Source organism: Dama dama, chromosome 33 (genome assembly GCF_033118175.1).
Source record: "Dama dama isolate Ldn47 chromosome 33, ASM3311817v1, whole genome shotgun sequence".
Lineage (NCBI taxonomy): Eukaryota > Metazoa > Chordata > Mammalia > Artiodactyla > Cervidae > Dama > Dama dama.
The window spans coordinates 77,012,460-77,084,548 of NC_083713.1; positions in this window are offsets into that span (position 1 = coordinate 77,012,460).

The following is a 72,089-nucleotide window of genomic DNA, read 5'->3' on the forward strand; positions in this document are numbered from 1 at the left end:
CCTTCACCATCATCCAGGAAATTCACTACCCTATGTTTTATTTTACATTTTATTCTCTTTGCCTGGATACCACACCTTTCTGCTCTTTGACTTTTTCTCTTATTTTGGGAGAGTGTTTCTTAAGAAAAACAGATGAAGAAAATGAAAGATTTTAGAACTCCATTATATGTAAAGTCCTAGCTTTTTTCTTTACCTGATTACTAGGCAGGTGAAGTACAGAATTTTTAGCTTGAAAATATTTTCCTTTAGAATTTTGAAGGCAATGCTTCACAGCAATTTTAGCTTTGGATAGAGGGACTGGAAAATCTTATGCCATTTCAATTTCTTATGCAATGTAAGATGACTGTTTATATACACTTTCGAAGACGTTGAGGGTTTTCCTTTTGTTGCTGTTCTGGAATTCCATGATGACACTGCCATTTTTGAGTACTTTTCTGTTCATTGTGTTTTGCACACAGCAAACCCCTCTAGGCTGTGGCTTAAAAAGCTCAAGCATTATTTGAAAAATTTCTCTTTTCCGTTTTATCTGTCTGTCTATGTGGAACAAATGATTTGGGGAATCTAGGTCTGATTCTCCCTCTTTCTCTCTCTCTCTCTCTTTTTTTTTTTTTTTTTTTTTTTTTTTTGTGGTCTATTCCTCCATCATTTTAACTCTTCTTCCTGAACACTTTTTTACACGTTGTTGATTGTGTTTCTCCACTTGGATAGCTTCTGATATCATAATTTTGTTTTCCAAGAGCCCTTTCACATTCTTTTAATGTTTTATTTATTGTAGTATTTTATTCTTTTCCCCCTTCATCTTTTTTCATCAAAATTGATTATATTACAAATACTAGTTTGAACAAATCTACAAGTTTGAAAAAACATTATTTAAACTAGATTTTCTCAAACATATGTTTGTGACTCAGGTGTGAAGAATGTTCCTCCCCAGAGATACTAACCTAAATCACTAGGACCGAGGGGACAGTAGACTAACAACCTCACTTCCCTTCCTGGGTTGACTTCTTTGCCCTGTCCTCCCAAAAAGCTGTTAACCACACTTTATCACATCTCATCATCAGCTGACTCTTTCCTGTTACATATTACTGAAATAAAACAGCACACATGAGTATTCGTCAGTCTTTTCTCTACCAGGATTATTTTATGAACTGAATTTTGTCTCCTGCCAAATTCATATGTTGAGGCCCTGTTCTTCAGTGTGACTTATTTGGAGAGAGGGTCTCCAGAGAGGTAAGTAAGATTAAATGATGTCGTGGGGGTAGTTCCTTAATCCAACAGGACTGGTGTCCTTATAAGAAGAGGAAGAATTCTCTCTCTCTCTTGCTCGCTCTCTGTATAAGCACACAGAGGAAGGAGTGTGAGGACGTGGCTGGGAGGTAGTGAACCAGGAAGAAAACTCACACCAACACCAGACCCAGCAGCACCTTGATCTTGGACTTTTAGCTTCCAGAACTGATGAGAAAATAATTTTTTTGTTTTGTTTTGTTTAAGCCATCCAATCTGTAGTATTTTGTTATGGCAGCTTTAGTGGACTAAAACAGTTATCTCCTAATCAAATCAAACTTGTAGAAGCTACTTTAATGACTGTTCTATACTGGGTCCAGTTTGGTGAATACAATCACTAATTTCTAGGAATCATCAGCTTAGAGAGAAAGTGAAAGCATCCATTCTCTATACCTGGTGTAAAACTTTATGACTTCCTGGGGGTCTTAGATAACTGAAATTCTAGAGATACTTCAGATCCCAGAATCTTATTTCAATAATTTTAAATGTCCGATATTAGTTATTAACCAAAACTTTACTAGATTTAAACTTAAAACTCCTTTCCAAGAAGGAGTTGGTGCTTCTGCATGCCTTTTTGTTGGTCAAATACCCAGCCCTTAAAGAATTCACCAGCTGATGTTCCCGAATCCAATAAGTTGAGGCAAGATGATGAGGGACTGAAATATGTTGCTGCGCTCACTGCACGCCTTCACCTGAAGAAGAGGTTAGGAATGGATCCGGGTTCCTTAAGCTTGCTTGGGCTTATGTGTCTCCAGTGCTGGTGGTACTGTACAGATTTTTATAACAGAAAAAAAAAAAATGATGATAATATAGTGATAAAAATGTGAAGAAAAGAACTTCAGTTCCCTCAATGTGATCAACTGGAATTCATATTTGATTAAACATTTTCTCAGCTTTTTTGAGATATAATTAACAAATAAAAATTGTTTCTAATCAGAGTGTATACCATGATGATTGAGTATACATATATATTGTGAAATGATTACCACAGCCAAATTAATTAATCCATCTATGAAAAAGTACAAATGGTGAGGTAAAATATTTTTCCTTCATAAGTATAAAATTAAAATCATACATGATGTTATTCATATATGCATTGTATTGTTGAAGTAGAATCGGTATGCTTTTTTTGTACTGTATTGTTCACTTTGCCTTTTATTTATTTTTCTAATTTTTATTCACATGATTATATAGAGTTTTTTTCTATTTCTTTTTTTTTTAAATTTTTTAAATTATGGGAGTATGATAGCACATTTACAAGAGACTTGTAAAATACAGAGCAAAGTTACATATAGTTCCACTATTTATTACAATTATTTTTAAATAGATAAGTTAAGATTTTTAGTTGGAGTTTCAATACAAATCCTCAAAAATTAATAAAATATATATAGAGAAAATTAGAAGGATATAGTAGACTTGAAAACACCATGAACCTACTCATCACAGTTGAGATTATATGATTTTCACACAAGAGTAGGATATAAATTCTACTCAAGTTCACACAGACTAAACTAGGAGACACTGGAACACATCCAGGACATAGTTTAGTTAGCTCAGTGCGTGCTCAGTCATGTCTGACTTTTTGTGACCCCATGGGCTGTAGCCTGCCAAGCTCCTCTGTCCATGGGATTATCCTGGCAAGAATACTGAAGTGGTTATCACTTCCACCTCCCAGACAAAGTTCTTTATAATAACAATTTTACTAATCGCATATCCTTTCTTTTTTTATTGATATTATTAATTTTATTGAATTATTAATACTGAAAATAATTTTGTCTGATAAAAGAGATTGGCTGAAAAATGACTTGTTGTGGTTATAAAATATGCTTGTCGTGCCACTGGGGGGAAGTGTAGCATCTTCCCTGACTTAGCACGGGGATCCAGAAACGCCTACAGCAGAGCAGCTTGTGAAGGCGTCCTGCTCTCCGACCACTTGGACGGCCAGCCTGGCCTCTCTGCTGTCCTCTCACAGAAACTTATTCCATCCATGGCATTTCTCACAGAAGCTCCGCTGAGCCTTTATCCTGTTGGTTATAGAGTTTCTTGTGACTAGAGTTTCTGTTCCAAATGTACCTCCCTTGTGAATTCTTAAAACCCATTAAGGATTAGAGGTAGTTTTATCTTCTTAATGAAAACTCTCTTGCCACTGCTCCAGAAATATGGTTCAGTGCCCGCTCTGAGCTTCACTGCACACCATACATTATTCTCTGTTGACACCTATATAAGTTACTCCTTTTTTCATGAAATATTTCTAATGTATCCTGAAACTACATTAATTACATTCTTTGGAGGAAATTTTTCATATACAATTAAAAGTACAAAAATAAATAAATTATCATGCACCAATCAACACGATTTAACAAATGGTAACACATTATCATTAACGCTTTAAAAAAATGCATGTTCCTTGGAAGAAATACTATGACAAACATAGACAGCATATTAAAAAGCAAAGATATCCCTTTGGAGACAAAGGTCCATAAAGTCAAAGCTATGGTTTTTCCCTGTCTGTCACTATTTGCTGGAGTTTGCTCAAATTCATGCCCATTGAATTGGTGATGCTATCTATTTCATCCTCTGCCACCCTCTTCTTTTGCCTTCAATCTTTCCCAGCATCAGAATCTTTTCCAATGAGTCAGCTCTTTGCATCAGGTGGCCAAAGTTTGTAGTTTCAGCTTCAGCATCAGTCTTTCCAATGAATATTCAGGGTTGATTTCCATTAGGATTGATTGCTTTGATCTTTTTGAAGGACAAGGGACTCTCAAGAGTATTCTCCAGGACCACAATTTAAAGACATCTGTTCTTCAGTGCTCAGCCTTTTTTATGGTCCAACTCTCTGTACATGACTATTGGAAAAACCATAGCTTTGGCTATGTGGACCTTTGTTGGCAAAGTTATGTCTCTGCTTTTTGATATGCTATCTAGGTTTGTCATAGCTTCCCTTCCAAACAGTAAGTGTCTTTTAATTTCATGGCTGCAGTCTTAGACATATCTAAAAATTCAAGCTCAGAAAGTCTATGAGATGCATGTACAATGGAAATAAATAATTTTGTTGAAAATCCTTTCCTAAGAATGTTTCTAACAAAGAAAACCTGTCCACCCTAAAATCATCACTTATGAGGAACAATTTTCCCCTTCTCAATTATATTACTATTAGACTTTTATCTCAATGAGATGAAAAAAAAGAAAAGAGCTCATTGTTATACTAACTGCTCTGTTCTGCATGGATAGACTTCAAAATGGATCAGTCAGTTCAGATCTGTTTAGTCGCTCAGTTGTGTCCGACTTTGCAACCCCATGAATCGCAGCACACCAGCCCTCCATGTCCATCACCAACTCCCGGAGTTTATTCAAACTCATGTCCATTGAGTTGGTGATGCCATCCAGCCATCTCATCTTCTGTCTTCCCCTTCTCCTCCTGCCCCCAATCCCTCCCAAAATCAGGGTTTTTTCCAATGAGTCAACTCTTTGCATCAGGTGGCCAAAGTACTGCAGTTTCAGCTTCCAAATCAGTCCTTCCAATGAACACCCAGGACTGATTTCCTTTAGGATGGACTGGTTGGATCTCTTTGCAGTCCAAGGGACTCTCAAGCATCTTTCTCCAACACCACAGTTCAAAAGCATCAATTTTTCGGCACTCAGCTTTCTTCACAGTCCAACTCTTACATCCACACTTGACCACTGGAAAAACCATAGCCTTGACTAGATGGACCGTTGTTGGCAAAGTAATGTCTCTGCTTTTTAAATGCAATCTAGGTTGGTCATAAATTTCCTTCCAAGGAGTAAGGGTCTTTTAATTTCATGGCTGCAATCACCATCTGCAGTGATTTTGGAGCCCAAAGAAATAAAGTCTGACACTGTTTCCACTCTTTCCCCATCTATTTCCCATGAAGTGATGGGACCAGATGCCATGATCTTAATTTTCTGAATGTTGAACTTTAAGCCAACTTTTTCACTCTCCTCTTTCACTTTCATCAAGAGGCTCTTTAGTTCCTCTTCACTTTCAGCCATAAGGGTGGTGTCGTCTGCATATCTGAGGTTATTGATATTTCTCTCTCTCTCTCCTGATTCCAGCTTGTGCTTCTTCCAGCCCAGCATTTCTCATGATGTACTCTGCATATATGTTAAATAAGCAGGGTGACTATATACAACCTTGACATAATCCTTTTCCTATTTGGAACCAGTTGGTTGTTCCATGTCCAGTTCTAACTGTTGCTTCCTGACCTGCACATAGGTTTCTCAAGAGGCAGGTCAGGTCTGGTATTCCCATCTCTTTCAGAATTTTCCACAGTTTATTGTAATGCACATAGTCAAAGACTTTGGCATAGTCAATAAGGCAGAAATAGATGTTTTTTCTGGAACGCTCTTGCTTTTTTGATGATCCAGCGGATATTGGCAATTTGATATCTGGTTCCTCTGCCTTTCCTAAAACCAGCTTGAACATCTGGAAGTTCATGGTTCACGTATTGCTGAAGCATGACTTGGAGAATTTTTAGCATTACTTTACTAGCGTGTGAGATGAGTGCATATAAGGACCCTTGAAAAAATATATTGCATACAGAACAATTTCAGAAAACACAAGAAAAGTACCAAAAATTAATAAATGTTTCATTAAAAAGATACCTCCTACGAGCATAGAGCAGCTTATGCTTGAAAATTTCCACTGCACAAATCTCCCATTACTTGTAATAGCAACTGAGGATGTTTGATCAAAATGTATTGAACATCTTTGATCTTCAAAGAATTGTGGTTCATGCTGAGGATATAGAAAAGAAAACAACATTTTGGAACAGGTTATCTGTCCTCAAATTTGCTGGCATATTGAGTGCAGCACTTTCAAAACATCATCTTTCAGGATTTGAAATAGCTCAACTGGAATTCCATCACCTCCACTAGCTTTATTCGTAATGATATTTCATAAGGCCCACTTGACTTTACATTCCAGGATGTCTGGCTCTAGGTGAGTGATCCCACCATCATGATTATCTGGGTCATGAAGATCTTTTTTGTACAGTTCTTCTGTGTATTCTTGCCACCTCTTATTAATATCTTCTGCTTCAGTTAGGTCCATACTATTTCTGTCCTTTATCAAGCCCATCTTTGCATGAAATGTTCCCTTGGTATCTCTAATTTTCTTCAAGAGATCTCAAGTCTTTCCCATTCTGTTGCTTTCCTCTACCTGTGGCTGCAAAGAATATAATCAATTTGATTTCAGTGTTGACCATCTGGTGATGTCCATGTGTAGAGTCTTCTCTTGTGTTGTTGGAAGAAAGTGTTTGCTATGACCAGTGTGTTCTCTCGGCAAAACTCTATTAGCTTTTGCCCTGCTTCATTCCATACTGCACGGCCAAATTTGCCTGTTACTCCAGGTGTGTCTTGACTTCCTACTTTTGTATTCCAGTCCCCTATAATGAAAAAGACATCTTTTTTGGGTTTTAGTTCTAAAAGTTCTTGCAGGTCTTCATAGAACCATTCTACTTCAACTTCTTCAGCGAGCAAATCTGGAAAACTCAGCAGTGGCCACAGGACTGGAAAAGGTCAGTTTTCATTCCAATCCCAAAGAAAGGCAATGCCAAAGAATGCTCAAACTACCACAAAGTTGCACTCATCTCACACACTGGTAAAGTAATGCTCAAAATTCTCCAAGCCAGGTATTTTTTTCAAAAGTTATGACCAACCAAGATAGCATATTAAAAGGAAGAGACTCTACTTTGCCAACAAAGGTCTATCTAGTCAAGGCTATGGTTTTTCCAGTGGTCATGTATGCATGTGAGAGTTGGACCATAAAGAAAGCTGAGCACTGAAGAATTGATGCTTTTGAACTCTGGTGTTGAAGAAGACTCTTGAGAGTCCCTTGGACTGCAAGGAGATCCAATCAGTCCATCCTAAAGGAGATCAGTCCTGGGTGTTCACTGGAAGGACTGATGCTGAAGCTCCAATACTTTGGCCACCTCGATGTGAAGAACTGGCTCATTTGAAAAGACGTTGATGCTGGGAAAGATTGAAGGCAGGAGGAAAAGGGGATGACAGAGGATTAGATGGTTGGATGGCATCACTGACTTAATGGACATGGGTTTGAGTAAACTCCAGGAGTTGGTGATGAACAGGGAGGCCTGCCGTGCTGCAATTCATGGGGTCACAAAGAGTCAGACACGACTGAGCGATTGAACTGAACTGCTCTGTCCTCAAAACGTCATAATGAATTAATTACAATTGAAGCTACACCTTCTGCATTTACTATATTTATGCATTTATAACTTCTGTGTTTACTGTATTCCAAACACATTCTGAACATACTGCTTGTCGAATCTCTTTATCCCTGGCTAGACTGTTGATGTGTGCATTTTCTACTCACATTTCAACTAAGAAAAAAAATAAGGTGAAAGACGTTGTCACTAACCAAATTTATTTATGCAGGATACTTTTAGGTACTAGATTAAAATAAGGACCCCTTTCACTGCTAGTATACATAAAATGAGTGATACACAATGATTGACAAGGACCCTATACATATCATTTTAGTTCAGACACAGGAGGTGTGATCTTTGTATTTGGGGCTGTCAGAAAGCATTTCCTTAAGGAAAGAAAGAGCTCGAGCTGGCCCTTGAAAGATGGTTAGGTGACATTCAGATGAGCACTAAGAGACTTTAGCAAAAGTTAAAGTTTTAAAGTTTTTATGGAAAGATGGAGAACAATACTAAGGAAGTACTTTTCTATGTAATATATCACCTGGTGGAAAGATAAATTGGAAAAAAAAGTAATATAAACAACTTACCTAGTATCACGCTTGAAAAATGAGTGAGATAAATATACGTATATCATCCAAAAGAGTCTGTAGGTTCTTTATGGAGTCTTTATAGACTTTTTAAAAAACATGTATTTGTGTATATCAAAAGTGATAGTTTGTGAGAAACAAAAACAGTGACATGCCGGAAGGGGATACATTCTAGCTACGACAAACTGTCGCTCTCAGAACGATTGTTGTGAACACGGAGGAAGAGATTCTTCCCTCACTTGGTCAGAAGCTGGAAAGATGTTGCCTGAGGACTGCATCCATATTGGGGTTAAAGGAGGGTTTAAAAGTGACTAAGAGAAAAATGTGGAGAAGAGTAGGTTAAAGGAGACCAAAGAGATGAAGAAAAAGTTTCACATTTGTCCCAGAATATGTACATCTAAAAACAGACTTGGTGTTTGGGGGCTTAGTTGCTAAGTCATGTCCAGCTCTTGTTACGCCAGGGACTGCAGCCCGCCAGGCTCCTCTGTCCGTGGGATTTCCCAGGCAAGAACACTGGAGTGAGCTGCCATTTCCTTCTCCAGGGGATCTTCCCCACCCAGGGATTGAACCCGGGTCACCTGAACTGCAGACAGTCTCTTGTGGGCAGTCTCCTGAATTGCAGCGGATTCTTTACCAACTGAGCCAGCAGGGAAACCAGTCTTGCTGCTATTTACTTACTAAGTCATGCTGACTCTTTTGCAATCCTATGAACTGTAGCCTGCTAGGCGCCTGCATTCGTGGGAGTTCCTGGGCAAGAATACTGGAGTGGGTTGCCATTTATTTCTCCAGAGGATCTTCCCAACCCAGGGATTGAATCTGCATCTCCCGCATTACAGGCGGATTCTTTACCACAGAGTCAATGACTTTTTGTTGCACGAGTCTTTTTGCTTAAACCAACATGGGTTGTTTTTTTCTTGTACATTTACAACTAAAATATCCCTCTTATACCATCTTACATGTGGCTTAGATAATACATAGAACCAAGCTCTAAACACAATCAAGTTAACCAACACATTCTTTTTCCATTAATCAGTTCTTTTGACTCAGCAGACAAAACTAGTTTACTTTTATCTTGTAAATATATTTAGCTGAAATACAGAGATGAGAAGTTTATTGGCCCGGCTTCAAAGGGCTCGTAATCTAGTAGAAGGTTCTCTGTTCACGCAGTTATAATACTAGGTGATGACTGTTAGAATTTTCCCCAAAATTGTTTAGCCAATGTTACTAGAGCCTGGGGCATCTAGATCTGTTGTGAAAAGTGAGGAAGGCTTCATGTGGGAAAAATTGCCTAAAATGCAACTTAAAGCATATCTGCTATGTAATTCTTACTCTCCATTTTACAATATTTGCCTCAAGGAGCATTAATTTTTGAGGGAATATAGAGTTGTATTTTTACTCCCAAACCTTCTTCTGAGCAATAGTATTTGAACTCACTTCAATGAAACAGTTTGTTTGAAAATTTTAGGTGGTAATAAAACACCCCCGCTCCAGGTATTGAGTTTGAGATATTGATCTGACAGGCAGTGGGATTGTTGCTGAAAAGTTTCATAAGGCAGCAATCTGACCGGCTTCAACAGAGGTCAATAGCACGTGCTTTGTGGTTTTGGAATAAGGGTCACATCTTTGGCATTTAAATAGAACTTTCTTGGAAAACATATATTTCTTTGTACCTCTCAGAGAGAAAGAGGAGAGCAATGTGTCTGTCTTCTGGTCAGATGATCTCTCAGTTAAAGTTATATTTCGAGGGCTAGGAAGACCGATGTCAGGTCATACCCAGACTGTGGCATGGCCCGCAGCCTTCCAAGTCCAGACAGCAAGGACGCTAGACTCCTGTCTACCTGTCCTTTTGTAATGGCTTCTTGAAAACTCAAACCTAAAAAATACAACTAGAGCAAAAAACACACTTTGGGTGCTGGGAAGCCTATAATCTCCCTGACTTTTTTTTTTAATTCTCATTTAACTTTTTACAACATTATATTATGAAAATTTTCAAAGATAACACAAAACTGAATAAATTTTGCACTAAACACCTCTAGACTTTATGCTTGTTTTAATCATATGACTGTCTTTCTATCCACCCCTATCTTCAGCTATTAGAACTTCATTTTGAGGCATTTCCAAGTGAATTAAATAGATATATATAATAAGCACTCTAACATGTATATAATTATAATATACCATGTATATTATTCTGTTAATAGGGTTTTTCTCTTTTGAAGTAATGTTTACAAATGATAAACTACATATGTTGTTATTTTTTGACAAAACCATACACTATAAAACCAAACCCCTGTCAATATAGTGAACTTTAAACCCACCTAGGAGCATTTCTTCATAATCTGTCAGTTATTTCCCACCACCACAACCCCTGCCCCCACAAATAATTGCAATGCTGATTTTTTTTTTAGCCAAACATAGGAAGAATGTGTATATTTCAGGATTTCATATAAATGGAATCATATAATATGGAAATTTTTCATAAAAATTTTCCTTTACTTAGCATAATATTTTTCAGATTCACCCATGTTATACATAGTTCTTTCCTTTATACCTTCTTTTGTGAGATGTCAACATATTTTGCTTAGTTTTTCTTTTTAGGTTAGTTCCTTTTTGTTAATAGAACATATGATTTCTTTATATACCTGACTACCATTCTTAACTTTTGATTAAATATAGTTCATATTTTGTGACTGTAGTAGATAGGTAATGTACTCCTGAGGTCTTACGTCCTCACTAATCAACGTAGGTATTACTGACAATTGCCTGTCATTTGTGTCCTCTAAACCCACCAGTTATCCCCTCCATAGGAGAGGCATTTTTCTCTGTTTGGTTCCCTGAGGTATCCCAGGAGATGAGACCAGTGATGAGCACATAACAGATGCTCAATGCAGTAAATTCAGTAATTAGAAAAAAAAAAATCACTGGATAAAGAAATATAGAAAAATAAATAGATAGATCAATAGAAATAAAACAGATTGGTGGTTGCCAGAAGTGAAGTACGGGCAAGTGGAAGAAATGGATGAAACAGGTCAAAAGGTAAATCAATAAGCATAAACACTATAAAATAACAAAATAAAAAGAGAGTCCACAGATTTTGATAACTCTTTGAGAAATATGAAGTAATACCAGAAATATTAACTGGAAATGACAAGATGGAGTATCACAAAACCACACTAAGGGAAGAAAAAGACACTTCCCACACCGCTTCTCTAAATTTTTAGAAGGCTGATTATCTAGTAGAATTTAGATTAAGACCAAGAATGTTGTCTTTGATCAGAGTCTGTCCTATTAGAAATATTTTAAAAATTAGAATCCTTAGTAAGTTCATTAACTTTTGTAGTAAATTTAAAAGAAAGAAAGAAAAGAAAAGAAAAAGAAAGGGGAAAGAAAGCAGAGATAAGCTTTTCTAGTCTAATAAGAAGCTGGACCTCACATACTCTGTTGTGGGAATGTGAAATGTGACAGCCAGTCACTCTGGGGAAAAAATGAAGTTTCTTAACATGAAGCAAAATAAACCCTTCAAACAAACAAACAAAAATACAAATCATGTAGCCATCATATGACCCAGTAATAGTATTTTGGGGCTTTAATCCCAAAGAAGCAGATTAACGTTTCCCTGAAAACCGTGCGCAGATATTTCTGTGCGTGCTTCGCTGCTCAGTCGTGTCCGACTCTTGGCGACCCCAGGAACTGTAGCCGCCGGGCTCCTCTGTCCCTGCGGATTCTCCAGGCAAGAATACTGGAGTGGGTTGCCATTTCCCCCTCCAGGGGATCTCCCCGACCCAGGGCTCAAACCCAGGTCTCCCTCACTGCAGACAGATTCTTTACCGTCTGAACCACCAGAGAGGACCACAGATAGCAGCTTTATTTGTAATGTCCGACTCCTAGAAAAGTCCAGGTGTTCATCCATGAGTGAGTGGGTAGACGTGTTGTAATAAAGTCACACCGTGAAATACTGCTCAGCAGCAAGAAGGAATAAATTGCTGACAGAAGCAACAACTTGTATGAATCTCCAGAGAATTATGCTGAGGGGAAAAGTTCACTTTACACTATTCTTCAAACAACAAAGCTGTAGAAATGGAGAATGAGCTTCTCAGGCGGCAGAGTGGTGAGGAATCGGCTGTCAATGCCGGAGATGCAAGAGGCGTGGCTTTGACCCCGGGTTGGGAAGATCCTCTGGAGGAGGCAATGACAACCTGTCCCCGAATTCGTGCCTGGAGAATTCCACGGACAGAGGACCCTGGGGGCTACCATCCACGGGGCTGCGGAGTCGAACAGGACCGAGCACCTGAGCGCACACGGCGCACGGAAGTGAGCCGCGGACCGGCAGCGGGCGATGCTCCGGAAGGGCCGGGAGTGAGCGCAGGCAGCTGTGCGCTGAACCCGGAAACACATGCTCAGTACAGCGCGGCGTCGGCTTCCGTTTCCGCGGTGATGTCCTGTTGTGGTTTGCTATTACCTTCGGGGGAAACTGGATAAAAGGCAAATTGTGTCTCTCTATTGTTTCTTACAGTTGTGTGTGAACCTTCAGTTACTTTGTGAAAAGTTTATTTAAAAGACTGTCATGCCTATGAATAATTGAATATAAAACACAGATCAGAAGAAGAAAATTAATGTATCAAAAAGAGGACCACAACACTGCAGAAGGTATAAAGGGAATAATGATGAGCATTTAGGTCTATTTGACTTTATGGTTCATTAAGGTTCAGTTGTTTATCTGGTAGACAACTCACAAATAAACGTAGCTAATTTAAAGAAAATAGTTGTTTAACTCAAATTATGAATTTCTAACTTTTAAAAGGGAGTATAATCTGTTTATATTTTACTGTAAATATGAATTAATTGGATTTGTTCTTTATATCATTTTTATTTTTCATAGTTACCTTATTTCTGTAAATAATTTTTTTCTATCTTTCTATTAAACATAATTTTTTTCTTTGTTTTCTCTCCTCTCCTCTGCTTGGAAGTCTTTCTTTTATTTACATTATTTTTATAGTTTCCCTTAAAATATAATTGCACCTACAAAAAGTTAATATCACCACCCTCCTTACTAACAACAGAAGCAATATATCATATTTTATTTGTGTGTTGTTTTAGAATTTTTCTGTCTCATTTGAATATCCAAAATTAGTCATTATTTTTGTTTTCACTTTTCAGTAGATGCCTGGTTTTCATTTATGTTTATTTATTTATTTTTGCTCACAAATGCATCTGATACTCCCTTCGCCTTTCTCAATCTTTTTTGTTTTTTTTTTTCTCTCTAAACTTTCTTCCTAGAGGATATGTGAACTGTAAACTCCTTTTTACTGAAAATACCTTGAATTCACTCTCATTCTTAATGACAGATTGCTGAATGGAGAACTCTAGGTTCACAGTTGTTTTCTATCAGCACTGTGAGAATAATATTGTTCCACATTCTATTTTTTCCTTCTCTTTTTTAAACTCTTATCTCCAACCTTTGGAGTTCTATTATTTCACTAAGAATTTCTGAGTGTGGGTTTAATTCCCTCTACCTTGCTCAGGATTTGGCCTGCTTATACAATCCAAGAATTTATTCTTTCATTGAGTCTGGAGAATTCTCAACCACCGTCTCTTTTATATTCATTCTCTTAATTCACATTTATATCACCTTCTGAGTATTCAATGGTTGCTTTATTTCATTATGCTTATTTCCTTACTGCTCATTTATTTATTTACTTTTTTCTTCTCCATTTCTCTGCATTTCAAAGAGTTATCTTACATTTGTCTTCAGTTCAACTTTATAGAATCAACTGCTAAACTTATCAAGTTTTTAATTTAAATGATTTCATTTTCCTTTCTCAGACATTATAATAAGTGCATTTGGAAAGCTGTTCTGTTTGACTTTTATAGTAGTCTTCTTTTATTTTTATTTATTCAGATTTTATCCCTTTAATAATCTTAAACATATTTATAGTGTCTTTCAAATTGTCTTATTATCTCATGTTCTTTGGATTGTTCATCCATTTGACTCTTCTGTTTGGTTTTGCCTATGCCCTGTGTGGTTTGCAAGTTTTCTTTGTTGGCCCAATACATTTAGGATTACTCTTTTTGAAATTTTACTTCATCCTATGTTTATGGAGGTGGTTTTAGGGAACTAGGAGCATTGCTCACAGGTGTTTTGGGGTTTCACGTTCAGTGTGCGGCACGTAAATTAGTGCTGCAGATTCATGAGTGCTGTAGATTTGAGTCTCACTAATATTGACGACATTTCCTCAGGACTTTGGGTGAGGTTGTTTTTAGTCTCTCTTTTAGCAAAAAGTCCACTATTCCAGAGGCTTTTTAAAAATTGAGAATCCATAGTTTCAATTTCATACAGGTTGGGTCTCACGCCCAAAGATGACATTATAGCCTTATCCCCTGACTGTTAAAGCGATGTTTTCATTTGATATCATTCCTGGCTAAAGCAGCGTCAGCACCAGTCAGTTCAGTCGCTCAGTCGTGTCCGACTCTCTGTGACCCCACGGACTGCAGCATGCCAGGCTTCCCTGTCCATCACCAAATCCCAGAGCTTGCTCAGACTCATGTCCATCCAGTCAGTGATGCCATCCAACCATCTCATCCTCTGTCGTCCCCTCCTCCTCCTGCTGTCTTCAATCTTTCCCAGCATCAGGGTCTTTTCCACTGAGTCAATTTTTCTCATCAGGTGGCCAAATTACTGGAGCTTCAGCTTAGTGTACTAGAAAACCAAGTCACCACAAAAGAGCATCAGGGCTGCAAGCCCTAAGTGTAGAGTTGGTGTGGTATGCACATAAAAGATTGGTCAGCCTTAGCTTTCATCTAAGGATGTTAGTTTATAAAATGTGAAAGATTTTTGAATGCATTCTCACATGTCAACCAAGTTTGTTGTTTCATCCTTAACACAAATGTGGTGGGGGAGTATCCATTGTGAAATCATTAATGGTACTTTTGGACTGGTTGACACTGATTTGTGTCTAGTCATTTTGGAATTCACATTTACTGCTTAGCTTCTGTTAAAATGATATGCATTCAGATTTCCAACAACAGGTTCCTACTCTGCTCCTTGCAATTTTTTTGTTCCATATTTATATTAAACTTAATTATGACTCATTTTCAACTGTCTATTTTTAAATAAAAAATAATTATCAATTTTAGAAATCTCCTGTTTAGATTTCCAATGTTCCTCCCATGTTTTAAAGCGATATATGGCCTTTAACTTTTCAAACCAATCAACAGTTTACATAACTCATAAATAGAGTAAATTTTAATGTCAAAGTCATGGCATCAAACTTTTGAGGTTCATTTTATTACCTCTAGAATAGGTAATCTTGTAGGAGCAAGCAATCCCACTTAGGTATTCTGTGTTCTGGTCTTTCCAAAACCATTTCTCATACTCACTTTGCTTCACTTTAGTCTCAGTTATCAGCAATAACACTTTTCATTGTTTTGTGTTGTTTCTTATAAATGGTTGATCATTTTTAGGTTTTGTTTGAATTTCTTTCATTTTTTAAAATTTTTATTTTGTTTAATTTTTGGTGGTACACAAACTTCTCTAAGGGTTTAGTTGCCCTATAGCATGTAGGATCTTAGTTCCCTGACTGAGGATCAAACCTGTGTCCCTTGCATTGGAAGGCACATTCCTAACCACCAAGAATTCTTAACCATCATTCCACTAGACTACCACAGAAGTCCCTTTTGTATTAATATCTAAGACAAGTTGTTTCTGCCAATAAAATTCCCTATAACCTTGGTTCAGTCCCAGGTAAGCAGTCCTTTTGTGTGATGTTTTCTGGCTGGTTGTAGCAAGAGACTCTCAGTCTTTCATGTGTGAATTTATAAGCACTTGCTACTCAGGTCTATTCTATAAAAAATTTACATGTGAAGATCGATGGAGACCACAGCCTTTCCTCTGTTCTTGTGAGCTATCATCACACATCCCTTCAGCCTCACCATTTCCACAGCAGCTCTGTGAGTGACTCTCCTGTATCCATTTAAGTATCACAAACAGTTTCAACTGCATTTCCAATGTAAAGGATGTTAATCTCCAAAGTGTATTGTCAATTGAAGTCTAGTATATTAACCATTTACAAGCAGTGTACAAAGGTTTTAATTTTAGGTCTTCTGGAATAAAAGGGAAAAGTTCTCATGGTTGACTTGTTAAGCTGAAACAGGAAAATTATTGCTCTGTATAGGTAGGGGTTAGATCATCACATGGGCATTTGTGCGTGTATGTGTGTATGAGAGGGAGACAGAAAGCCATTCTCACAGGAAGAAGGGTTCAGTCTTGATGCTCAATCAATAACTAGAAGATGTTGGCTGGCAGAATTGTATTCTCCATTATGATGCCATGATTTCTGTGGAATATACTGTATATATTAACATCTATATATTTCAATGCTGTCTCTAGTGTAATCTCACTGAATCAGTCATAATTACTCTGGAACTGGGGAAAAATAAGCCTAGAAAAGCTACCAATTTAGCCCCCATCCACAGAGCAATTTAAGATGGTTCCTTTGTGCCATTCTAAATGCAAAGTATTACAGTTTACATTTTATTTATGGAAATAAAAGTGTGCTAGCAATTTCTTTGCATAAATCAGATGTGTTTTCAGGAAAATATATACTTCCCATGTACCCATTTATAGATATGTGGTTTCTCTTGGGAGCTGAAAATATTTCATCTTTTTTTTTTCTCTCAAATTCCCTTAGAGTTCATTATTTGCTTATTTTTATTTTCTTTTATAACAAAATAGAAGCATGTGACACAGGTTAGTGACTCAATTAAGGCACTTGGCTTTGCCACTTGGATTTCTCATCACTATTAAGTAGGCTTTTTAAGCTATATTTTTATCTTCAAATAAAATTTCAGGGTTGAAACTGTGTCTATTTTTAATTAAGGATACATGAAATCATTTATACATGTCAATAAGATGAACTCTATGCATGTACTAAAACAGGTGAAAGTGCCTACTTTTATCATTACAGTGCTTCATGATTAGATTATCAAAGTAAACTTTTTATGGACTTTGTGATTTCAAATTTCCTAAATTCTTTTGGGATATGTTGGGTTATGCATACATAAATCACATATGATATTTCAACTTAGTTTAGGTTTCCTTGTTGACAAACTCGAAGAAGCTTGGTTATCCACCCAGTCAAACAGAGTAATGAGTAATGGCAGGAAAAGAAGGTGGAGTGTGTCAGCTGAGTCCATTGACTTTTCCCTTTGGAAGTTCATGTTCCCCTTAATTGATCTGATACAGAGTTTTATAGACTTCCTGTTAGAAGATGCACACATCTGTTTCCCTCTTCACTCCCCAGTCAAGGCAGGGTTCCTCACTTCTAGCTTTATTCCAAGACAATTTTGCCTGAAAATCTGATTCTATCTGAAAGAGCCCCTGGGTGGGACAGAATACAGCCCCTTCAGTTTTTCACACCCAATACTGATTGTCTTAACTTCTGACTTGGTTCAGATTCAGACTGCTCAATTATAATGTCGTGATGCCCAAGTTCTTTGCTGACTTTCCTCCATTCTTGCTTTCCTTCACTTTTTGACTTGTTTTTCTCTTTTTTCATTCAGCCCTACCCCCAACCCCCAAAATAGTATTGAGTACTCCATAGTAACACATGAGATATGCCTCTCAGATTCTTTTCTTCTTTATTACTATTTTATACTTTTATTTACAATATGATATTAGTTTCATGTGTACATTACACTAATTCTATATTCTTTTTCAGAATCTTTTCTCTTATAGGCATTACAGCATGCTGACTGTCTAGTTCCTGTCTATCCAATAGGTCCTTGTTGGTTATCAGTTTTATATGCAGCAGTATTCATATGTCGGTCCCAACCTCCTAATTTATTCTACCCCTGACACCTTTCCCTTTTGATAACCAAAAGTTTCTTTCCTATGTCTGTGAGTCTGTTTCTGTTTTGTAAATAAGTTCATTCAGACTGTTACCTTCTTCCCTCCAAGACGCTCAGATAAATATGGTCAGCCAGCCACTTCACATATTCAAAGATATGGAGCAAAATCTTCAATTATAGCAAACCAATATGTTTTCTTTCATGACTTTAGAATACATTGACTGTTAACCCTTCTGGGAGAGAAGGGCAGATGTAGTTCTCAGGATCCCTGTATCAAGAAGAGTTAAATCACACAAGGAGAAAATGGCGTAAAGATTTAAGACTCTACAGAGGAAATGAGACTGCAGCGCTTTTGTTTTTCTGTCCTTTATCTTAAGAAATCTTCATTTTATTCTACAGAAATCTTTAGAAATAGCAGTTCTCCCCAGACTTGAATTATAAAAAAGGCAGTATTCTATGGAGACAGATCCTAAATAATATACTTCAGGAAATCACTATCCAATTCTATTTAGATGCCTACCTCCCCCACAGGACACTCTGCTCTCCTGTCTATACTCACCAGAGGCAGGAGATAAAAAGCTTCATTTCTTTTTAGTGGTTGGTCTGTGGAAAACTGTGTCTTACTGTTGTAAGCAGTAGTCCACAGGCAAGGAATGCAGCATTTAAGTCAGCCCTGAAGAGTGGATGAGTCTTGCTTTCTCCGTGCTACATAAGGCAAGCTTTACATGGTCACCAGAATTCCCGAAACCCAGAATAGAGCACAAACGCTGCCATTACCATGTGATTTCAGCTGAATGGAGCTCTCTCTATCGAATGAGGTTGGACATGAAAAATATCCAGTCTGTTTTCACCTTTCCAGCTGCACCTCACTCAGCCTTGCTGTGAAATGAGGTATTTATTTTCTCTCTTCTTTTCTCCCTGTGGAAACTACTTTCATATGAGTCTTTAGTGTTTATCTCCATCTACCATTTCAGATGCCTTTTTGTCAGCTCCACTCCACCTACATCCAAAGGAATATTCACTGGCTGAAAAATCCAGTGTAGGGTAGGGAGAAGAAAGTTCTAGTATTATCCATGGATTCAGTACTGGATTTTTCAGACAGTCTGGCTCTCCTGATGACAACAGACTTGACTGAACAGGTAGCAATCTGCTTCAGATATTAATCTATGTAAACACTCAAAGTTTAGTTTAAGTAATATTTCTTCAGGAATAGAGAAAGGATATACCTACTTCTGGTAAAATTCTAAAGTTGCAGCAATTTGTCTGCTGTGTTTTTTTCTCTGTCAGTCCTGAACACCGAAAGCTTTAAGAATCCTGGTGTCCAACAATTATGTTCTCCTCTATGGATGAAATTCAAGTATAAATGTGATTAAAGTTCTCTAGGTGATTTCATTGTGCATGAAAATTTGAGAAATATTATGTGAAGGAATTTCAAGCACTTGCAGTTAGATTGCAAGGAGAAATATCAATAACCTCAGACATGCAGATGACACAACCCTTAGGGCAGATAGCAAAAGAACCTCTTGATGAATGTGAAAGAGAAGAGTGAAAAAATTGGCTTAAAACGCAACAGTTGAAAAACAAAGATCACGGCATCTGGTCCATCGCTTCATGTTAAATAGATGGGGAAACAATAGAAACAGTGACAGACTTTATTTTCTTGGGCTCCAGAATCATTGCGGATGGTGACTTCAGCCATGAAATTAAGAAGCTTGCTCCTTGGAAGAAAAGCTATCACAAACTTAGTCAGCGTACTAAAAAGCAGAGACATTACTTTGCCAACAAAGTCAAAGCTATGGTTTTTCCAGTGGTCATATATGGATGTGAGAGTTGGACTATAAAGGAGGCTGAGTGCCAAAGAATTGATGCTTTTGAATTGTGGTGTTGGAGGGTACTTTTAAGAGTCCCTTGGACAGCAAGGAGATCAAACCAGTGAATCCTAAAGGAAATCAGTCCTGAATATTAATTGGAAGGATTGATGCTGAAGCTGAAGCTCCAATACTTTGGCCACCTGATGTGAAGAGCCGGCTCTTTAGAAAAGACCCTGATGCTGGGAAAGATGGAAGGCAGGAGGAGGAGGGGACAACAGAGGGCGAGATGGTTGAATGGCATCACCGACTCAGTGGACACGAGTTTGAGCAAGCTCTGGGAGATGGTGAAGGACAGGGAAGCCTTGTGTGTTGCAATCCATGTGGTTGCAAAGAGTAAGACACAACTAAGCTACTGAACCAAAAACAACAAGGGATGTATCATGAGGGTGTATAGAAACTTTTCTGAAGGAATTGAAATCATAATGTTTTAACCAGTGTTTGCTTCACTAGAATAAGGCCAATATACCTGCCCTTGACAGATGCTTACACCCTACTACATCCTCAACCACTTAGAATCTTAGCGTTTTCTTTGCGAGATTGGTAACTGGACTGAAAACCCAGAGAAAATAGGCCCACTACATCAGCTTGCCAGTATGTTAATATATTATTAATGTGTCAATAACCCTTCCTATTGACAAAGGCATTTATTTCTCCTGTGCTAGAGCTTGTGAAATATGAAATTATACCAAAGAGAGAGAAGGAAATTTCTAAAAATTTTCATCCAAGAGATGGTATAACTCAATAATCCCATTCCATCTTCTCAAAGAGAATGTCTCTAAGGCCTGAATTGCTTAGAGTTGCTGATTTATTTTTTCTCTTAAGATGTCAGAATAAATTTTGACAGTTTTGTCATCTCCCTCTACATTTTTGTGGCATTTTGTTCCTGATTTTAAAAGTATTGATAGACTCACAGGCCTGGAGAAGAGACTTGTAGTTGCCAACAGGAAGGGATGTGGGGAAGGGCTGGATTGGGAATTTTGGGTTAGAAGATGTAAAAGATTACATATAGAATGGATGGACAAGGTCCTACTGTATAGCACAGGGAACTATATTCAATATCCTGTGATAAACCATGATGGAAAAGAATATGAAAATGAATGTATGCATATGTATAACTGAATCACTTTGTTGTACAGGAGAAGTTAACATAGTACATCCACTATACTTTAAAAAATAAATTTTTTAAAAGTGTGATAAAAGTGTCATTACTCAGTGCCTCAGTTCAGTTTAGTTCAGTCGCTCAGTTGTGTTTGACTCTTTGCAACCCCATGAGCTGCAGCATGCCAGGCTTCCCTGTCCATCACCAACTCCCAGAGCTTGCACAAACTCATGCCCATTGAGTCAGAGGTGCCATCCAACCATCTCATCCTCTGTTGTCCCCTTCTCCTCCTGCCTTCCATCTTTCCCAACATCAGGGTCTTTTCCAATGAGTCAGTTCTTTGCATCAGGTGGCCAAAGTATTGGACCTTCAGCTTCAGCATCAACCTTCCCAATGAATATTCAGGAGTGATTTCCTTTAGGATTGACTGGTTTGGGCTTCCTTGAAAGCCCAGTTGGTAAAGAATCCGCCTGTAATGTGAGAGACCTGGGTTCAATCCCTGGGTTGGGGAAATCCCCTAGATTAGAAGGGAAAGGCTTGCTGCCCAAAAGCACAAAGACCCTCAGACCTCAGCTTCAAACTTGGGCAATATTCTACTTCAAGGGAGATTCATACAGAGTGCTTGCATTTAAGACATATCCATTTACATCACTGTACTAAATGGGAGAGAAAGGCATTTTTGAGGATGATTAGTTCCTCTTTGTGGCCAAGAATATAATATAGAACTACTAGATCCTAGACATGAAAGATCACAAAAATAAGATCAACTTGGGAGGATCTTCTCAGAGGTTATGAAAAGGTGAAACTATAATCAAAATATCTAAGAAAGTGCAATAAATTTTCTCTGACAATAGAATTTAATCAGATGGTGATGTATTGTGCAGAAATACCCTCTACCTCATTATCTTTTTTTTTTTTTCCCAATATTGAACATCCTTCACTTGGATCTGCCACTGTTCATAGACTGTTCTGGTTACAGAAGTCAGGGGATAAACTTGTCATCTCCATGTTTACACAAGGCATTCTCACTGTAACATGCATGATGGTATTTTCCATTCTATGTGATCTCCAGTCATTACTTCTTGAATCCCCTGCTGTTTCTTTGAAGAATCAGATAGAGAACTACAAAAGTATCTAGGTATACAAATAGAGAACTACAGGAAGATCTAGGTGAAACCAATTTATTTATTTATTTTTTCTTCTGATGGGTTGAATTCTTTGGTCTGATGCCTGTATCCTTAACTTATCTTGGTATTTGGATTACAATTTGATGATGTGTTGTTTTGTAACAATTATTGTTTTTTAAAAATAAGCCCAACCAGACCATTCATTTGTTTAGCATCTTGTCAAGCCCTGAGAGCTCATTAAACTTACTGATTGACAGACAAGACCAAGAGGACCCTATAGGTCACTAGACATGGGAAACTTGATCAAGCCACTGGATATCCCCAAATCTTTGCTTTGTGAGTTGCCAAGGCAACACTGACTAAATAGCATAGAAAGTAGCTTTAGATCCTTTTCTTCTGGACCCTGTGACCTGGCACAAATCAGTTAGCATCTTGACTTCAGTTGCTTTTTGTAAAATGTACCACAATAGAACACAGTGAAGCATAGCAAAATGCACAAATCTTATCTGCTAAAGCAGCAGTCCTCGACCGTTTTGGCACCAGGGACCAGTCCTGTGGAGACGATTTTTCCACAAACAGGGATAGAGGGTGGGGATTGTTTCCAAGGGATTCTCACAAGGGGTGTGCAACCTAGATCCCTCACATGAAGAGTTCTCAGTAGTTTGTGCTCCTGTGAGAATCTAATGCCGTCGCTGATCTGATAGGAGGCAGAGCCCAGGTGGTGATGCCAGCGAGTGATGTGGAGTGACTGTAAACACAGAGAAGCTTCACACACTCACCCGCTGCTCACTCCCTGCTGTGGGACCAGGTTTTTAATAGGCACAGACGGGTACTGGTGTGTGGACTGAGGATTGGGACCTCTGTGCTGAAGCATGGTATTAGCGTGCTTGTTTTGAAACTTTATTATAGGAGGGTGCTCTGCTAGATGTATTTACCTAAACTATCTTATTTACTCTTCATGTTAGTCCTTAAGTTGGTATTGTTCAGTCAGTAAGTCATGTCCAACTATTTGTGATCCTATGGACTTCAGCACGCCAGGTTTCCCCATCCTTCTCTGTCTCCTGGGTTTGCTCAAATTCATGTCCATGAACGAGTGATGCCATCCAACCATCTCATCCTCTGTCACCCCCTTCTCCTCTTGCCCTCAGTCTTTCCCAGATCAGGGTCTTTTCCAATGAGTTGACTCTTGGCATCAGGTGGCCAAACTATTGGAGCTTCAGTTTAAGCATCAGTCCTTCCAATGAATATTTAGAACTGATTTCCTTTAGGATTGACTGGTTTTATCTCCTTGCTGTCCAAGAGACTCTCAAAAGTCTTTTCCAACACCACAGTTTGAAAGCATCAATTTTTCAACTCTCAGCGTTACTTATGGTCCAACTCTCACATCCATACATGACTACTGGAAAAGTAGCTGAGAAATGCTGGGCTGGATGAAGCACAAGCTGGAATCAAGATTTCCAGGAGAAATATAACAACCTCAGATATGCAGACAATACCACATTAATGGCAGAAAGTGAAGAGGAACTAGAGTCCCTTGATGAAGGTGAAAGAGGAGAGTTAAAAAGCAAGATCCTCTATGACCCACCTCCCAGAATATTGGAAATAAAAGCAAAACTAAACAAATGGGACCTAATGAAACTTAAAAGCTTTTGCACTACAAAGGAAACTATAAGTAAGGTGAAAAGACAGCCCTCAGATTGGGAGAAAATAATAGCAAATGAAGAAACAGACAAAGGATTAATCTCAAAAATATACAAGCAACTCCTGCAGCTCAATTCCAGAAAAATAAATGACCCAATCAAAAAATGGGCCAAAGAACTAAACAGACATTTCTCCAAAGAAGACATACAGATGGCTAACAAACACATGAAAAGATGCTCAACATCACTCATTATCAGAGAAATGCAAATCAAAACCACAATGAGGTACCATTACACACCAGTCAGGATGGCTGCTATCCAAAAGTCTACAAGCAATAAATGCTGGAGAGGGTGTGGAGAAAAGGGAACCCTCTTCCACTGTTGGTGGGAATGCAAACTAGTACAGCCGCTATGGAAAACAGTGTGGAGATTTCTTAAAAAACTGGAAATAGAACTGCCATATGACCCAGCAATCCCACTTCTGGGCATACACACTGATGAAACCAAATCTGAAAGAGACACGTGCACCCCAATGTTCATCGCAGCACTGTTTATAATAGCCAGGACATGGAAGCAACCTAGATGCCCATCAGCAGATGAATGGATAAGGAAGCTGTGGTACATATACACCATGGAATATTATTCAGCCATTAAAAAGAATTCATTTGAACCAGTCCTAATGAAATGGATGAAGCTGGAGCCCCTTATACAGAGTGAAGTAAGCCAGAAAGATAAAGAACATTACAGCATACTAACACATATATATGGAATTTAGAAAGATGGTAACGATAACCCTATATGCAAAACAGAAAAAGAGACACAGAAATATAGAACAGACTTTTGAACTCTGTGGGAGAAGGCGAGGGTGGGATATTTCAAAAGAACAGCATGTATACTATCTATGGTGAAACAGATCACCAGCCCAGGTGGGATGCATGAGACAAGTGCTCGAGCCTGGTGTACTGGGAAGACCCAGAGGAATCGGGTGGAGAGGGAGGTGGGAGGGGGCATCGGGATGGGGAATACGTGTAAATCTATGGCTGATTCATATCAATGTATGACAAAACCCACTGAAATGTTGTGAAGTAATTAGCCTCCAACTAATAAAAAAAAAAAAAAAAAAGAAAAGAAAAAAAAGAAAATAAAAAAAAAAATAAAAGAGGGAATATGTAGCCTGGCCCTCTGAGTGTCAACCAGTGAGCCAGAATGGGCTACACACCTCTATGTGACAAAAAAAAAAAAAAAAACAACAACAATAAAAAAAAAAAAAAAACAGAAAAAAAGCTGGCTTAAAACTCAACATTCAAAAAACTTAGATCATGCACGTGGTCCCATCACTCTTTTGGCTCAGCTGCTTCTTTCTGCAGTTATTTCTCACTTTTACTCAATAGCATATTGGAAACCTACCAACCTGGAGGACACATCTTTCAGTGTCATATCTTTTTGCCTTTGCATACTATTCACGGGTTCTCAAGGCAAGAATGCTTAAACGGTTTGCCATTTCCTTCTCCAGTGGACCACATTTTTGTCAGGCCCTGACTATCAGGGACATGACCTTCAGCTGCTCCACATAGCTGGATGGCATTCCTGGTGTCCTTGTTATCTCACTGCTGGTCCTCGGTGAGTGTGCAAACCTTCACTGGCCTTTGGATATTGATCAGTGTACTGCCTAGGGGCTGAGGCAGAGGCCCTGCTGGAGTCACTGGAAAAAGTTTCTGGAAAAGACTGGATTTGAAGTTGGAGGACACTTGAGAGTGAAGGGCACCCTGGCATCTTCACTACCATTCACTGTTTGGGACCAACCTGCCCCCCCAGGAATTCAGGACACCCTGGGCTCTTTGCAGCCATTGGAATGATTATGAGTGATATGAAGACGATAAAGCCAGATTTAGATGAGTCGAGTAGCTTGTCCAAAGTGAAGAAGGTGGTAAGGAAAACATCCAAGATTCATACGTAGTTCACTGTCTCAAAAGCCTTTTCTTCTCTTTTACCAAATGCTGTCCTTATTGGGCCAGATGATCTCTTGAGATACTTTCTAACCCTGACATCTCTAATACTCCACTGTGGTAACTGGTATAGTAAACAGAATTTATTTTTGGCTCACATCTGAGGTCAGTTTGTGATGGGCACAGTCTATTTTTATTACCCATGTCTTCTCTGAGAAAGTAGACTGCAGGGATATGGGGTGACCTTACAGCATCTTCCCTTCTCCATTGCCTTCCTAATGCTGCCAATAACTTTAAGGTTTGATCTCTACCTTTCTCACCTGAATTCCTTCTACCTTTCACCTCTTTCCCACAAATGTAAAAGCAGAAGCTCTGATTTAGCTGTTCATTGGTATCTGTCTTGTCTAGAAAATATCAGGGAAATAGTACATTTTATGTAGCGTTTCTTGGAGCAAATGAAACAATACTCATTAAGTGCCAACTCATCAGGTGTTCGGTTAGAATCATTTCATATATAATTTCACCTAACTGGCAGTAACAAAAGCACCAACTGACTTTGTAATAATGCATTTTCTGAAGGCAACTCCAACCTACAAGCCTGTAGATAGACGGAATCCAGAAATGACAAACAGAAATACCGTTTGTTTGCTTGACTTTGCTTCCACTCATGAAGTGTCTTACCCTCCACTCCCCAAGTTAGGTGTTCTTTTCCAAATGGAAGGACTGAAATCCAAAGAATTTAAATATTCTCCTCAAGGTCAAACAGATTGTGATTGCATTCAAACTGAGTCTTTCTTGCTCTGGTATAATTCACATGGTCTCTATTCTTCACATTCTCTCTGTCTTGAAGGTGCTTACTCTGTGTCAGCCCTGTTCTAGGTACTAGAAACAGAGCTGAGAAGAAACCCAAATCCCTGCTCTTGATGACCTAATACTCTGGGTGAGAAGCAACTGAAAAAAAATGAGGAAATGCGTATATAATGACAGACGACTTTGTGTCATGCTAGGTATTATGAAGAATACTACTTTGTGCTGTGTATTAGAGAGCGACCAGACTTAGAGTGTGCAATTCAGATGGGTTAAAGAGAAGGTATTTAATTAGAGGCTCATGTGCTAGAAAGAAGCAGACATAATATTATCTGAAGGACCATGTTCTGCTGAGAGGAAGAGCTAGTACAAAGGCCCTGATGCAGGATTTGTTACGTGAAAACTGGGTTCATCCCTTTGTAGACGTTGAGCCAATAGGCACAACCAATCCAAAGCTCAGGCCAATGAAGGATTTGTTATTACTTGCAGCAAGTAAGGAGAACAATAGGGATCATTCCCAAAACAGTGTTTCCACAAACAGCAAAATTGGGAGGCTTCAAGCTAAGGCACATTCATGAGGGAGCTTGATCAGAAGAGAATTCAGCTTAGAACTGGGGCTAAGGTCTACAGAGTCCAAGCTTTAGCTGACTAAATTTAAAAGGGTCAGCAGCATCATTCCATCCTCCACCTAGGTTCCTGCAGAACTCAAAGTTATATTATTATTTATCCCATGAGGAAACAGGACCCTTTCCCAAAGCTGCACTATTGTTTCTTGGCTTCTCCTCTCTTGTTTACAGATTCCCTTCTTTAAGATCATTAATCATTAGACCTGTTCAAGGGCAAGCAGCGCAGCTAAGCTTAGATCACAATATGGTTTAGGTCAAAATGGGTTCTCTTATGTCAGGAAAACCTTTCCTGGTTCTCTTTCTCTGGGGACCCCCTAACCCATCTACTTACAGAGTAAGTTGATATGTTCAAGATACAGACAAAAAGCTACATTCCCAGAGTTTGAAAAGCAGTTCTCTCTTGTTCACTTGTCATTACTGAGAGTTGCTGTAGCTTAGCCTAGAAGGGAGGCTCCTTCCCTGAACCAGCAGAAGGACGCAGTCTCCATCTGGGAGCCACAGCACCGTTCATCACTCCTGCAGGGTGACTGCCCACTCTCCGCTGGGCAAAGGTCAGCTCTGCAAACAGAGACCAGTTCAGGCTCCCTCTCCCTGGGGGATCTCTATAACCTGCAAAACAATGTGGTTTTGTTTTTAAATGACAGAAATGCCCTTTCATTGCATAGATTCTCAGCCAAAGTCATGAAATTACAGAAGAAATTGCCATAATCACTTGCAGGAAGCCCCAAAGGGGAGAAGAAATAAACAAAAGGGCTGGAGGAAAAGAACAATTCATTTCAGTTGCCATTAAGCTGACTTCTCTTCATTTCCTGTAAGGTCACATTCAAAACTCTCTTTGCATTTGGATTGGCTTACCCTGGTTGGTTGTTTATTATTGGAAAATGATCACCTTTTCCACTCTTCCTCCAGTCAAGTCAGCGCTGTTGATGACAATAGGGAAGATGAAGCAAAATCATCTGGGACCCTGCTCCCTGGTAAAGTACAGAGTCTGGTAAATCACACTAAATGGAAAGCATAGAGGATGTCTTAATTCTGATAAAATGATCTACTCCTTCCTTTTCCCTTAATCTCTACTATCCCTGCCTTTGCAGGAAGGTGATTGATAAGAAATATATGATGATGTTCAGAGCAAAAGAATTTAGAGTATTTAAGGTAACATATACCCCTAGGAGAATCATACATTTTCAGGTCTGAAAAAGCTAATCAGGTCCTAAGGGAAGGTTTTATGGTGTTGCCCTGATAGTGGTATTCTGTTTTTGTTTCCATTTCAACATGCTTTCTCTGTTCAGAAAGTCATGCATGCAATATTTGCCTTACACAATATTATTAGAAATGCCACGCTAGCCAGCCAACAGTGACACATATGCCAAGCACTCACTATATAAAAAGAGCTTCTCTTTAAATATTTTATGAAAGTATAGTGGATTTACAGTGTTGGAGCAATTTGTGTTATAAAGCAAAGTGAATCAGTTTTGTTTTTGTTCAATAGCTCAGTCATGTCTGACTATTTGTGACCCCATGGACTGCAGCATGCCAGACTTTCTTGTCCTTCACCATCTGCAGGAGATTGCTCAAACTCATGTCCATTGAATGGGTGATACCATCAAACCACCTTGTCCTCTGTCATCCTCTTCTTTCCCTGCCTTCTATCTTTCCCAGCATCAGGGTCTTTTCTAATGAGCTAGCTCTTCACATCAGGTGGCCAAAGTATTGGGGCTTCAGCTTCAGCATCAGTCCTTCCAATGAATATTCAGGACTGATTTCCTTTAGGAAATCAGTTTGATCTCCTTGCTGTCCAAGGGACTCTCAAGAGTCTTCTTCAACACCACAGTTCAAAAGCATCAATTCTTCAGTGCTCAGCCTTCTTATCAGTTATATATATGTATAAGAAAACTGGTAAGATTTATATATATATGAAAGAAGACTGGTGATATATATATATATATAATCTTATCAAAGGACATTCGCTCTTACCCCAGCATTGTGATCTGCTGGGGCCTGGGGTCATGTGGGATGTAAACAAGTGAAATTATTGTCTCAACTATCTTATACTGCAGCAACTCTTCCAAGTAAAGCCGAATCCAACGAAGATGGTGGGAGGTGGAAGAGTCCGAAATAATGGTCCAAACACATGCTTATCATCTTCTGCCAAGAAAAATTTCATTCTTTTGGTATTTTTGAGATTATACAGTCAATCAATGAAACGTTTCCCAGTTTTACTTCCTAAATTGTCTGGTTCACACTTGCTTCCACACGGTTCCCACCGCCTCGCTTTAGAGCTGGGACTGCAGAGATATCCAGGGCTTCCTCCTGCCGTTCGTGACCCACAGTCCCCGTTAACACACAGAGAGGGTCTGGGTGTGGTACAGCACACAGGGTCTGCTCCTGTGTGATGTCACAGAGCTGCCCAGGGTGATGATAACATGAGTCAAAGCAACTGTGACCTCCATATGTCTAACATAGAATGGTCACATTCTGCTACAAATTGAAAAACTGAGGTGAATGAAATCTTTCGATATTGTGGAGACCCCAGAAAATGTGAGTGGGAGTGTAAGACAAAGTAAAGAGGGCGTGTAAGACGAAGTAAAGAGGGCCAGGATGATTTTAGACTAGACTCCTGGAAAGGCTGAGAAGGAGGAGATCAACATGCTAATGTGACACCCAAAGAGACACTTTGCTGCAAGTGAAATTATCATCAGCAGCGAATTTTGCAACTCCTAACACCCAGGCAACCCTAATACCCAGACCAGTGAAGCTAGAATCACTGGACCGGGGTCCGGATGATGTCAGGCTCAGCCCAGGCTGAGAACACGTGGAGCTGCCACTGTAAGTGGTGGAGGAGCCTCAGACAGAGTGCTGCTTGACGTTCCACTGGCCTGCTTTCCTCTCTTCTTGCCCCAAACCCCAGGAATTTAACCAGGCTTCCTCTTTTCTGGGTAGTGTCTCTATACAGTCTAACTTGGGAACTCTCTTTAAACCTGAATTCTTTCTTTGACTCTCCTAAATACAAAGCACATCAAATCTTTAAAACTATACAGACAGAGAGGAGGAATAGTAATTCATGAACTCAAGTTAACAAGTGAGCATATGTTACAAGGCTTAAGGGTCCAGGAAATGGTTCCATGTGCTAGGCAAAATACCTCCTTGCATGATTTCACTAAATTCTCACAATCATTCAATATGAATAAGAGAACTGTTAATTCCTTTCTTTTCCTCTGTTTTTACAGATGGAGAAGCAGAAGCTGAGAAAAGTTGAATAATTTGGCGAAGCTCCTTTGGCACATCTGTAAAGAAGACTGAGCTTGAGCCCAGGTCTGTGGAATTCACACTCCTTATTTTCACTGGCCATGTGGAATATCATAGGGCATGATAATTGCTATCACTGTTCATTATTTTCCTTTTGATGTTGAAGCTGAAGCCCCAACTCAGCCTAAACTTCTGATACCAACTCTAGGAAGGCCTATGGTCCTCCTCCATTGTGGTAGCTCATCCTAGAGGGATCATGTCTTTGAGATTAAACACTGAAATCCAGGCAGAGCAAGACTAGCATAATTTAGTGTGGGTTTGGGGCTCAGAGTTTTCCACTTTTAAATTGTGTGACCTTGCATGAGTTACTTCTTTGTCTCTTTCAGCTTTAGTGCTCATCCACACAAGGAGATTTTTTAAAAAGCATTGTTAATGAGAACTAAAAGACAAAGCACATAAAATACCCATTAAAATGCAAATGTGCAGCATATTCCAGCTAGATGGTGGTAGGTGGGGAAGTCAGTGGTTTATATTTCAGAGATGCTAACCACCCAGGACACTCCAGACACAGAACTCTCTCCTGCTGCTTTGGGGCATTGCCTCCCATGGGACTGTGATGGAATCACATGTAAACCTCACTTCTTGCCTGAAGAAGGGACTAGTTTCCACAGACTCTGCTTCATGCCCCTAATTATTGAGACTCCTGAGCCATGAACAAATGTTTGAAGGGGAAAAGTAGCCTGAAAGAGGTTTCTGAGAACCCAGGGTGAAGAAACAAAGGCATCACAAATGTGGCTGTCCATCACAAAGGCATCAGTAGAGAAACCTGGCCAACTCAATGCCAGTGACTTCCTGAAACTCTGTTAATGAGTAATGCTTGCTAGGTTTCCATAATCTTTTTTTTCCTGCTGATTAAAGATGTATCTATTTCATGAATTTCATGTTTTAATTAATGATTTTATGTTCTATATATTACCGTAGCTTATAAATTCAAATGGGCTCTTGGAGGCTCTTCAAGTAGGAAACACATTCCATAAATGTAAAATTTTATTAATCTTGATTATTAATATTTAATTTAAAAATGAATAATTAACCTCATTCTCACTCCACACTTTTATGGTGTTTCTGGAACTTACTTTCTTTCATGCCCAGAGCACCTCACTCTTTTGGGGCTGTCGTCTGCTTTGAAATGTTAGGATTTATGCCATCTTTGCGTTCAGTCTTTGTTTTAGTGAGGGTTCCCAAGAGCATGTCACAGACACAGATTGGGGCTGATATGAGCAGAAGTGGAAATGATCGAGCAAATGTCAGACAGAAGAGTGAAGGCTGGAAAAACTTGGCTGGTAAATGTGCAGAAGTCAAAAGAGACTACGCCTAGCACCCACACCCCAGAACTCTATGCCTGGGGGACAACTGCCCTCCTGGCTGAATCCAAGCCACCATCAAAGGCACCACTGAGAGTTCTGCACTGAACATGGGCCCAGTCTCCATCACTGTTCCTGCTCATCACAAGCTCCTGACCTGATGTAGCAGCATGTGCATCTGTCTCACTGACCCCTGGTCACACGCCCAGGTTCTTATGTGAGAGAGGTTGAGAAGAGGACCACTCAAACCCCTGGCAGGATTGCACGGCAAATTCACAGAGATTCCAGCTGCTGGAGCTCCATGCAGGGCAGGTGCCTAGTGCAGCCCCCTGGCCATTCTCACCAGCCTGCAAAGAGGAAAGCCTCATCACCAGCGCCGCAAGTCCCCGACACACCCAACCTGAGGCTGCAGACTTTCACAGATGTGAATGTGCTGCATCAACATCAGGTGTGCGTGGAATTGAGCTTGCCGTCCATCTCCTGTTGCTGGCGATCCTCCCGCTCTGCCACCTCCTGCCTCCTCTACCTGCTCCCGTCAGCAACTCTTCTTGCCTGTTGACTGGACGCCAGGCCCGTATGCCAGCTGTTGCTCTGTACCGCTACACTTCTCAAGGCATGAAACTGTATCTAAGTTTAAAAGTGCTTTCTTTATTTTTTGTGCTTTTTCATGTATTATTTGTGTGAAAAGTAATATTACCTATTATGGCACTGTACTATTTAGCCAATTGTGTGAGTTGGGTACCTAGGTTAACCTTGTTGGACTTACAAGCAAATTGGACATGATGCACTGTCTGAACAGAACTCATTTGTATGTAGGGGACTTACTATACTACAGTGTCTTCGAAATTAGTACTGCTTGTCCTTCTGTTTGTGAAGGGCAAATTCTTTTTCTCTGTCAAGCCTTTTTTGATTGTTTATTGTTTGCTTGCTTTTTCTTCTATTTTGGCAACACTGAATATTAACAATTTCTCAAAATTAGTCTTACTTTGCATGTGGTTAAGAGTCTGGGTTTTGGAGTCAAGCTGCCTGACAAGATGTATCTGTTCTCTCATAAGTTGCATTTACCTCAACAAGGCTATACCTTACATTTCTCTCCTGAAAATGAAAATAGCAATAGTAAATACCTCTTAGGGTGTTTGTGAAAATTCAGTGTATTAATACTGTGCTGCTCAGAGTGTAGTCTTTGGATAGGACCAGTTACATAGTTTGCAGGGCCCAGTGCGTGATGAAATTGAGGGTCCCTTCAACTGAAAATTTAACAATGACTAAGAATTTCAAGATGGTGGCAACAAAGCATTACGCGAAGGATGACATCCTTTAAAACATGTATACTATGCAGCTACAGGGTCACACACCATGGAAGGGTTGTGTCTGTGCAGCATGCTTACTTACTGGTCCAGAGAAAGCACACACACGTAAGTTAAGAAGATGTCTTTAAATTTTTTTATAGTAAGCTGTCAATGTCATGGCATCTAAGAGTGTAATCAGCAGACAGGTCTAGTTGAATATGGTGGAGATTGGTTTGAATGTTGTCAAATTTACATGCCAAGTTGTGTGTGGTATGATCTTTGCATTAGTCATGGCCAGTAGAATTATTATCCAATTAAGACTGATTAAAAATAAGATAAAATATGTTCTTTGTGACTCACTCTCTGAGGAGTAACAGGCTATTTAAGCCAATAAGCTTATTACAGCAACTGACCAATATGTTCAATAAGTGTCAGCTGTTATCTGTGATTATCTTAACATATTTTATTTGGTTCTTGTGTGAAATGTATGCATGCATGTGTATGTTCTTGTGTGAGTGTGTAGGCATGAGGTGCACTTTTTCAGAATTTCCTTGTTCTAACTTTTACTTCTTTAATCCTGACTAGATTAGGACTAATTGTCCACTTTCTTCTCAAACTCTTCCCAACTCCTCACCTTCTAACTGAATTATTTGCCCCTCATCTGTGCTCCTCACTTTCCAGAAGTATTTTCAAAGGTGTGACCATTTACTGTATTGACCTCCTTTCCCTGAAATATTTTCCTTCTCAAACACTTTCCTCTTTATCCAGGAGGATTTTGAATTTGAAGACCAAATATTTTCATTATTTTGAGCTGATACAAAGCAGCCCGTTTTACTTTGCTGGTAACAGAATTAACACGGACTTATTTCCATTGGTTGGAGTCAAAAAACTTAGCCCAGACTCTGCCCCATGTCTTTTCCTTTGGTTGATTTTTATCTGTATCCTTTCACTGAACTCAAATATAGCTATGAGTACAGTAGGTTTTCAGGGAGTTCTCTGAGCATGTCTAGTGAATGATCGAAACTATTGGTTTTGATCATCAGAACTGCCAGCCGTCAAGCTTAGAGGGCAGAGCCCTCCAGAAGATGGTCCTCACTTCTGATGGATGATGCTCCTCTGGGCAACATGATGCTAAGCAGTTGTCTGAATATTACCCACTGTGGGGGTCACGTAAGGAATCCAGTGAATCAAGAGCTGTTTAGATAGGAATACCCATCTGTACCAAAGAGAAGCACATAGAAATAATTTATTTAACCTTAACAAAGAAGAATTTTGGTTTTTATCTGATTCTTTTTTTTGTTGTTTTCTTTCCTAGGAATCTATCCTAAGTATATAACATGGAATTAGATAATAAATGTTTATTTTAAAATAGTCATCAAAGAATTATGTATAACAGAATATCTTGAAATAAAGTAGATTCCTAAAGATAAATGATCCAAATAAACTATGATATAGACTTAACAGAGCAGTGTTCAGACCTTATCAATGCTATTTATGAAGCGTTTTTAGATACATGTTAAATGCTCATGAGATACTGATTAATAGAAAAAGTAAGGTTCTAAATGTTTTTCATCTTGTGACCTTAACTCTGATTTTTTACTTTACTGTGCTTTCTAAACTGTAAGTAACTAAAATGAACATTTTTGTAATGAAAATGAGTAAAGTCTCTTATAGTAGAAGATTTGGCATTGGAGAGTTATACTGAGTTTGGGGAACAGGGATGGATCATTTTCATCCTTCTACAGTTTTTCTACACATTACTTAATGGGTATCGAAATATACCTGAAGTAGTTTGAAAAATGCTACATTAAGATTTGTATTCTCTTATAAATACATGTGTGAAATTTCTCATTTTATTCACTAAGTTATTGATGTTTATTTAAGGAAAAATTAAATTACCTTCAGTAAAATAATTACAACTGAAATAAGCTTAAACCAAGTTTTCCAGTCATTGTGTCTCCTTTGCCATTTCTGGATGTGCCTTGGTGTAAGCATGCTTTCCCTTCTTTGAGGAATATGGCCATCTTGAATTCTACATTCTAAAGGAATTCATGTGCAGCAACATGATGGACGTAGACATTATCACACAGTGAAGTAAGTCAGACAAGGACAAATGTAACATGCATAACTTATTTGTGGATTCCAAAAAATGAGGCAGATAAACTTATTTGCAAAACAGAAATAAACTCATATTCATAGAAAACTAATGGTTACCAAAGAGGTTACCAAAGAGGGGGATTGATTAATTAGGAGGTTGGGGTTAACAGATACACATTATTATATATAAAAATAGGTAAACAGCAAGAACTTTCTTTATAGCACAAGGAACTATACTTAATATCTTGTAAAAACCTATAAGGGAAAAGTATCTGGAAATATATATATATATACACTTTTTGTATATATATATACAAAAAGATGTACACTTTTTGTACATCTGCATCTTCAGTTCTACTACATTTATTTTGCTTCTCCAAATATTTCCTCTTACACCAGTGATGCAGCTTTCAATGTTGTGTTCAATTTCTCAATACATCATTACCTCCCTCTCCCCCACCCTTTACTGACAGTTCAGTCCATGTCTGGTAAGACAGTTGTTTCTTTTGCTCCAGGTGTTCAGACATAGTTGCTCTCTCTGGTAGATAATATAAACAGTACTTCTCTCATTTCTATCATCCAGCTTGGCATGCACTTTCAAATTCCACCTACAATTCATTAAGATAATTGATTAATTAAAAAAATATATATATATAGCATAACTTTTACTCCCTTAAAGAATGTGATGAACTGACTGGTGTTTAAATGATGTCAAGGTGCTTATAAAGACAAGTGCTCTCCCTAGAAGATGGCATCCGGTTCATGGTGGGAAACAGCAAATTCCATTTCAGTGAACAGACAGAAAGGACCTATCCTGAGGGGTAACTTAGGATAGACACTCCAGGCATTTTCTGAGAGTGAAAGGTATGGGACAGAAAAAGAAGAGGCATGGAGAAGTCTATGGAATATAATTCCGGGGGGAAAAGACAACTACAGCAACCAGAAGCCCAGTGATCTACGAGTATGTGAAGGAAGCTGCGAAGAGAGCTGAAGTAACCAGACTTGTCTTGTGTCCTGCTGGCTCTGCCTCTTATTCGCTATATAATGTTGAGCAAGACTGAAGGATGGAGCTCAGAGTTGTGTGGGGACACATGGGGGGTAGAACGGCAATTCGGGTGAGGAGATAATCTGCTGACAATACATAATGCTCAATTATGAAGAAATCTGTGAGTTAAAATATTGATAAAATGATAATTTTATTAATTTAAAATAACTAAATTAATTTTATTAATAACAAAAACACACATAGGTGCAGAGAATGTATAAGATGAATCAGGAAGGTACTAAAAGGCAGATTAAATTGTTAGTGCAACAACTTAAGGGCCTGTAATAAGACAATAAGTAGCAGTAGCCATGAGACAGACAGACAACTAATAAGAAAAGTCAACTAGATTATTTGTTGAGGATAAGAATGACACCTTGTGTTTTGGTTTAGTGGCGCCAATCATAACATCAGAGAAGGATAAAATTTTATGGAAGACAATAAAGTAATCTGTTGAGGTCATTTTGATCCAAAGGGCTTATGTATCATAGAGGTGGAAATGATCTACAGATGGTCATATTTGGGTCTGGAATTCAAGTGCAGAAAGTGATTAGAAGTCATCCCTTGTGTAAGAATGCAGGTCTTCCTTTAGCTATGGAGTATGAAGAATTCAGGTAAACTGCAGGTACGATCAAGAGGCCTTGATTATTGTGGTGACTAAAATTTCAATAACATACTTCTCAATACACTTTTCAATATACATTCTTTTCATTCCCCGACATAAGTGAGCAACTTTTTTTTCAATTCACACCACGTTAATCTTTCCCACTTCTAAATCTGCAGTATTTATTGTCTGAATCAGTGAATTACTACATGGTGAATTGCAGAAATCGGTGAACAAGTATCTCTACAATCGGCTATAACCTTCTGGAAGGCAGAGCCCAGACCTAGACTTTGTTTCCTTACCCTTGGAGCCCAGGTCAGGGCCTGGCATATGCTCAAGAAGTGAGTGCAGCTAAGTGAATGCGTTTGCCAGAAACTACTACATTTCCTGATAGCAGTTGCATTTTATTTGAATTCTCTACTACTTCCAGGAATCATTTCCAAATTCCTCAGCTTATATTAAAATTGTATGTCTGATACAACCAATCAAGTCAGGCAAAATTGCTATTACTGTGACTCAACCAATAGATGGGAAGATTTATAATTGGAAAGGCACAAATAAATTAGTTCCATATTTGAAAAATGTCTCCACTTTTTTTTTTTTAAGTTAATGTGAACTATACCATAAAGAAATATGTCTTTAGAGGACGAATGAGAAAGTAGACTCTTAGGGGAGAATGAGGGTGACATTTGAAGGAGAGGAACAATTATTAGAAAGTGATACTCATGAAGCTAGAAAGACAACTGCTTCTCTTATGAGTCTTTAAGAGTAAAATTAAGCTGAGACAAAATTCAGTGTATTGACACTGGCTTCAGATTTTTAATAGGCCAAGCAGTTGCAGTAGAAGTATCCAGATTAATAGGGAGTAGATACAACATCCGCTGTGTTCTCACTTTCAAGTGGAGTTACCCTCTTACAAAGCCAAAGATCACAACAGCAGAAAGAGATTCACAGCTTTGTCACAGCATCTGCAATATCATGACATGGTAAGTTTGATTATACATGTTCGTTTTAATCTGTGACAATGGTACAGGAAACACTTGCTTCAAATAGATCTACATGTTGAATCTCAGAAACATACATATCCATATTCAGTGCATGCCAAACAATGCAGTCAGTTAACCATTTTTAAGTGTTTTGGGTTTATTTTTTAGCAGATGATTTTCTTCTCTTGTGTTTCCTGCCTAGAGAAGTTACTTTAACATTTGTTGTAAAGCTGGTTTGGTGGTGCTGAATTCTCTTAATTTTGCTTGCTTGTAAAGCTTTTGAATTCTCCATCAAATATGAATGAGACTTTTGCTGGGTGAAGTGTTCTTGGTTGTAGGTTCTTCCCTTTCATCACTTTAAATATATAATGCCATTCCCTTCTGGTTTGTAGAGTTTCTGGTGAGAAATCAACTGATAACCTGATGGGAGTTCCCTTGTATGTCGTCATTTTCCCCTTGTTGCTTTTAATATTTTATATTTGTCTTTAATTTTTGCCAGTTTGATAACTTTGTGACCCCATGTGTTCCTCCTTGGGTTTATCCTGACTGGGGCCCTCTGCGCTTCCAGACTTAGCTATTTCCTTTCCATGTAAGAGAAGTTTTCAGCTATTGTCTCTTCAGACATTTTCTCAGGTCCTTTCTCTCTTCTTCTTGGGACCCCTATCATGCAAATGTTGGTTCATTTAATGTTGTCCCAGAGGTCTCTTAGGCTATCTTCATTTCTTTTCACTTTTTATTTTTTTTTCTATATTCTGTTTTTCAGCAGTGATTTCCACCAATTTTGTCTTCCAGATCATTTTCACTTATCTGTTTCTTTGCCTCTGTTATTCTGTTATTGGTTCCTTTTGGTGTATTTTTAAATTTCTTTTTGTTCTTTAGTTCCTCTAGGTCTTGGTAAACATTTCTTGCATCTTCTCCATTCTTTTTTTGAGATCCTGGGTCACCTTCATTTTCATTATTCTGAATTATTTTTCTGAAAGTTTGCCTATTTCCACTTCATTTAATTGTTTTTCTGGGTTTTTATCTTGTTCCTTTGTCTGGAACTTAATCCTCTGCTTTTTTATTTTGATTAAACTTCTATGATTGTGGTTTTCACTCTGGAGGCTATGAATTGTAGTTCTTGTTTCTTCTGTCTGCCCTCTGAAGGATGAAGCTCATAGGCTTATACAAGCTTCTCATGGGAGGGACTGGCAGTGTGAAGACATTAGGTCTTGGTCTGGCGGGCAGGGCCTTGCTCAGTAAAACTAATCCAGTTATCTGCTAATGGGTAGGGTTGTGCTTCCTGCCTGTTGGTTGTTTGACCTGAGGTGGTCCAGCCTTGGAGTCCACAGGCTCTATGGCAATGGCAGTCTCCACAAAGGCTCACGTCAAGGGCACCTCCCAGGACTGCTACTGCCAACCCACACCTCTGCAGGAGACCTCCCAACACGAGCAAGCAGGTTTGGTTCAATACCCTCTGGGGTCACTGCTCCTATCCCCTGGGTCCTGGTGTGCATGAGATTTTGTTTGTGTCCTCCAAGTATGGAATCTCTGTTACCCCCAGTCCTGTGGAAGCCCTGCAATCAGATCCCAGTGGCCTTCAAAGTTAGATTCTCTGGGGATTCCTAGCGCCTTTGCTGGATCCCCAGGTTGAGAAGCCTGATCTGAGACCCACAACCTGACAATGAAAGCAATTCTTTGGTACTATTGTTCTCCTGTTTATGGGTCACCTACCAGCAGATATGGGATTCGATTTTATTATAATCAAGCCCCTCTTACCATCTTTCTGTGGTTTCTCATTTGTCTTTGGAGTTGGGATATCTATTTTGTGGGTTCCAGAATCCACCTATCTATAGTTGTTCAACAGCTAGTTGCAATTTTGGTGCTCTCCTAGGAAGTGAGAGACACAGGTCCCTCTACTTTGCCATCTTGAACTAATCTCTCCAAACATTTTTAATAGTGGTTAAATACCATCTATCAGACATATATGTTTAAAATATATGTGATTTTAATTACCCAACACCAATTGTTCTCAACCAGTAGGGAGAAAACACTCTTCCCCAAAGATCATCATTTCGGGGGTAATATGACAGTAAGAAAGTGTGTGTTAGTTGTTCAGTCATGTCCCACTCTTTGTGACCCCATGGACTGTAGCCTTCCAGACTCCTCTATCCATTGGATTCTCCAGGCAAGAATACTAGAGTGGGTTGCCATTTCCTTCTTCAGAGGATCTTTCCAACCCAGGGATGGAACCCAGGTCTCTCTCATTGCAGGTGGATTCTTTACCATCTGAGTCACCAGGAAAGCTGGCAGTAAGGAAGTATCAAATAACAAATGCAATATTGTTTATATTTAGAATAAATATGTTTCATTTTCTTAACACACACAGTTGAAATTAAATTTCATAAAATCTTCTTGGTTGGACAAATGATGATTGAGAATACACGAGAAATACTGGAATAGACTAAAATTTCCTGTATTCAGAATACATACCTGCAGGTTATTTTAAACTCTCCTTTCTTGTTCTCCTTTATGATACCTACATAGGCTTGTGAACTCTGCATAGTAAAAGATCTGTGGTTGGGACTTATTAATTTGGGCTTCTCCTTGGTTCACTCTCAAGCTCTAAGAATGATTTTAAGGACACAATGATAACTAATGCAAAGCCTCTGGCCTCAAGTTGTTCACACTCTAATGGAGAAGACAGTCAACTAAATAGAGAATTGAAGCACAAAGTGTTCAGGTTTCATTGCAGGGCACTGTGTCAGAGGATATAGAAATACTTAATCCATAGTTGATTTAAACAGAAAAACAATTGGTAAAGTAGGTCTATAAAGACTCAACAATGAAAGAATGAATAAAGAAGATTTGGTACATATATATACAATGAAATATTAGTCATAAGAAGGAACAAAATTGTCCCACTTGTAGAGACATGGATGAACCTGAAAGTGAAAAAATGAAGTCGCTCAGTCATGTCTAACTCTTGGTGACTGCATGGACTGTATATGTAGCCTACCAGGCTCCTCCATCCATGGGATTTTCCAGGCAAGAGTACTGGAGTGGGGTGCCATTTCCTTCTCCACATTAGTTGCATGACTTTGTGCAAAAACTTAACTGTTGGCTTCTTTTTTTTCTCATTTGTAAAACTGGGACAAGAATTAAATGGCTTCTGAATGTCTCATAAGGTCAAAAATGCTATAATTATATTATTTGTATAACATTCAAATTTTTGTTGCATGTCTGCCATGTATATAATGCCAAATGCACTGAAAAATATTAAATAGGTATAATGAACAACCTGTGTGTGTGTGTGGGGGGAAACTCAGCAGAACAATAACTTGGACAATCACAGATCAGAAAAAAACACATATCCTGAGATGGTCTAGCATAAATTTGCATTACATTTATATTTTTTCTTTCTCTTTCTTTCACTGGAATAAAACACTGTTCCCAATTCACACATTAGTTCCTATGGGATTTACTGCTGGAAGTTGACCCAAAACATCAATGGGTAAGACGTTTTTAAGCATTTAAGTGGAAATATCTTTCTCTATGACTTCACATAGAATACAGGGATATTATTCAGATCACTTTCCAGGAAACATAATTCTAAGTCAAATTATTTTTAATGCAGTGATTTTTCTCACATGAATATACATCTCAGTTGAGAGAGAAAACCAGTTAGGTTCCTATTTCTCTCTGCTTTGCAACTGGGCACTGACTCCCCTATTCAAGGTAAGGCTGAGAGTGGGGTGGGAGTTATCCCACTTGCAATGAAAGGAGGGAGCATCACTCTCCTTGCCTGTCGCTGGCAGAGTTTCCAGTGGTCCCAGGAGTCAGGGCAATACACTGTGATATAAAGCAATAGTGTTTCACATTCAGACTGTAAATAATTTTGATATTTTTAAATATAGTGTGACAACTTGTTCTGGTTTTATTATTCCATGTAGCTGTTCCGTTTCCCTAGGACCACTAATTGAAGAAACTGTCCTTTCTGCATTGGGTATTCTTGCTTCCTTTGTCACAGATTAATTGACCATAAGTGCTTATTTCTGAACTCTATTATTTCTCATTAATCATGTGTCCTTTCTTTGGTCCCAGTACTATGCTATTTTGACTATTGTATCTTGATAGTATTAAACTGAAGTCAGTGAGTGTAATATCTCCAGCTGTATTCCTTTTTCTCAAGATTGCATTCATTATTTGGGGTCATTTGTGACTCCATATAAATTTTAGGATTACTTGTTTAGTTCTGTGAAAAAAAAAAAATGTCATGAGTATTATGATAGAGATTGCATTAAAACTGTAGACTGCTTTGGGTAGTATGGACATTTTAACAATATATTTTCTCCAATTTATAAACATGGGATATCTTTCCATTTCTTGGTATCATCTTTGATTTTCTTCATCAGTGTTTTACAGTTTTCATAGTGTAGGTCTTCCATCTCCTTGGTTAAGTTTATTCATAGGTATTTTATTGGTTTCGGTGTGATTTTAAATGGACTTATTCTCTTGCTTTCTCTTTCTGATATTTTATTATTAATGTAAGATCTGCAATCATAAAGATCCTAAGAGGGAATGTAGACAGAACACTCTTTGACATAAATCATGGCAATATTTTTTGGATCAGTTTCCTAAGGTGAAACAAACAAACAAACAAACAAACAAACAAATGGGACCTAATAAAACTTAAAAGCTTTTCCATAGCAAAGGAAACAATTAACAAAATTAAAAGACAACCTACTGGATGGAAGAAAATATTTGCAAATAATATTTGCAATAAATAAATAAATATTTGCAATAAAGGTTTTACATCCAAAAAACTCAATATAAACTCAATATAAAAAGCTCATAAAACTCAATATAAAAAACTATTCAGTTTAAAAGAGGGCAGAATATCTGAATAGACATTTTCCCAAAGAACATATATAAATGGGCAACATGCACATGAAAAGATGCTTGACTTTGCTAATTATCAGATAAATACAAATCAAAACCACAAGATATTACCTCACACCTGTCAGAATGATGTGACAAATAAAGGCTGCAAACAAAATATATTGGTAAGGATGTGGAGAAAAAGGAACCCTCAGCACTGTTGGTAGGAATGTAAACCAATGCAGTCTCCATGGAAAACACTACTGAGGTTGCTCAAAGGACTAAAAATGAAATACAATAAGACCCAGCAATTCCACTTGAGGGTATATATTCAAATAAAATGAAAACACTAATTTGAAAAGATACACACACCCTAATGTTCATAACAGCATTATTCACAATAGCCAAGATATGGAAATGATCTAAATGTCCATCAACAGATAAATGAATAAAGAGGTGTGGTATATATAACAGATCATTTTTCAGCCATAAAAAGAACGAAATTCTGCCATTTGCAATAACATGAATAGCCTTAGTATTTTGCTTAGTGAAAAAAGTCAGAAAGTGAAAGACAAATACTTACTCTATGTTGGCACTTATATGAGTAACTTAAAAAAAAATCATATCTTAAAAAAAGGAATAAATAAAACAGAAACTGACTCACCAATATTGAGAAAAAATCCAGTGGTTACCAGTAGTGGGGGTTGGGGAGGGAGGGGTAGGGACTGAAGCTACGCAGGACCCTGTGGGATTCCTGGGCAGGGAAGCCTTTCTTTGTTCCCTGGCCCAGTTTGCAGAAAATAGATTTCAACCTCCATGACCTTCCTTTCTTCCAAAGGGCAGGTTCAAACAGTTGCTCATCAGGGAAGCGGGGAAATGCAGAGACAAGGGAAAACTGCCAAAAAACAATAGTGCAGCCTTAACATAGGATCCTGGCTTTCCCTCAAGGGACACACATAACAATATCTTTGAGCTGTTATGCAGATAATGAAATCCCCACGAGATGGGAGAAGTTAATTGTGTGCTATCAACAAGCAGTAGACCACAGCCTTGTTGAAATGGAAACCAGAAGGTTGATGTTGACTTCCCTTTACCTCACCATCAACCAGTCAGAAGGAAATGTAACCCACTCCAGTACTCTTACCTGGAGAATCCCATGCACAGAGGAACTCTGGGCTACAGTCCATGGAGTCATAAAGAGTCGGACATGACTGAGTGGCTGACACACAGTCACAACCAATCAGAATGTCCACGAGCTTACCATACCCTCTTTGAATCTTTACTATAAAACTACTCATTACCTGCTCCAGGTCAGACACACAGTTTTGAGGGAATTAGCTTCCTGTAGCCACTTTTGCCTGGCAAAGCAATGATGCTGTTCTTTTCGGCTTCACCAAAAAATCTGAGATTCAATTCAGTACTTCAATTCAGAGGCCAAATGTTCATTACATGATGAACAGAAATACAAACTGCTATGTATACAATTAATAATAACAAGCATATATTATATAGCATAGGGAAATAAAGCCAGTATTTTGTGATTACTTCATATGGAGTATAATGTTAAAACTACTTACATATATGAAGCTAATCGGAGAAGGCAATGGCACCCCAATCCAGTACTCTTGCCTGGAAATTCGCACGGATGGAGGAGCCTGGTAGGCTGCAGTCTATGGGGTCGTGAAGAGTCGGACATGATTGAGCGACTTCACTTTCACTTTTCACTTTCACGCATTGGAGAAGGCAATGGCAACCCACTCCAGTGTTCTTGCCTGGAGAATCCCAGGGACGGGGGAGCCTGGTGGGCTGCAGTCTATGGGGTCACACAGAGTTGGACACAACTGAAGCGACTTAGCAGCAGCAGCAGCAGCAAAATCATGAAGCTAATGTTATATTGTGATTCAATTATACTTCAATTTTAAAAAGTAGCATTTCCTAGGAAAGTGACCCAAAGACTGAGATTTTTCCATCACTTGCCTTAATTATTCAATTTCACTCATCAAAAAGCACAACAGAACAATGAGTTAAGTCGGACCCTGGACTCAGACTGCTTTGATATTATGAACTGCAGTATGGTAACACACATTGCCTGGCTCTCTGTAATGTCATCTTTTCCGTGAAATACTGGCTGTTATGTACCTCCTGAACGGGTTGTAATCAGGATTGAGTGGCCCAAGGTAAATTCTGAGAACAGCACCTGACCTGTGGGATTCGGGCAGGTTCTGTGGGTTCTCTGTCCAGGTCAAAAACTGTAAAATGAAGAGCATTACACATACTTAATGGGAAGAATTGTGGCAATTGAATAATACATTCAAAGAGCTTAGAGCAGTACATACCATATCATAGGCATTTGAGAGATATTTTTAAAAACAAAACTAATGTTAGATTATTAGTTTTAGGAGCCACACACCTACATTTGTTATCTCCCTTTAAGATTATTTTCTTTTTTTTTTTAAGATTATTTCACATTAACCTTATGAAGTATTGATTCTGCAATTGACAAAATTGAAGCTGAAGCTTGGTGGAGTTCAGCTACATAGCATCACTGGGAATGTGACTGAGACATAATTTAATTAGAGTTGACTGACATCCAAGGTTGAGTTTTATTTTGAAAACCAATAGAAATAAGTCCAGAGAATTCTATTTTCAATAATAAAAAAAGGAAAGAAGAAACTCCTAACTATTGCTAGGAAATCATTCCATTTAGTTAAAAACAAACTTAACCAACTATGTCATGTATATATGGTGTGGCCCAGTGGAAATAACATTCAAGTAAACGTCAGCTTTGACCGGGTCCTGGGACTGGCCATGAGACCAAGTGTGCGCCCCGCCATCAACAGGAGAAGGGATAGCATTCGTTACTTAGCCACAAGGCTTGTTGGGTATTTTCCCAGAATAATTCACTTTCTTTAAGAATCCTGAGACCCCTTGTACGTTTTAAGTGATCTTTATTTGTGCTGAAATACTTGTGTGTATGTGTGAGAAATGTGTTTGGTTTCCATGGGGTGTCATTTGTTCACAGGACCCCGAGGCTAAGCCATGATTGTTGCATTTAGTGAGTAATGAATAACAAATAGAGGAGAGAAACATTGAAAGGGAGAAAATCTGTGAAAGCACACAATCCCAATTACATTAAATGAAGAAGGTCTCTCTCAGTTGAAGTAAACTTATCATACAGAATTTAATGCTTCTCAAATTGACAAAGTAATAATCAAACAGATGAAAATGACCATATACTGTTTTCTGACTAAGAGTTGGGTCTCGTGTTCTTTGCCTCTTACACATTATCTCTCATATGTTTTATAATTATCATATGGGACAGACAATTCTTCAATTTTGCAGTTGCTCAAGTAGAAATGAGCAAGATTAAGTAAGAAATCACGGCCATGAAACAAATAACAGTAAGAATGACTACTATTCTTAGCACAGCTCAAATACTGTTTTAAGTGGGTTTTGGCATATGTATTATTAATTTATTGAATAAATATTTGTAGTGTGCCTTTGGTAAGGAGGTATTCTTGCAGGCCCTGGTGATACGTTAGGAGGCACAACAGGATGTCCCCTGATCACATGTTCTAGCTGGGGGGATAGTAAGAAAATGAACACCTTTTATGGCATAGTATTATAGTGTACAAGTGCATGAAGTACATAGGAGGAGAGGGACAGGGAGGGCTGGCGGGAGTTCCATTTAAACTAGGATAGAAGAAGGTCCCTACAAAGGTGAGTGGCCTAGATGGAGCACTGCCAAGTCACACTTGTGTACATCTGGTTGGCATCTGTTGCTTAAAGCTGGTCCTGGACTAACAGCTGATCCAGAGCATGAGGGACTGTTTACGAGGCATGTCAGATCTGCAGGTTTACCCAGAGCCGGGCACACAACTGCAGCATGGCCATTCAGAACACACACTTTAGGAATATTCCTCCTTGGTTTGAATAGCATCTTCAGAAGAGCTCTCTTGGGCAAATTATGTAAATTTCATTAAGCTGTAAATTAATGAAAATGGGAGATCATGCCTCATAAGGTGCTTGTGAGGATTAGTGATTATTCAGCCTCACTTCCTATCACTCTCTTTCTCACAGATTTCCCATGCAGTCTGTCCAGCCTTCACACCTCCATCCAGTTCTCTTGGCCACACTCCTATCCTAGCGTTTTGTTCTTCAAGTCATCTTTACATCAGTCCTACTTACTCCAGATTCCATGATGGCTTGTTCAATTCCCTTTCTCAGGTGTTTGTTCAAGTGTCATCTTGCCTTAAGAACTTTAACTGCAACAAGTGCCTTGCAAGATGATCCTAACCCTAACCCCCAGGGCAGTTAGCAGGGTCAGATCTCAGTATAGTACATATGAGAACATACAGTCCAACATCCAGATAGAAATAACTCCAAACAGGAAAAAAAAAACACAAAAAAACAAAAACAAAACAAAACATGCATACAGCACCCACATACTAAGATACTAGCAAGAATTGGGGAAATCTTGAGGGCCGCAGAGGGAAGTAGAATGGAAAAGTGGATTATAAGTTTGACATGAGAGTAGCGATCTGTGCCTGAGCTTTGGCCTTCTGGCAAGCTCAGCTAGAAGCAGACTGTATGTGTTGTGGGTATGGACCCTTCAAGCTTTTACATAGCGATGCTTTGATGGCAAATGACATTGATATGGCAGGACGACAGTGTCAGGGAATTGAGGTAATGACCGGAAGGTGCAGGAAAGTGTAAATAGATTTTTTTATATAAAACCAGAGAAGCACCCTTTGATTATGTTCTCTAGACAGGCAAATAGGTCAGTCTTTTAACTAAGATAAAGAGGCACATACCAGAGAGGAGCCCTGAGCATTTTAACAATATCAGTGCTGGTTCTCCTCTTTAGGCTGGAGCTGACAGCAAGAGATGTTGTCATGGGCCTGGGCTCTCTAGTAACAATGCAAATGATGGGCATAGAGCATTAAGGAGGGGATTTCAGAATGGCAGAGGCAAAGTGATTCTGTTTAACTGTCAGAGGCAAGATGTAATCACCAAAATACAAAGGGAAGCTAGAGTGACAATGAGAATATCCTGTCCCCTGGGATCTGTGGTGACAGCTAATAGATCATAGCAATCAGTGAGGCAGGATAGATATATAATCCACTGAGAGAGAGAGAGAAAGCAAGTTGCTATGCCAGAGGCAGATGACACCCCTCGCGGAAAATTAGGCCCCCATATAGTACTACTGATAAGTGCAGAGCCCATCCACTGATGGGGGGACAGAAGGAAGGATTTTTGCAATGCCACCACAAGTGTTAATCTTAAATACTGCCAGATCCTTTCACATGGAGGTCAGTAATAATATAACTGACTAAAACTGCACTACATAAGAAAGAATACCCAGACTTCAAGAGAGTTTGGCTATGAGTTTAGGTATATCATCAATATGGAGAAACCAAAACCTCATCAGAATCTTCTGGCTAGTAACACCAATTATAAACTGTGCTCTAGACCTGGTCGTCTCCAGATACATTGACTCTTATTAAAGACCCTCTGCGTGATCATTTCTCTAGTCTCCAAGTATATAATTGGAATAAATGTATTTAGAACGGCCAGAACCTCATGGTGCCAAAGGAGCCATTGTGACAGCAAGGATCAATTGAAATCCCTTGAAAGGGCCTGTTAACCATAAATGAGAAGTAATAATTCATCCTATAGGAATTTCAAGGATTAAAGCCATCATTAAAGAGTTAAAGCTTTAAAGGATGCTGTAGAGTTACTGCCCCAGCATCCTGCAAACAAAGATCACTCTTAAGAAATGATGGTGCTCTACTAAACTTGGATAAATGATAGCCACATTTTCAGTTACATGTGTGATGTGATATTTCTACTGGAACAGATTAACAGAGCACAGCCTCTGGTGCTTAGTATACAGCTATTAATCTAATGAACAGACTCTTCTCATCAATAAGGAAGAACAAAACAAGCTCCCCTCCACTGCTTTATTGATATATAATTGAAATGCAACATTATTTAAACTTAAGGTGTACAGTGTGAGACTGTAAACACGTACATATTGCTGGAGGTTTAGCACAATAAGGTCAATAAACACATACTTCACCTCACACAGTAGCCACTTTGTTCTTGTTATTATGGTGAGAAAGGTAAATCTCTATTCTCATGGTAACTTTTGAGTTCACTATGGTAACTACTATGTGCTTTAGCCCAGCACTTATTCATCATATAACTGAACATCTGTACCCTTTGATCAACATCTTCCCATTCATCCTCCAGCCCCTAGCAACCACCATTCTGCTCTTTGTTTCTTTAAGTGTGATGTTTTTAGATTCCATACATGTGAGATCACACAGTATTTCTCTTTCCACGTCTGGCTTATTTCACTCAGCATCATGCCTTCAAGGCCCACCCATGTTGTCACAAATGGCAGGATTCTCTTCTTTTTCAAGGTTGAATGAGGCTGAATAGTTTTCCATTGTGTGATATACATGTTCCTCATCCATTCATCCATTAATGGAAGATTGTTTCCATGTCTTATCTATTATAAATATTCAGTTTTTTGGGGTTCCCTCAAATTTTTGGATTGTTTTTTCTGTCTCTCCGCAAAATGAGATTGGGTCCTTGGGAAGGACTTCATTGAACCCATAGACAGCATTTTAACAATATTAATGTCTCCAGTCCATGAACACAAGATATCTTTCCATTTATTTTTTGTCTTCAGTCTTTTACACAATGCTTTCTAGTCTTATATTTTTCAATGTCTTGATCTTTCATTTCCTTGGTTAAATTTATTCCTAAGAATTTTGCTATTTTAATACTACTATAAATGCAACATTTTTAAAATGTATTTTTCAACACTGTACAGAAAGCAACTGATTTTTATATACTGACTTTATACTCTGAAATTTTACAGAATGTGTTTAATTGCTGTAATATTTTGTGTTAAATTTTTTTTCTACACAAGATCATGTCATAAGCTAGCAGCAACAATTTTATATCATTATTTTTGCTTTAAATGTCTTTTGTCTCTTGCTTTGCATGACTACCTAATTTGCCTGTTTGCTAGGGCTTCCAGTACTATGTTGAATAGGAATGGTGAAAGTGGACACACTTGTCTTATTTCTGAACTTGGAAATTTTTCAACACTTCAGCATGAGAATGATATTTACTGTGGCCTTTGTTTCTTCTATATTAAATTTATTGACAGTTGTTATCATGGAAGGACACTGAATTTTGTCAAATACTTTTTCCGCATCTATTAAGATAGTCATATGATTTTCGTCTTTTATTCTATTAGTGTGGTGTGTCACAGTTATTGCTTTGTATATGCTGAACTATCTTTGAATCCCAGGAATAAATGAATAAATTTCAGTTGATCATGATATATGCTTCTTATAATGGGCTGTTGAATTCTACTTGTAAGCGTTATGTTCAGGATTTTTGTAGCTATGTTCTTCATGGATATTGGCCTGCTGTTTTCTTTCTTGTAATATCCTTATATGGCTTTGGAATTATGGTAATTCTGGCCTCATAAAAAGAAGTTGGAGTATTCCCTCCTCTTCACTGTTTTTAAAAGAACTTGAGAAATATTGATGATAATTAAACAAACAAACAAAAATATGTTTGTAGAACTTGCCATATAGCCCTCTGGTCCTGAGCACTTCTTCACTGGGATATTTTGGTTCAAATTTGGATTGTATAATTCTTCATGATTCAGACTTTGTAGGTTGTATGTTTCTAGGAAATTGTCTATTTTTTTTTAATGCTGTACAATTCATTGCCATATTATGGTTCATAGCTGGCTCTTATGAGTCTCTGTGCAAAGTCTCTTCTTTCATTTATAATTTTATTTATTTATTTATTTATTTTGAGTCCTCTCTTATCTTGGTTAAGTACATCCTAACAGGTCTGAAGGGAGTAATAGACAACAACAAGTACTGGTAGGGAATTTCAATACTCTACTTTCAGCTATGGGTAGATCATCCAGACAGAAAATCAGTAAAGAAATGTTAGAATTGAACTATACATTAAACTAAATGGACCTAACAGATACATACAGAACATTATATCAACCAGCAGTAGAATACATACTCGTCTCAAGTACACACAGAATAGTCCCCAGAACAGATTGTGTGTTAGGTTGCAAAATAAATCACAGGAAATTCTAAAAGATTGAAAGCATACCAAATATCTTTTCCAACCATAATAGTATAGTACAGGAAATCAATAACATGAAGAAAACTTGAAAACACACAAATAGATGGAAAATAAACAACCAGGCTGAACAACCAATGGGTTGAAAATGAAATTTAAAAAGTAATTTAAAATGTCTTTAAACAAATGAAAATTGAACCACAGCATACCCAAACATACAAAATGAAGCAAAAGCAGTGCTAAGAAGGAGTCTTATAGCAATATATATATGTATATATATATATATATATATATATATATATATATAAAAAATAAAGATCTCAAATACACATTTGAACTACTTTTGAACCGTAGTATTGGAGGAAATTCCTGAGAGTCCCTTGGACTGCAAGGAGATCCAACCAGTCCATCCTAAAGGAAATCAGTCCTGAATATTCTTTGGAAGGACTGATGAAGCCAAAACTCCAATACTTTGGTCACTTGATGAGAAGAACTGACTCATTTGAAAAACCCTAACACTGGGAAAGACTGAAGGCAGGAAGAGAAGGGGACAACAGTGGATGAGATGGTTGGACAGCATCACTGATTCCATAGACATGAGTTTGAGTAAGCTCCGGGAGTCGGTGATGGACAGGGAGACCTTGCATTCTGCAGTCCATGGAGTCACAAAGAGTGGAACATGACTGAGCAAATGAACTGAACTGAATTTTATACTCCATAAAATTGAAAAAAAAAAAAAACAACTTAAGCCCACAATTAGTATAAATGAGGGTATGACAAAGGTCAAAGCAGAAAAATGTAATGAAGAATACAAAAATGTTAAGATCTGTAAAACTGAGTTGGTATATTGAAAAGAAGCAAAATTTACAAAAAGAAGCTTAAGTAATTGGAAGACATGTTTGGTAACTGTCCCTAGACATAGATCAATTCTCTTAGATGGGTTCAATAAAGGACAGAAATGGTATGGACCTAAAAGAAGCAGAAGATATTAAGAAGAGGTGACAAGAATACACAGAAGAACTGTACAAAAAAGATATTCAAAACCCAGATAATCATGATGGTATGATCATTGACCTAGAGCCAGACATCCTGAAATGTAAAGGCAAGTGGGCCTTAGAAAGCATCACTACGAACAAAGCTAGTGGAGGTGATGGGATTCCAGTTGAGCTATTTCAAATCCTGAAAGATGATGCTGTGAAAGTGCTGCACTCAATATGCCAGTAAACTTGGAGAACTCAGCAGTGGCCACAGGACTGGAAGAGGTCAGTTTTCATTCCAATCCCAAAGAAAGGCAATGCCAAAGAATGCTCAAACTACCGCACAATTACACTCATCTCACACGCTAGTAAAGCAATGCTCAAAATTCTCCAAGTCAGGCTTCAGCAGTACGTGAACCATGAACTTCCAGATGTTCGAGCTGGTTTTAGAAAAGGCAGAGAAACCAGAGATCAAAGTACCAACATCTGCTGGATCATCAAAAAGCAAGGGAGTTCCAGAAGAACATCTATTTCTGCTTTATTGACTATGCCAAAGCCTTTGACTGTGTGAATCACAATAAACTGTGGAAAATTCTGAAAGAGATGGGAATACCAGACCACCACACCCACCTCTTGAGAAACCTATATACAGGTCAGGATGAAACAGTTAGAAATGGACATGGAACAACAGACTTTTCCAAATAGGAAAAGGAGTACGTCAAGGCTGCATATTGTCACCCTGCTTATTTAACTTATATGCAGAGTACATCATGAGAAACACTGGGCTGGAAGAATCACAAGCTGGAATCAAATTCCCGGGAGAAATATCAATAACCTCAGATATGCAGATGACACCACCCTTATGGCAGAAAGTGAAGAGGAACTAAAAAGCCTCTTGATGAAAGTGAAAGAGGAGAGTGAAAAGGTTGGCTTAAAGCTCAATATTCAGAATACTAAGATCATGGCATCTGGTCCCATCACCTCATGGGAAATAGATGGGGAGACAGTGGTAACAGTGTCAGACTTCATTTTTTTGGGCTCTAAAATCACTGCGGATGGTGACTGCAGCCATGAAATTAAAAGACATTTACTCCTTGGAAAGAAAGTTATGACCAACCTAGACAGCATATTAAAAAGCAGAGACATTACTTTGCCAACAAAGGTCCATCTCGTCAAGGCGATGGTTCTTCCAGTGGTCAGGTATGGATGGATGTGAGCTTTGGACTGTAAAGAAAGCTGAGTACTGAAAAATTGATGCTTTTGAACTGTGGTATTGGAGAAGACTCTTGAGAGTCCCTTGGACTGCAAGGAGATCCAACCAGTCCATCCTAAAGGAGATGAGCCCTGGGTATTCATTGGAAGGACTGATGCTGAAGCTGAAACTCCAATACTTTGGCTACCTCATGTGAAGAGTTGACTCATTGGAAAAGACCCTAATGCTGGGAAAGATTGAGGGCAGGAGGAGAAGGGGCCGACAGACGATGAGATTGTTGGATGGCATCACCAACTCAATGGACACGAGTTTGAGTGAACTCCGGGAGTTGGTGATGGACAGGGAGGGCTGGCGTGCTGCGATTCATGGGGTCACGAAGAGTCGTACATGACTGATTGACTTAAGTGAACTGAACTGAAGGAACACCTAATCATCTTGACAATCTCTAGAACATTTGGTAATCCACTATTCTGATATAATCCACTAATCCTATATCAATAGGGATGGAGAAGCTCTATACAGTCAGCAAAAACAAGACCGGGAGCTGACTGTGGCTCAGATCATGAACTCCTTATTGCCAAATTCAGACTTAAACTGAAGAAAGTAGGGAAAACCACTAGACCATTCAGGTATGACCTAAATCAAATCCCTTAGGAATACACAGTGGAAGTGAAAAATAGATTTAAGGGACTAGTTCTGATAGACAGAGAGCCTGATGAACTATGGGTGGAAATTCATGACATTGTACAGGAGACAGGGATTAAGACCATCCCCATGGAAAAGAAATGCAAAAAGGCAAAATTGTTGTCTGAGGAGGCCTTGAAAATACTGTGAAAAGAAGAGAAGTGAAAAGCGAAGTAGAAAAGGAAAGATATTCCCATTTGAATGCAGAGTTCCAAAGAATAGCCATGTGAGACAAGAAAGCCTTCCTCAGCGATCAATGCAAAGAAATAGAAGAAAACAACAGAATGGGAAAGACTAGAGATCTCTTCAAGAAAATTAGAGATATCAAGAGAACATTTCAGGCAAAGATGGTTTTGATACAGGACAGAAATGGTATGGACCTAACAGAAGCAGAAGATATTAAGAAGAGGTAGCAAGAATACACAGAACTGTACAAAAAAGATCTTCATGACCCAGATAATCACAATGGTATGATCACTGACCTAGAGCCAGACATCGTGGAATGTGAAGTCAAGTGGGCCTTAGAAAGCATCACTACGAAGAAAGCTAGTGGATGTGATGGAATTCCAGTTGAGCTATTTCAAATCCTGAAAGATGATTCTGTGAAAGTGCTGTGCTCAATATACCAGCAAACTTGGAGAACTCAGCAGTGGCCATAGGACTGGAAAAGGTCAGTTTTCATTCCAATCCCTAAGGATGGCAATGCCAAAGAATGCTCAAACTACCGCACAATTGCACTCATCTCACTTGCTAGTAAAGTAATGCTCAAAATTCTCCAAGCCAGGTTCAGCAATACTTGAACAGAGAACTTCCAGATGTTCAAGCTGGTTTTAGAAAAGGCAGAGGAACCAGAGATCAAAGTGCCAACATCTGCTGGATCATCCAAAAGCAAGGGAGTTCCAGAAGAACATCTATTTCTGCCTTATTGATTACGTGAAAGCCTTTGAATGTGTGGATCATAATAAACTGTGGAAAATTCTGAAAGAGATGGGAATACCAGACCACCTGACCTGCCTCTTGAGAAACCTGTATGCAGGTCAGGAAGAAACAGTTAGAACTGGACATGGAACAACAGACTGGTTCCAAATAGGAAAAGGAGTACGTCAAGGCTGCATATTGTCACTCTGCTTATTTAAATTATATGTAGAGTACATCATGAGAAACGCTGGGCTGGAAGAATCACAAGCTGGAATCAAATTCCCAGGAGAAATATCAATAACCTCAGATATGCAGATGACACCACCCTTATGGCAGAAAGTGAAGAGGAACTAAAAAGCCTCTTGATGAAAGTGAAAGAGGAGAGTGAAAAAGTTGGCTTAAAGCTCAACATTCTGAAAACTAAGATCATGGCATCTGGTCCCATCACCTCATGGGAAATAAATGGGTGGACAGTGGAAACAGTGTCAGACTTCATTTTTTTGGGCTCTAAAATCACTGCGGATGGTGACTGCAGCCATGAAATTAAAAGACATTTACTCCTTGGAAAGAAAGTTATGACCAACCTAGACAGCATATTAAAAAGCAGAGACATTACTTTGCCAACAAAGGTCCATCTCGTCAAGGCGATGGTTTTTCCAGTGGTCATGTATGGATGGATGTGAGCTTTGGACTGTAAAGAAAGCTGAGCACTGAAAAATTGATGCTTTTGAACTGTGGTGTTGGAGAAGACTCTTGAGAGTCCCTTGGACTGCAAGGAGATCCAACCAATCCATCCTAAAGGAGATGAGTCCTGGGTATTCATTGGAAGGACTGATGCTGAAGCTGAAACTCCAATACTTTGGCCACCTCATGCGAAGAGTTGACTCATTGGAAAAGACCCTGATGCTGGGAGGGGTTGGGGGCAGGAGGAGAAGGGGACGACAGAGGATGAGATGGCTGGATTGCATCATCGACTCAACGGGCATGAGTTTGAGTGAACTCCGGGAGTTGGTGATGGACAGGGAGGGCTGGCGTGCTGCGATTCATGGGGTCACAAAGAGTCGGGCATGACTGAGCGACTGAACTGAACCGAACTGAATATTAATAGGATTAGATGAGTAGGGTAGCATGTACTCTAAATAGCCGACTAAGACACACTTATGCCTGAGTGAAGGAGATAAAGTCAAAAGGATTGGGAGTCTGCTCCATGAATAAATTTTTAGAAGTTTAACCATTTGTAGCATATAGTGACATTGTATCTAAAGTCAAAGATAAGTTCTTGCTTTTCATTCCTGCCCTCATCAAGAAAGAGTCATAGATAGCTTTTGGTGGGCCTTTTTATATTTTGCAGTCAGCATATGCTATACTTGGTAAAAACTTACCTGTCTAGTGACTCACAAGGCTGACCGTTTTGAGTAAGTTTCCAATCAAGGGAAACTCTACAGCAATTTTGAGTGTAAGACAAATTGCTATGCCATTAGAATCGTATAGTCCTATAAATCTAATGGAATTATCAATATATAAAATAGATAAGGATTCCTTATGATGTTGGCAAGTCCTAACAGAAATATTTGCAGGGTGCACCCTTGTATTTCTAGAGCAAGGCCATTCCTATAGTGGTAGAGTACTACTGGATGTTCGAAATCAGTTCTGTAAATAATTAATCCATTTACTACGGACCTACTGGAGACTCAGCTCTTGACACTGAGATGCCTAATGACTGTGTAACTGGAGGTATTGATGTCTTAGATAAAGGATGATATATTGAAGTTTCAGAGAAGGTGCTATAGCTCAGGAAAATATCGCACAGCATTGGGACACTGTCTTTCAAGTGTTTGTGCTTAATAAAGACTACCATATGGTGCCTTACCCTGCAAAACTAGGCTTAAGGGTCTGTGAAACAGAAGGTAGAATATGTTCCTCATACAATCACTCACGATGACATGATTTTTTTTTTTTCTCCTTTTCCCCATAGATTCTGCTTTAATAGAGAGTGTTGTTTCTGGGGTGGAGGTGGGGAAATATTTTAGTTAGAGGACAGAGAGAAAAATTTATGCAGAACATGAAGCCACCATTATAATGTGGTCATTTTGGATCCCTCATGTCAACAGACCAGAAGGCAAAGTATGTTTTACCTTACTAGTAAGGATAATTCACTCTGATTACAATCGTGCAGAGTTGCCATTTTGTAACGTGGATGTGAAGAGCACAACTCACATTTCCAGAGATACATTAGAGCAATGCTGATGCTTGCATGCAGGTGGTAATGGTTTAGAAGATAGATTAACAACCTCAGGTCAACAAGAGCAAGGCCCCTGATTTTGGTGATCCCACCAGTCAAGTAAAGGGACTGCAGGTTTCATTAGTGCTTCAGGTAAAACTGTAGCAGCAGAGACTCTAGCTTATCCCATTAATTATTTGAATTAGGTATTCGAAAAGACTGTGATTGGCCTTCAACTTGAAGGGTTGACAAAGTGGACTTAAAGGCAAAAATTGGCCCAAAGAGTACAGGAAGTGGACCGTCTTGCCCTCCTCAGGCACTCCATCCTGACTTCTAAACCCATTCTTATTCTAATCACCACAACTGTGGCCAGCACTGCATAGGCGTGAATCAATTCAGGCAGGTGCAGTGTCACAGTGTTCACCTTGGCCTTATTTTGTAGACTGCTCACTTCCCATCCTAGAGTTTTTCTGATTCTGCAGCATGACATATCCACAGGAAGCTGCTGTTGCTCATCATGTGTAATTCAGAAATAAATCAAAGGGATCACTCACGTGGTCACCCTGACCAACTGGGAAGAGAAGTCAATGGACCCATGATTTTTCCCTTAGTCTCCCAGGCAGCTGGTTCTGTGAAGCACTCTGTAGGTGCTTCAGACAGACCTGTGATGATGGGAACTCACTGACATGTTATTCGCCTTTATCTCCTCCTTCCCTGTTCACTCCTTTGTCCCTCACACTTGTTATAGGCAACCACATTTTTAAACAAACTGTCTACTTGGAAAACTGTATCAAGCTCTGACTTCAGGGAAACTGAGGGTAAGATAGTTCAGAATCCATATATCCACTCCATGTTTTTAAACTTTCTGTTAAGCCTCAAAAGTAAATTAGTAACTTGTTTAGGGTACACATTCAGATAAAGGAAGACCATGGATCCAACCATAATGTGGGATATTTTATCTACAAGGGAGACATTAACAGAGGATGCAGAAGGTTATAACAGAATTTATTATTTTTTCTTCATTCATATTTTCAAATCAGTTTTATTTTGCAATGAAATTCAATTTATTCAATAAACAATTATTTACTATCCTGTCAAACAATGTGGATTCAGACATAAGCATCTTGACTCTTCCTTGTAGGAAATAAATCTAGCTGGAAGACAGACAGGTACAAAAGTAATTACAATACCATAATTACTACAATTTAAGCAATCTTTTATCAGATGACTTAGCAACCAAGAGATGTTAAGGAGTCGTGCCAGCAAAAAGTGACCTTAGGGAAGACTGCTTTAGTGGAGTGGTAGAGGAAACAAACTAAAAAAGAAATTGGAGGCTGTATGGAGACTAAATACAATCTCTTGGAAAAAGCAGGACTTTGGAACTATTGCACTTTCCAGCTATATGATTATTGCAAATTGATAATGTATTCAAGTCTCAGTTTTCTAACTATAGATTGGATAAAAAAAGAGAGAGAAAGAGAGAAAATATCTAATCTTTTTGTTAAGCACCTTATCTGAGAATGTTAGAAACTTTAAATATGTTACCTGATATAGCCTTCTAAATCCTCTTCCAATTAAAACAGTCTCAGTTTTAGCAGGTGTCTCAGATCACAGAAATATTAAGCAGTAGAGTCAGGATCACACCAGCTGAACTCCCAAGTTCATGCCTTTCACTTGGTACTGCTCTGTGCTTCTAATTGCAAAAGTTTCCTTGGGGATGCCAAAATATAATACATAACAAAATGAATGAACAAATCATCTATTAACTTAGTTGAATGACTGACATATATCAGGTAGTGAACAAATAAATGGCAGCTGTTAAACCAGCATTCTTTCCATCCTCTTCCAGACCAAACTCAGGAATCTGCGTAGAATATCCCATGCGTAAGCAGTGTTTAGCATGACAGTGACATAGGAAAGTATATTTTAGGAAAATAAATCTAAATTCCTTTTGGTCAGGAAATGTTTATAATTTATTTTACTGTCCCTATTTCTAACACAGTGCCTTTTCAAATTAAAAGGAAAATCACTAGGGGAAAAATAACCACAACCACACACACCATGGTTCTATAAAGAAAGGATATTTTCAGTTTTGTCTTGAACCTCCCTTCCAGGTGACAGAATTCATTTCCATTGTTGACTCTTCATGTTTGGTGAACTAGACTGTAACTTCACAGTGGTTTTTCATGGTTAAAAACCAAAGCCCTGGGACTAATGAGTGCTACTTTTCTTCTAGAAGAAATCTAAACAGAATAAAATGATGTTTTATTTCTATCTCTTTAAGGTGACCCAATTGATTGAGAAACTTACTGAACACAGGTACTGGGGGGTAGGACAAGTAAATTTATAAGAAGCTTGTAGCCTAAGTCACATCTTCTAAGTGATATTTTACTTCTCTGAATTTGTGTTTAAGAGTTCAAAGTGATCTGAAGGACACCTTAAATTTCAGATTTGAAATTGCCAACTTAAAAGAAGAATGCTCAACTTTATAGATGCAAGTTTTCACTTTGTTTAGGGACACAACCATTCAGTAGCTCTGAGTAAACTGCTCCTCAGAAGTAGGGAAGGAATCAGTGTGTGTGTGTATGTGGACGTGCACGCACACGCACTCTTAGTCTTTCAGTTGTGTCTGACTCTTTGCGACTCCAGTCCATGGAATTCTCCAGGTGAGAATACTGGAGTGGGTATCTGTTCCCTTCTCCAGGGGATCTTCCCAACCCAGAGATCAAACCCAGGTCTCTCACATTGCAGATGGATTCTCTACCAGCTGAGCTACAAGGGAAGTCCATATAAAATAATATATATATAATTATATATAAATATATTTTATATTTATATATTTATAATTAAATATAAAATTATTATAAAATATAAAATAGAAATATATTTATATAAATATATAATATAAATATATAGATAAATATTTAATATATAGTTATACATATATATAAATATATAATATACAGTTATATATATTATATATAAATATATATAATATTTTACATATATATATATAATTTTGGAGAGGGAGTTGGGACTTGGGTATACATGGGAATGTAGTCATGCATCTTTGTTAAAAGATTGCTGCTGATCAAAAAGAACAAACATCCCAACTTAGTGATTTTAGAGCTTTCTGTGTGTGGGAAGATGCAAGAATCAGCGGTCAATGAAATTCATGCTGAGGAACATATCTTCACTGCCTGGGATGCTTACCCAGCGTGCGGAGCGCTGCGTCCTGTCCTGCTTTAGTCCTGACCCCACTCCGGGCACACTGCTGGTGACCGCAGTGAGCTGTGACTTAACCCTGGTGTAACTGGAGGATGAGGCCTGCTCATTGTCGGCTTGTTTGTTTTTATCTTTTGTTTTGTTGTCTTGTTTTTATTGTTTTTAACAGGACCAGGCAAAGACAGCTACAATTTTGTTGTCCCACGTCATCATTAACCAGTATTACTCAAAATGCCAATCTCATTACTGCTTCTTTGAAAAGGCTTTGGCTTTTCCAGATCGTCTGGAATTTGGATCAGAGTCCTTTTCATACAGAGAAATTTTGCTGTTTAATTCTGGTCTCAATCAAAATCTTAAAAATCAGGGGTTTCTTATGAAGATAAGGTAATACGAAGGAAAAAGTCCATGGAAATTAGGAGACTTTGATCCCAACTATAACATTATGAATGCTGGGATAATATTGAAGAAATCACTTAACTTCTCTCATCCTCAGCCTTCTCAGGATTAAAATGAAGTCCTTGGGGTTCTCTCTGAGACAATTTAGGAAAATGTTTATGGTGAAGGAACTCTGTGTGAATCCAGGCATTTCCAAAAATTAGGAAAATAAAAACATTATCATAGTGGTCTTATGTTTTATATTCATCCAGGTAAAAAATATTATGGCTTTTCTCAAAGATGCCTCTTATTTATGGTATTATGTCAGGTGCCGTAAACAAATTCTGTGCCTCTGACCTCCACGCCCCACTTAGGAATTATCTGAACCTAGAGAAATGTTGATGATTGTTCATTGTTCCTGTAACTTTATTAGAGTCTCTATGTTTCAGTCAAGTTGCATATTAACCATCACAGGCAACTGACAATTATCCCTCTCTAAATCTTTTCAAATAAATTATTTTAGTTTTAAATAAAAATATTGTAATTGCATGTTTTATTCTGGATGCACTAAGAGTTCTGTAGGTTAGAATACACAAGTCCAGATATGAATAAATGAGCACTGCCTAATTAGTAGATATTTGATTTTTAGAAGCCAAACACTTAAGATCAGTGGATTGCTTCCCTACTCCCTTCTCTCTCCTTCTCTTCTCCTCCCTCCTTTTCTACTTTTTCACTTCCTCCTCTTCCAGCTCATCCTTTTTCTTGTTTTTATATCTATTTACAAAATCAAATGCAAAGATCATTATAGCTGCCCTAACTGACTAGAAAATGAAGATCAAATTAAATATTGTGTATAAAATCTGGAGTGAGGGAGTGTCTGACTCAGCTCCTGCTGCTATAACAAAATATTATAATCTGAGTGGCTTAAACAACAGAAATATATGTATCACAGTTCTGGAGGCTGGGAAACCCAAGAACAATTGATCTGGTTCCTGATGAGAACTCTTTTTCTGGCTTGCAGATAGCTATCTTATTGCTGGGTCCTCATATGTCCAAGAAAGAGAGATCTTCCTGTGTCTCTTTTCCTTAGGACACAAATTTCATCATGAGAGCTCCATTCTTGGGACCTATGTACCCTCCAAAGGCCCTGCCTCCAAACACCGTCTCCTTTGGGATTAGGGATTCAGCACATGTCATTTCTGGGGTGGAGGCAGACACAAACATTCAGTCATAAGAGGAGGTAAGAACCTCTTCCATAAAAGCAATAAAAGCACTAGCAAAAAATAAATGTCAAAATCAAGTAATTCAGAACTCTGGAAATTAATAAAAGTTGCAAGGAGTGTTTTTCAAGGGGAAAAAAAAAAAGCCAAACCTCAATAGAACAGAATACTTGGTGCTTTTTAAGTTGCCCTAGTATATCTCCTCCTTCCCAGTTCCTCAGTTCTTGGAAACTAGCAGACTTCCAACCACGGAAAGATAAAGACAATTTGGAACACTGGCTAGTTCTGTCCATTTATGAAGCACTTGATATGTGCATTTACCTTCTAAGGCATAGCAAAGAGCTATTTTTGTTTCAGTACTTTTGAACACAGACCTAATGCCCTAGCAAAGTAGGGAGCTAATTCTACATAATACTACTACTAAAGAGGCCTACCTGCCAAAAGAACTTTATAAATGTTCTCAGAAAATTTGGAGGTAGATACATGCACATTTTAGTGATAGGATTCATGAAAGAATTTTTCAGAAAGTAAAGATCCTGGGTATTCTAACAACTTAACTGTGTGGGTGAGCAGGCTAAGGCATAGAAGATAGAAATAGGGAGATGGTGTTTAGGGATTAACAAGTAGTCCAATTGGGTTCATGATCTTCCAAAACATTTTCCTTTTCAAATTTAATACTCCTTATGTTTTATCACAGCTGCAAAAGATTTTCTTTTTTCAGTTCAGTTCAGTCGCTCAGTCGTGCCCGACTCTTTGTGACCCCATGAACCACAGCATGCCAGGCCTCTCTGTCCATCACCAACTCCCGGAGTTTATTCAAACTCATGTCCATTGTGTCAGTGATGCCATCCAGCCATCTCATCCTCTGTCTTCCCCTTTTCCTCCTGCCTTCAATCCCTCCCAGCATCAGGGTCTTTTCAAATGAGTCAGATCTTCACACCAGGTGGCCAAAGTATTGGCGTTTCAGCTTCAACATCAGTCCTTCCAATGAACACGCAGGACTGATCTCCTTCAGGATGGACTGGTTGGATCTCCTTGCAGTCCAAGGGACTCTCAAGAGTCTTCTCCACAACAACAGTTCAAAAGCATCAAATCTTCGGCACTCAGATTTCTTTATAGTCCAACTCTCACATTCATACATGACTACTGGAAAAACCGTAGCCTTGACTAGACAAACGTTTGTTGGCAAAGTAATGTCGCTGCTTGTTAATATGCTGTCTAGGTTGGTCATAATTTTCCTTCCAAGGGGTAAAAGTCTTTCAATTTCATGGCTGCAATCACCATCTGCAGTGATCTCGGAGCCCCCCAAAAATAAAGTCAGCCACTGTTTCCACTCTTTCCCCATCTATCTGCCATGAAGTTATGGGACTGGATGCCATGATCTTAGTTTTCTGAATGTTGAGCTTTAAGCCAACTTTTTCACCCTCCTCTTTCACTTTCATCAAGAGGCTCTTAGTTCTTCTTTGCTTTCTGCCATAAGGGTGGTGTCATCTGCATATCTGAGGTTATTGATATTTCTCCCAGCAATCTTGATTCCAACTTGTGATTCCTCCAGCCCAGCATTTCTCATGATGTACTGTGCATATAAGTTAAGTAAGCAGGGTGACAATATACAGCCTTGACATACTCCTTTTCCTATTTGGAACAGTCTGTTGCTTCCTGACCTGCATACAGGTTTCTCAAGAGGCAGGTCAGGAGGTCTGGTATTCCCATCTCCTTCAGAATTTTCCACAGTGTATTATGATCCACACACTCAAAGGCTTTGGCATAATCAATAAAGCAGAAATAGATGTTTTTCTGAAATTCTCTTGCTTTTTCGATGATCCAGTGGATGTTGGTACTTTGATCTTTGGTTCCTCTGCCTTTTCTAAAACTAGTTTGAACATCTGGAACTTCGTGGTTCACAGGTTACTGAAGCCTGGCTTGGAGAATTTTGAGCATTACTTTACTAGCGTGTGAGATGAGTGCAATTGTGCGGTAGTTTGAGCATTCTTTGGCATTGCCTTTCTTTGGGATTAGAATGAAAACTCACCTTTTCCTGTCCTGTGGCTGCTGCTGAGCTTTCCAAATTTGCTGACATATTTCTCTTTTACTGTATCACAATTGTCATCTCTTTAGGCACTTTTGAGCAATTTCTCAGTAAATATAGGTATTTGCCACAGTTCTAAAGATGCAAGTTTAATTAGAAGTCTATTTATTCCCTTCACTGTGCTATGAATGAAGTTTTTTTTAAAGATGAATCTTCAACTCATTCAATTTCTTAGCAGAATCTATTGCCTGCTCAAAGAACATATTTCCCTTTGATGACTGGAGCTGGCAGATAAATTTAATTCAGTCTTTCCTCAGAAATTTTGACCCACCCAAAGGAGAATGGACATTGCCAGGAACGCCTTTGTTGTCCCCCTGTAACTGATAGGGCCACTTGATCTGTCACCTAGTATTGTTTTTTGACCCTCCCTTTATCCAACCCTTTTGCATCATCTGTTTTTACTCACATTTTACTCTCCATTTTCCTGCTTCTGCACATGGGAAATCCCTGCAGAGTTATCCCAATCCTGCACGCCCTTCTCCCATTTTTATGCATGTACAGGTGAGGTCAACTCTGAGCTGTGGTGTCACCTTTCACCTACTGCCATAATTGTCTTTCATCCTCAGGCATGTTTACATAGGGGTTCATGCATCCTGTTCTAAACCAATAAACAGCCTAGTAAGAATTATTTTATTTACCTGATCTCTGTCCCTGTCTCAATTCTCATGTGCAAAAATTCCACTGCAAAATGCAGGTGTTCTTTTTCCTGATAATTCTCTCATTTCAATCTACTCTGTACTTTGTTATATATTATTAATGAAGACCCAAAATATCCAAAAGTGTCTCAGCATTGTTGATATTGTAAGCTTTCTTCTTGTTCTAGTTTATTTGCTTTTGGTTCCTATTCTGATTGACTTTGTCTTGGCTTTTCTTACTGCTGTTGCTATTACAATGATTGAACATTTTTTCTTGGTAGCAGTATTCTTCTAATTGGGTCAAGAAACACTTCCCAGAGGAAGAAACTTGTCCCAGAGTTTTGCTTCCTCCCCAAAAGAACTTAGCTATCAAATATTGCACCCCAATCATGAAAATCATAATTACAATAAATCTGGGTGAGAAATCATGCATGATTCAAAGTATAGACTCAAGAGGGAAATAGTATAACAAAGGTTTATCTTGATAGTCTCCTCTGAATTCCCACCTCCACTGTCTTTGTTCAGACAAAGAACACTGCCAAGGTAATTTAATTTGTCTTTCTAGCTTATCTAATTATGGCAGAACATATTACTACTTTAACTATTTCCTCCAGTCTTCTTTTCTTTCCCGATAAAGAAAGAGCCAATTTCCTAATTGTATTCAATTGTGGTTGAATGTGGCACCCCACTCAAGTACTCTTGCCTGGAAAATCCCATGGACGGAGGAGCCTGGTAGGCTGCAGACCATGGGGTCGTTAAGAGTCAGACATGACTGAGCGACTTCACTTTCACTTTTCACTTTAATGCATTGGAGAAGGAAATGGCAACCCACTCCAGTGTTCTTGCCTGGAGAATCCCAGTGACAGAGGAGTCTGGTGGGGTCTATGGGGTCCCACAGAGTTGGAGACGACTAAAGCAACTTAGCAGCAGCAGCAGCAGTGGTTGGATAACGTACTTTTTATCAAGTATTCCCCATACAACTTGAGAAGTATGTGTTTTCTGTTTTTCTGGTGGAATGGTCTATAGTTGTCTGTTAAGACTAGATGACTTGTAGTCTTGTACAAATTTTCTATTCTCTTGCTGATCTTCTATCTAGTTATTCTGTCCATTATTGAAAATAGGAAATCAAATGTTCCAATTAGTGTTGAACTGTATCTTTCTCTCTTCATTTAGGTTAGTTTTACTTTGTATATTTGGTACTCTGCTTTATGTGCACATGCTTATAATTATTATTTACTCTTAATGGGCTAGCCTCTATTTTATTAAGAGGTCCCTTTTTATAATGTTTTAAAACAAAATCTATTTTTAACTTGATCTCAAAATTAAAAATTTTTAATTGTCTAATATTAGTATAAGTAGTCCAGTTTTTCTGTTGTTGCTGTTCACATAATAAAAGTATTCTGTTCTTTTATTTTCAATCTATGTATCTTTTAATCTATCTCCTATAAACAACTTATAGTTGAGCTGGGTTTCTTTATTTTTGTTGCAATCTGACAATCTCTGCCTTTTGATTAGATTGCTTAATTCACTCATATTTAATGTGATCATCGATATACTTGAATTTATATGTGCCATTTAAATGTTTTCTTTCTATAAGTCTCATATCATTCTTTGTTTATTTCTTCATTTTTCTGCTTTTTTTTCTGCATTGAGTGGTTTTTTTTAATTGTAACATTTTAATTTCACTAATAATTGTAGTTTCAGATTTTAAAAGCAACTGGTGCATGATTGACTGCATACATGTAAGTTATTAGAATAAGCTTCAAATCTGCACTAGCGTGAATCAGATAACACACAGAAACAGCGCTCTGATACAGCTCTCTTCCCTTTTCCCTTTTTCATGTTATCGGTGTCACATGATCCGCTGAGGCTATGGACTGAACAGCACTCCATCATGATGACTCCTTCAGCAGCGCCATCACTGGGCAGGCGTCTCTCACCTTTAAACGTCTCTTTCATGCCACGCTGCTTTTACGAAAGGCCTAACAGTTTCATATCTTTTCTGGAGTATGAACATTACAGTTGGAGATACTTCTTTTTCAAAATCTTTCAAATTTAAGACCTTTAATTTTGTTTTTTTATGTGCATTTATTTAAGGGCCTTTGTTCCTTGATTCCTTAGTGATGATATTCCTTGACTTAAGAAGGTGAATTGAAAGAGAAAAAGATACAGGAATATATGTCAGACATAAATATGCCCATTGGTTAAACTTTGAAAAAAGCATCTGGGTATGTAGATATGTTACTACTTTCTCTTCCTGAATCATTTTCCTCAATATTTTGGCAAACTCCTAATTATCCTATAAGATCCAAAACCCTGTGACTCTTTCATAGCCTATTTTTCTGAAGAACTCCAGTCCCCTATAATGAAAAGGACATATTTTTTTGCGTGTTAGTTCTAGAAGGTCTTGTAGGTCTTCATAGAACTGTTCAACTTCAGCTTCTTCAGCATTACTGGTTGGGGGCATAGACTTGAATTACCATGATTATTGAATAGTTTGCTTTGGAAATGGACAGAGATCATTCTGTCGTTTTTGAGATTGCATCCAAGTACTGCATTTCAGACTTTGAATCAGTTATAATGAGATGGATAAAACTGGAACCCATTATACAGAGTGAAGTAAGCCAGAAAGATAAACACCACTACAGTATACTAAGGCATATATATGGAATTTAGAAAGATGGTAATGATAACCCTATATGCAAGACAGAAAAAAAGACACAGATGTATAAAACAGACTTTTGGACTCTATGGGAGAAGATAAGAGTGGGATGATCTGAGAGAACAGCATGGAAACATGTATATTATCAAGTGTGAAACAGATCGCCAGTCCAGGTTGGATGCATGAGACAAGTGCTTGGGGCTGGTGCACTGGGATGACCCAGAAGGATGGGATGGGGAGGGAGGTTCAGGATGGGGAACACATGTAAATCCACGGCTGATTCATGTCAATGTATGGCAAAAACCACAAAACCACTACAATATTGTAAAGTAATTAGCCTTGGAATCTTTTGTAAACTATGATGGCTACTCCATTTCTTCTAAGGGATTCCTGCCCACAATAGTAGCTATAATGGTCATCTGAGTTAAATTCACCCATTGCAGTCTGTCTTAGTTCGCTGATTCCTAGAATGTCGACATTCACTCTTGCCATCTCCTGTCTGACTACTTCCAATTTGCCTTGATTCATGGACCTAACATTCCTGGTTCCTATGCAATATTGCTCTTTACAGCATCGAATTTTGCTTCTATCACCAGTCCCATTCACAGCTGGTCTTGTTTTTGCTTTGTCTCCATCCCTTCATTCTTTCTGGAGTTATTTCTCCACTGATCTCCAGTAGCATACTGGGCACCTACTGACCTGGGGAGTTCCTCTTTCAGTGTCCTATCATTTTGCTTTCTCATACTATTCATGGGGTTCTCAAGGCAAGAATACTGAAGTGGTTTGCCATTCCCTTCTCCAGTGGACCACATTCTGTCAGAACTGAGTCTCTCTGCCCCCTGACGCCCTCTCTCAGTGCCTACCGTCTTACCTGGGTTTCTCTTAACTTGGACATGGGGTATCTCTTCATGTCTGCTCCAGCAAAGCACAGCTACTGCTCCTTACCTCTGACACAGGGTAGCTCCTCTCAGCCTAGAGCCAGACATCCTGGAATGTGAAGTCAAGTGGGCCTTAGAAAGCATCACTATGAACAAAGCTAGTGGAGGTGATGGAATTCCAGTTGAGCTATTTCAAATCCTGAAAGATGATGCTGTGAAAGTGCTGTACTCAATATGCCAGCAAATATGGAAAATTCAGCAGTGGCCACAGGACTGGAAAAAGTCAGTTTTCATTCCAATCCCAAAGAAAGGCAATCCCAAAGAATGCTCAGACTACCGCACAATTGCACTCATCTCACACTCTAGCAAAGTAATGCTTAAAATTCTTCAAGCCAGGCTTCAGCAATACATGAAATGTAAACTTCCAGATGTTCAAGCTGGTCTTAGAAAAGTTAGAAGAACCAGAGATCAAATTGCCAACATCCATTGGATCATGAAAAAAGCAAGAGAGTTCCAGAAAAACGTCTATTTCTGCTTTATTGACTATGCCAAGGCCTTTGAGTGTGTGGATCACAATAAACTGGAAAATTCTTAAAGAGATGGACATACCAGACCTCCTGACCTGCCTCTTGAGAAACCTGTATGCAGGTCAGGAAGCAACAGTTAGAACTGGACATGGAACAGACTGGTTCCAAATAGGAAAAGGAGGATGTCCAGGCTGTATATCGTCACCCTGCTTATTTGACTTATATGCAGAGTACATCATGAGAAATGCTGGGCTGGAGGAAGCACAAGCTGGAATCAAGATTGCAGGGAGAAATATCAATAACCTCAGATATGCAGATGACACCACCCTTATGGCAGAAAGTAAAGACGAACTAAAAAGCCTCTTGATGAAAGTGAAAGAGGAGAGTGAAAAAGTTGGCTTAAAGCTCAACATTCAGAAAACTAAGATCATGGCATCCGGTCCCATCACTTCATGGGAAATGGATGGGGAAACAGTGGAAACAGTGGCTGACTTTATGTTTCTGAGCTTCAAAATCACTGCAGATGGTGATTTCAGCCATTAAATTAAAATACGCTTACTCCTTGGAAGGAAAATTATGACCAACCTAGGTATAGCATATTAACAAGCAGAGACATTATTTTGCCAACAAAGGTCTGTCTAGTCAAGGTTATGGTTTTTCCAGTGGTCATGTATGGATGTGAGAGTTAGACCATAAAGAAAGCCGAGTGCCGAAGAATTGATGGTTTTGAACTGTGGTGTTGGAGAAGACTCTTGAGAGTCCCTTGGACTGCAAGGAGATCCAACCAGTCCATCCTGAAGGAGATCAGTCCTGGGTGTTCATTGGAAAGACTGATGCTGAAGCTGAAACTCCAATACTTTGGCGACCTGATGCGAAGAGCTGACTCATTTGAAAAGACCCTGATGCTGGGAAAGATTGAGGACAGGAGGAGAAGGGGACGACAGAGGATGAGATGGTTAGATGACATCACCGATTCAATGGACATGGGTTTGGGTGTACTCAGGGAGTTGGTGATGGACAGGGACGCCTGGCATGCTGTGATTCATGGGGTCGCAAAGAGTCGGATACGACTGAGTGACTGAACTGAAGTGAACTTGCTGAAGAATTAATGTTTTCAAATTGTGGTCCTGGAAAAGATGCTTGAGTGTCCCTTGGACTGCAAGGAGATCAAACCAGTTAATCCTAAAGGGAATCAACCCTGAATATTCATTGAAAGCCCTGATGCTGAAGCTCCAATACTTTGGCCACCTGATGCAAAGGGCTGACTCTTTTTTTTTTTTTTTTTTTAACGGCTGACTCTTTAGGAAAGACCCTGATGCTGGGAAAGATTGAGGCCAGGAGAAGAACAGGGTGGTACAAGATAGGATGGTTAAGTAACATCCCCGACTCGATGAAAATGAGCAAAGTCTGGGAGATAGTGGAGGACAAAGGGGCATGGCGTGCTATGTTCCGCGGGGTTGCAAAGAGTGGGATTCAACTTAGTGACTGAACAACAAGAGAAGATTGCGTTACTTCCTTCTTACTTCCCATGACAAGCACGGTAGTGAAAAGTGAAAGTCACTCAGTCTTGTCTGACTCTTTGCGACCCCATAGTCTGTAACCTGCCAGGCTCCTCTGTCCATGGAATTTTCCAGGCAACAGTACCAGAGTGGGTACCTGTTTCCTTCTCCAGGGGATCTTCCCAACCCAGGGATCAAGCCCACATCTCTCACATTGCAGGCAGATTCTTAACTATCTAAGACACCAGGGAAGCCCAAGAAAACTGGAGTGGGTAGCCTATCCTTTCTTCAGGGGATCTTCCTGTCCCAGGAATTGAACTGATGTCTCCTGCCTTGAAGGAGGATTCTTTACCAGCTGAGCTACCTTATACTGATATTATTTCTGTTGTTGATTTTGTTTTGATTTGATTGTCTTCCCTTTGCACTATGAGCCCTCTGAGTGCTAGTTTTGAAGTTATGTTACTGTGTGATAACATATTCTGTAAGTGAATCGAGGGGGGAACACGTGAAGGAAAGAAGCCGCACTGAAATTATAGACATCGAGAGGGAGATTTTGGACCCAGAAGCTTGAGCTATGGTACTCGGACACAGTTGTCAGTGAGATTCTCCCACAGTGAAAAAAACAATTCCAGATCCTCTTATTTCTGGGAGATGAAAATGGTTTTATAGAAACTTATTGCCATTCCTAGAAACAAGAGTCTACTTAAGTCAGTTGTTATTGTTATTCAGTCACTAAATAGTATCTGACTCTTTGCGACTCCATGGACTGAAGCATGCCAGGCTCCCGCTGTCCTTCACTATCTCCTGGAGTTTGTTCAGTTTCATGTCCATTGAGTCAGTGATGCTATCTAACCATCTCATCCTCTGTCATCTAAGTCTCATCCTCATCTAAGTCAGTAGAGAGAAGTGAATTTGAAAGTGTTTGGAAGTCAGGGGACAGTGATCTAATATTTACCTTGCTAGGATATTTAGCACAGAGTTCTGGTTCTCAACTAGAAAAGGGGAAGATTAGAAAAATTCTGTTATGTGATGAAAGTTGTCGTTAGCTTAAAATAGTAAATGGCACACTCACACATATCCAGTGCTCTAAGGAAGAAACTGAGATATGATTCCCAAGCGTATTATCTTATATCCTAATTCCTGAAGATGAGAGGAAATTTTGTCCTCACTTTTCCTGAGGACCCTGAAAGCACGTGATTCACATTGCAGGATAAGTCGAGAGTATTTGTGGTAGAAGACCTTGTCTCTTCTCTAGTTAACCTTATTTGTATCCTGCAAGGAATGATTTTTTTTTTTTTTTAATCACACAAGGAATCTGGGAAAGCAAGAGCAGATGAAGAGGATTGCTATAGACCAAGTAAAATAGTCTGGACGATTGTGATTATCACTGTTAACCCATATCTCTTTCAAACGCATAGCCAGTGAAGTCATTTTAATAGCTTGAAGTTGTTCATATTTACATCACAGAAGTCAGCAAAGCTATGAATCTATTGTTTCTCCCCCTAGTTTATCACATCCCTGAAATTTCTTGGAACAAAAGAGAATTTGTTACATATGGCAAAAAAGTGGAACTGCTTCTTAGTTGCAATTAAATGATACTTTTAATCTTGGGATATTTTAAAGTGTAGTGTCCTATGGTTCAGGACCTGAATTCTTATCTTGATTGTACTATCTCTTGTCACCTAATATAAACTGTTTTATCACCCTTGGATTATATATATATATATCTTTTTTCTTGCTTGTTTTATTTATTTATTTGGCTGCTCAGGGTCTTAGTTGTGGCACACAGGACCTTTGATCTTCGCTGCTGGGGCGTGAGTGCTCTTAGCTGTGGCATGAGGGATCTAGTTCCCTGACCAGTGATCAGATCTGGGCCCCCTGCATTGGTAGCTTGGAGTCTTAACCACCGGACCACCAGGGAAGTCCCATATCATCAGTTTTTTAATGAAGAGATTAGACTAAATTGTGTGCTAAGCTTTCAGTTCTGCTGATTTTAACTCTAGGCTTAGAAGAAATATGTTCTGGAGCTACTTGCCTCACAACACAGGCAACATTATTTAATAGAAAAAAAGAGTCTAGTTAATGTCTCTTAAGAGAACAGATATTGGCCTGTATTGATACAAGCACATTCCTTTTAAGCAGACCTAGTTATCTCTACAGGTGAGAGAAGTTTTTTCCATAGCTTTTTAATCCCTTGAATGTTTATTTCCAATTCAATATTCCTCCAGCCTTTCATCTGTTTATCTTGATGCCTTTGAAATCATTTTGCTATTCACACCCCCCTTCTTTTCTTCACATGCCTCCTCTGCAGATGGCCCGAATCA